Source organism: Kogia breviceps, chromosome 5 (assembly GCF_026419965.1).
Source record: "Kogia breviceps isolate mKogBre1 chromosome 5, mKogBre1 haplotype 1, whole genome shotgun sequence".
Lineage (NCBI taxonomy): Eukaryota > Metazoa > Chordata > Mammalia > Artiodactyla > Physeteridae > Kogia > Kogia breviceps.
This window is the reverse complement of record NC_081314.1, coordinates 8,417,787-8,487,713: the sequence shown is the minus strand read 5'-3', so window position 1 is coordinate 8,487,713 and position 69,927 is coordinate 8,417,787. Positions and strand designations below refer to the sequence as shown.

General features: G+C 37.5%; 1 protein-coding gene across 2 annotated transcripts; it reads right to left on the bottom strand.

Moving 5' to 3' along the window:
- Window positions 1–9,526: 9,526 nt before the first annotated feature.
- On the bottom strand, window positions 9,527–41,300 carry PLSCR1 (phospholipid scramblase 1). Of its 2 annotated transcripts, none has more exons than XM_059064291.2 (9): window positions 40,624–41,300; window positions 34,437–34,462; window positions 31,282–31,323; window positions 26,169–26,371; window positions 24,030–24,072; window positions 21,077–21,297; window positions 19,380–19,541; window positions 12,869–13,030; window positions 9,527–10,527 (listed from the first exon to the last, which is right to left on the bottom strand). In XM_059064291.2, the coding sequence occupies exons 2-9, from the start codon at window positions 34,447–34,449 to the stop codon at window positions 10,492–10,494; spliced, it is 882 nt and encodes a 293-aa protein (XP_058920274.1). In that variant the 5' UTR covers window positions 34,450–34,462; window positions 40,624–41,300; the 3' UTR covers window positions 9,527–10,491. The 2 variants fall into 2 exon arrangements, with proteins under 2 accessions (XP_058920274.1, XP_058920273.1); XM_059064290.2 differs by having other exon boundaries at window positions 31,243–31,323; window positions 40,624–41,294.
- Window positions 41,301–69,927: the final 28,627 nt, after the last annotated feature.

Below are 69,927 nucleotides of genomic sequence, written 5' to 3'. Positions count from 1 at the left end.
CTCCTTTAAGCAGCGCTCTTAATCACCTCTCCTCGCGCACCAGGAAACAAAGAGGTAAGAAAAAGTCTCTTGCCTCTTCGGCAGCTCCAGACTTCTCCTGGACTCCCTCCCGGCTAGCCGTGGCACACTAGCGCCTTCAGGCTGCGTTCACGCTGCCAACCCCAGTCCTCTCCCTGGGATCCGAACTCTGAAGCCCAAGCCTCAGCTCCCAGCCCCCGTCCTTCCCGATAGGGGAGTAGACAATCCTCTCTGGCTGGTGAGTGCTGGTCAGCAGCGATCCTCTGTGTGGGAATCTCTCCGCTTTGCCCTCCACACCCCTGTTGCTGTGCTCTCCTCCGTGCTCTGAAGCTTCCCCCGTCCGCCACCCGCAGTCTCCACCCACAAAGGGTCTTCCTAGTGTGTGGAAACTTTTCCTCCTTCACAGCTCCCTCCCACTGGTGCAGGTCCCGTCCCTATTCTTTGCCTCTGTTTATTCTTTTGTCTTTTGCCCTACCCAGGTATGTGGGGGGTTTCTTGCCTTTTGGGAGGTCTGAGGTCTTCTACCAGCATTCAGTAGGTGTTCTATAGGAGCAGTTCCATATGTAGATGTATTTCTGATGTATCTGTGGGGAGGAAGGTGATCTCCGCGTCTTACTCTTCTGCCATCTTGAAGCTCCTCCTGGGTTTTGTTTTTTGAATTCTCCTATTCTTTTTCGATTATACTGAATATTGTGGACATATGTTCATATTTGTATGAACATTATGATATGTGCATCATGTGATGTATTTAATCAGGATTAATTACAATTACAGATAGGTTAAATATTTTAAATTTGTAAGCAGTTGTACTTTGATAATCATGTTTTGGTATGCAGACTAGATACAAAGACAGAATAGATACAGGGAAACTAGTGGACTGTTGAAAAACTATTTAAAATTGGTTTCCCAATAAACCTCATATTTCACTGGCAGTATTTCTAAAGAGTTCCTTGATGTCAATGTTAATTTAAATCCATATAAAATGCAAAATGAAACAAATGCAATGCAGTTATATTATTTTATTTAAAAAGTGAGTTGTAAATATATGATATTGAATCTTAGGTATCAGCTAGATATCAATGTAAATGAATTCACAGATTCTCTTTCAGAGTTTAGACTTTAATTATTTCAGGATAACTGTGGAATGCTAATAGCAGACACAAATAGAAATAATATGAACTTCATAGTTTTCTACCTATGTCTCACTCTTATAAGTCCCCAGACATAGAAGGTTCTTGGATCCAGCTTAGTCAACAGTCAGAGCCCTTACAAAGGTTAAGAGATTAGAAATGCTGTAAAGGAAAGAGTTTGCATATTTTTATAAATAAAATAGCAGTTAAGTACTTACTGCATGCCAGAACTTGATTTGAGTGCTATATTGATTATAAAAATTGAATTCTCTGTGTTTTAGTTAAATGGTTTTTCTTAATTTTTTTAAATTTAATTTTATTTATTTTTGGCTGCGTTGGGTCTTCGTTGCTGCATGAGGGCTTTCTCTAGTTGCAGTGAACGGAGGCTACTCTTCATCACGGTGTGCAGGTTTCTCACTGCGGTGGCTTCTCTTGTTGTGGAGCACGGGCTCTAGGTGCGTGGGCTTCAGTAGTTGTGGCTCATGGGCTCTAGAGCACAGGATCAGTAGTTGTGGCACACGGGCTTAGTTGCTCTGTGGCATGTGGGATATTCCCAGACCAGGGATCAGACCTGTGTCCCCTGCATTGGCAGGCAGATTCTTAACCACTGCACCACCAGGGAAGCCCTGTTTTAGTTGAATTTTATCACTATTTGACAGGTAATGGATGTTTATAGAGAGTTAGGAATGTGCCCACAGCTGATAGAATTGAAGCCAGGCACTACACCTTCCAGGGCCAACATTCTTAAACACTGTATGTTCCTTCTTGGCTCAAATGACATCAATTATATCCATTTATGAGACTTACCAGTTCAACTTTTCCCTTTTTTTACTGAGGAAAGTAGCCATGATTCCAACATATAAAATTCTTGATTTAATTGGGTTTTGGGGTGTGTTTATTTGATAAGCTCACATGCAACAAAATATAAAAGAAACCCCCTTTCATAAAATCAGTCAGGGAAAATAATTTCAATATGTGATAAATGTCCACCATCTCAGCACAGCTGCTTTGCCTTTTCTTTAGTCACATGGGGCACATCACACAGGAAAGGAGAAGAAAGGATAAGAGCAGATTATTCAGTGGATGCCTTAATCTCTGTAACTGCCCCAGCAACTAGATGGCATCATCAGTGCTTCTCCACCCTCATTCTCAAAAAAACAAAAAAAAACTTTCTAAGTTGAAGATCCCATACATACATGAGTACACACTCATGCACATATATGTATAGATGTATGTACTGCAAGCTACATTTACTGAACCACTTGGTCAGTGGGCCATGACAACATTTCAAACTTCGTAACATTCACTGGTTGTTCATGTACAAGTAGTATGAGGTGTGAGCTTAACTGACTCAGTGCTGTCTCAATTGTAAAGTCTACAAAGATGCTGTGTGCTAGCTCCACCACTCTGCACACTTTCCTCATCTGCTGTCTCATCTCTAAAGTGGAGATAATATTATAAAAATATTAGAGTCAAATAAGTTAATATGTAGTCTTAGTCCATGTCTAATACATTCTAAATGCTCAGTATCTGTTAAGTATTATCATCATTATTATCTACCAGGGGTAGAAAATGTGCTTGGATTTATTGCTGATAGGTTCTTTCTTTCTCACCCTTTTTCATTTCTCAATGCCATGTTTGCAGAATAAGGTTTGCCAAATTAAATGAACATTTTATATTAGTGAGAAGAAGTACAGCTGACTAGACAAAGTAGGAGGTGAATTTTCACCTTGGAAAGATGAACATAATGCACTAAGCAGCCACATTCCTTATCTATAATTTGAATGATACTATCTGCAATCTTTGTTTATGGTTGAAAATATCATATTTACAATTGGGAGATGCTTTTCATTTCCACGAGTTAGAAACCTAAAAGATTTGGGAAATTTATATGTGAAATCGGCTTGCTTTTTAATTGTAATCTGTTTCTGTTTAGTTACTGCCTGTACCCTCTGGGTTTTCTTAATTTGTTTATTGAGTTCATTAAAACGCCAATGTAGAAAACAAAGATGAACACATTTCTTACATTTATTTACTTATTAATTTATATTTTGTTGTTACTGTGCTTTAGAAATCGGTTGATAGCAAACATACTAACTATAGTTAAGCTGGGATAACAGTCTAGAAACTTTCCAGATTGCTTTTCTGTATTAAATTGAGTTCTGAAGATTTAACTTGAGATAATACGTATGTAACTACTAATAGGTGTAGCTCTATCATAATACCAGAATTTATTCATAAGTATTCACAATCAGATGAGGATTACAAAATATATATATCCACTATTACATAATCCAAATAAATCTATCTGTGCTATTTATTCCATTTATATTTATAGGGAGTAAGTATAATGGAAATTTGGCACATATATTCTGAATCAGAGGCTTTCATTCTGAGTCGGATTGACTTTCATTTGGCAAATACTGATATTTATCAGGCTTCTTCTGTCATATCAGGTACCGTGCTTTGCACTAGAGAATAAAAATTGAAAGGGACTCTGTTCTTGACTGAAAGTAGTGCAGTCTAGTGGCAGGGACACATAAGTTGTATGTCTATATGTAACGTATATTACCATTTTAAACTCGGTAATTTAAAAAATGTGTGCAAGTTAGTATTTTTGTTTCTTGTTTGTTTTTCAATATGAGAAGTTTAGCCTTCTAAAATAGCTACATCTTTAGAGGTTTGAAATTGTAAATGTATTGTAATTTAATAAGGCTTTTAAGGTTGTTTGAAAACTTCAAGTTTTCAAGTCATTATAATTTTGGAAAAGCAGACAGTTAAGATACTGTAAAAGTATATAAAATAACCATTGCTGACACATGTAAAAGAAGACAACTTCTTTTACAACTTCTGCTTGAAATAATATGTACAGGATTTTCTTTCAAGAACCAAAATTCAGTCTTTATGATTCTGATTGCTAGTGAGATTGAATGTTTATTTGTAAATACACTGGATACTTAATGATTATTATCATATATTTCCTGTTTATTTATTTTGACTTGTATTTAAGTTTTATAGATTTCTGGGAAATTTAAATAGCTCATTGATACCAATATTTTCTTTAAACTTTTTGCTTTTAATTTAGGGCATTTCGTGTCAACAATATAAGATTCTAAATATAAAATTAAATATTTTCAGTATTTTCCTGAGTTTTTTGTTGGGACACCTTCATCAAAACAGTGATTATAAAAAAGTAATCTTTTGGTTTTTCTACTCTTTTTATAAAGTTTTGTTTTTCATATGATATTTACTTTTCTACATGACACATACAAGGATTTTAACTTTTTCTTTCTTTTTTCAAATATTTTCTGATTATTCTAATGTCATCTTAAAATTAGTTGACTTCTCAACACTGCTTTAAGATCGTATTTTTATCATGTGTAATGCCCGTTATTAAATATTACTTGATTATTATTTTCATTATGGTGTTTGCCAAGTGTAGGATGGGAGAGAACTTATTTGACATTTTTCTATGTGCAGATAACTGAATGGTTTGACACAGCAGACTTTAGGGTAACGTAAGTGGAATTAATGACTTCAGTGTAATTACTGAGCTTATGACATGAACTATTTCCTTTATGAAGAATTAGGGCTCACTTTCTTAGTGCTGAATTGAATTCTGCTGTCTCTCATGTCATCCTTTTTAACTACAGAATAAGTAATATGGAAAAAGAACATATTCTGTTCATAGTTCTTCCTAGTAACCCCAATACACACGCACGCGCGCGCGCGCGCACACACACACACACACACACACACACACACACACAAATGATGTACAACAGCACACAGCCTGTCCTCTACATGACTGGATTTTCTAGGTAGAAATAAAACACTGTTAGGTACTCTAGTTGGCTATCTCCTGGATGATCAGAGCACTCCCGGCAGATTAGGGACATTATGCTTATAATGGCATATTCTCCAACTAATGCCTTTGCTTAGCCTCTATAAAAAAGGTGTACTTTAGAGTGTATTTTAGTCATGAAGTAGACACCTTGTCAATGCCTGACTTTTTCCTTCTGGCTTTCTCTTAAACCCATACTCTCATTGTTCGTTATGTCTAAAGAATGCTAATTTTGGTGTTCTGTTCATATGGTCATAAATCTCACCATGAAAACATACTGACCAATATGAAGACATTGCTGACTGAAAGCATAAGTAATTGCAGCTCAGCGCTGGGAGGGGAACATGGAATGCTCCAGACCATCTTGCAAACACATGCAGAATGCTCACTAGTGACTTTCCAAGGCACTTGTCACTTATGGTTACAGCTGCATTCAGCTCAGCAGTAGTCCCTACATAGAGTCTGGGAGGTTGTGTAGTCTGACTGCTTCAAGACTAAAATACTCTAAGTTTCTGACCTAGAAGCATTTAAGTTGAAAGTTGAACTGTTTCAGTATTTTGAGAGGTTGGAAAATTCTAATTATGATGAAGCATTTTCTTATACAAAGAAAAATCTGTCTATGTATATCATTGGTCCTTGTTCAACACTTTGGAGGAATAATAATGGTAATAGTAGCTAACATTTTTATAATGTTTACAATGTGCCAGGAACTATTTTAAGAGCTTAACATGTAGTGACTTAACTCTCACAACAACTCTATGAGGATTATACAATTATTGTATCAGTTTTATAGCTGAGGAATCTGGGGTATTACAGAGCAGTTAAGAATAAACTTATCCCACATCCATAGTTCAGCACTCACATTTTCCCTTCTTGAGGCTGTATACCATTAGTCATTCTTCAAAGAACATGGTTTCCACACTCTTCATCCTTTTAATCATATTTTCTCAGGTGCCAGTGTTCTAAGAGTTTGCATACTCTTATTATAGTATTATTATAGTATTTGTAACACCCAGGATGAGGATTATAGACACATCCAGTGCCATAGTTACCAATCTTGTTGTGTACATTATATTTATGTCAGCTCATCCTTAAAAACTGTAGTTTTTTGGAGGTTTCTTGGGTTTGTCATTAAATAAACTCCTATTCTCCTTTTACATGAAATGTTGATATCTCTCAATTTCAAAATTTTGATGATTTTCAGTCAAGTCTGAGATGTTACATGTATCGGTTTAAAATTTTCATTTGTTCCACAACAAGAAGAGAAATATTTATTGAAATTATCTATATGCAAGTCACAGTGTTTTGGCATCATTGGGGATAGGTACAAAAAATGATTTTGAGGCAGAGTCTGCCCAGAAGGAGTATACCCTGTAGTAAAGAAAATAAATCATAAACAGAAGATACATAGCTATAATATAGGGTAAAATGTGCTCAGATTCATAATAAAATTACCATTTTATTTATGGCATGAAAAGAAGAAGTACAGACTGAACGAAAATTAGAGAAGAATTTTGATGTAGCAACAATTTTGACATTAAAAAAATGAAGAGCCACTTCTTACTCTAGTTCCACAGGTAAGGAGCTTGGAAGTCGCCTCTCCATCCTAACAAGTAAAAAGCTGAACTGACTGAAAAGTTAACAGGTCTTCTAGGATCTGTAACAGAAGTGAGGACACAAGGCCAACTGCTGCCCCCAAGATTGGAGAGACAGGTGAACACAGGGAGTCATGGCTTACTGGAGCTAAGGCTCAGGAGTAGAAACCACCACAAAACCAGTGCCAGAAAAGGAAAATATATTGATGTACTGACACTCAGTGTGCACAAATCAGTGAGTTAGAAACTCTACAAGGACCCTGTCACTGGTGGGTGTGGGAAGATGGGGGACACAATTTTGTGAGATTCTCCCTCAGGAGCTCAATCAGGTTCTTACAGTAAATTAAAAAGATAAAATCCCCTTGTGCTTCCTGCAGTGGGAGGGGAAAAGGTATTATTTTGAAACACACCAGAGCACTCTGTTCTTAACAAGGTCCGACAGGAAAAAGTACTTAACCACAGCCTAAATGACCTGGTGGAAAGGAAATACCCAACTCCAGTCAGCTCTAGCCTTACACGTGATAGAAGGGAAATACCCAACTCCAGCCCACTATAGCCATCCTGTTCCATCAAAGAGGGGAGAAAAAAAATACTGAAAAAACACTTGTGTGGTTCCCAGTCCAGAGGGGAAAGCTCAGTAGAAGACTGAGATGTAGTCATCAGAGTATAGAACACTTCGCACTCCCCTACATGTCACCACTACATTATGAAGAGCCCTATTTACAGCATTCCTTTTATCCCATATATCAGGCCCAGCTATCAGGAAAAAATTACAGGGAATACCAAAAGTCAAAAAACACAATTTGAAGAGACAGGCATCAGAAATAGACGTGGAAGGGGTGTCGGAATTACCAGACTGGGAATTTAAAACCGTGATTAATATGCTAAGGTCTCTAAGGGATAAAATAGACAGCATGCAAAAATAGATGGGCAATGTCACAAAGTGATGGAAATCCTAAGAACCAAAAGGAAATGCTGTAGATAAAAAAACATTGTGACAGAAATGGAGAATGCCCGTGATGAGCTTATTAGTAGGCTAGACACAACTGAAGAAAGAATCTCTGAGGAGGATGTCTCAATAGAAACCTCCCAAACTGAAAAGCAAATAGAACAAAAACTGAAAAAAAAAACAGAACAGAATATTCAGGGACTATGGGACAAATACAAACGTGTGACATAAAGGTAATGTGAATGCCAGAAGGAAGAGAAAGAGAGGAACAAACAGAAGACATGTTTGAAACAGTAATGACCGAGAATTTCCTCATATCGTCAGGCACCTACCCACAGGTTCAGAAAGCTTAGCACACATGAGGCGGGAAAAAAATGAACAACAAACCCTACACTAGCATATTATTTTTAAGCTACATAAAATCAAAGATTTTTTTAAAAATTGTGAAAGAAGACAGAGGAGAAAGCACCATACCTATAGAAGAACAAAGATAATACCTGACTTCTGTTTGGAAACCATGCAAGCAAGAGGAGAGTGGAGTGAAATATTTAGAGGGAGAGAAAAAAAAAACAACCACCCAGAATTCTGTATATGGTGAAATTATTCTTCAAAAGTAACAAAGAAATGGGTCGTTTTCATTAATTTTGTCTGGTATGTGATAAATCCACTCACCTAGCGATGGCAGCCCGTTTGGAAATAAAGTATTCTCTTGACCCTATCTAATTTCTGCTTGTGGAATTTCTGTTGTGCGTAACATGAAGTGAATGTATCTGTTCCTCAGGAATCACCTTTTCCTCTCTATACTTTGTGTTTATCTGACTTCTGGGAGAATTTTTAAAAATCTCTTTTATCTTACTGTGTTATCTTTCTACCTATATCAATCTACTATACCAGTGCCACCATCATACTTTAAAGTGTGGTTATCACACTTTTAGACTTTATTAAAATTTTGCCTCATCAGAATGTGCCTTTTTCTCTACTGCCTGTTCCAGAAATAAATATGCAACATTTCCTCAAATCTCATTGAGATTACAAATGAAGACATTTGTTGCAAGTCCTGGTATTTTGCTCACTTAAATTTCTAATTTTCCATGTATGATGAGTCTTTTCTTTGTAAATATTTAATGAGAGCATATTTTTCTAGTATTTGAACTTAAATGGATTCTGCTGATAGTGTGTGGGTTTCTGCTCAAATCTTCTTTGCATAGTTGAAGAATAAAGGAGCTGTTCAGATAAGTTGCACTTTTACTTTGCTTAACCAGAGATCTCGAGTCCTACGCGAAGAAGGAGTAGGAGCAGGGGAGATTGGGAGGAGGAGGGGGTAAGTGAAAGCAAGATGTAGCTGTCACAGGGATAATGTCAGTCTTTTAGCCTCATTTGGGGTTGGTTGTGGTACCTGACAGCAGGCTTGGAAAACCCTCCCTTCTCTAACTGGCATAACTAATACCACTAGGGTCCAGCTGTGCAAGTACCTCGCTTTAACTGGCATGCTGTCTGTACTAACTATGAACTGAATGTGAGTGCCTCGGTTACACCTCCTCATAGGAATCTGGCATCTGGTGAATTATTTAGGCTAATGGAAGGCGGTCTGGACATCACCTTTTCTGCAGCTTCCTGCCATCCCAGTGTTCTCAACATTAGAAGCTGATGGTGTTGGAGTTCTGCTGAGGATGAAAGGGAATCTCTCCCCTAAGTTCTTGCTTCCTAAACACACATTTCCTTTCCATGAGGTAAATTGTGGGTTGGACATCTCCTCTCACTTGATTAAGTTTTCCCTACAAAACAGGGTATAAAAACTCCTTTAACTTTCTGACAGGAAGAAAACTTAGTTTCCAGAACAGGTATATATTTTGCTAAAGATTATCATATGCTTTTGCTCTTTTAAAGGAGATTCGCAAAGGAAGGGGCGGTAAATGTGTAAAGTTCAGAATATCATGTGAGTTGACCGTTCACAGTTTGTTTAAAAACAAAAATCAAATATGCAAAGAAATATATCAGCAATTTTTTATTTTAGTTATTTGATTGTTGGTAAAAATAATCTAATAGACCATTGTAGACATTTATACTCAGAATATATATGTTCTATTTAATTAACACCTGAGTGATCTGAAAACTATTATGTTCCATGAATGACAGAATACAGAACAGGAGCTAACCATTCCATATATAAATAATTACTTCAAAAATTATAACAATATCCCAGTTTTAGAGTGAGTGAGTCTTTAAATGTGTCTTTCTTGGGGACAGAATCATTCTTTTTTCATGAAAAATCATTATCAAAAATTGGTAATTTATAGTTTTTGTCAAAATGAAAATGTTATTTATAGTTGCAGATTAGCTTATAGGAGAAGTTAAATGTGTGATTTTCTGATCAAAAAAATATATTTTACTTTCCCTTGACATGTGACTATTGAGTATTATTTGAACGTAATTGTAAAAAAACACTGAAATTATGTTCATTTTGAATTCTTTTGAATATACGGTATTTGCAAAATAACAGTTGTTACATATGAAATAAATTGTAACTATATTTAATAAAATAATGTATAAGTTTATATTAAAATTACTTTAAAAAGTCTTTAATTAATTTTGCTATACAAATTAAAAATAAAGCAGAGACTGTAGTTCAAAGTAATTAATCATAGGAAGTTATGTTTAAATGTAAAAATTTCTATATCCTTTCTCCAAAATATACAATGAAAAAGAAAATGTATAAAAGAAAATGTATAAAAACATTTATAAGTAAGTGATATTAAAAATAAACTCTTTAATTTGAAAAGTAAAATCATATATCTGGAGCTTCAGGCATCACAGTGTAATTCACATATGCTATAATAAGTCATTTACATAGAGAGAAAAATCCACCCAGTTTTTCTTTTACGTAGTCCCAGTCAATATAGGGACTTTAGATTTTCTGAGGAGATGTCAATGAATGCATTACCACACTCCTGCTCTCTATTCACTTCTAGTCATTTCAAAAAACATGAAGTCCTAGATAAAAACAAAATACAGAAATGGGTTTTCAGCAACAAAACAGAGATCAGCTCTCAGACACATAAATGCTAAGGGATCTGATGGAACACAGTAACGTGTCTGCTAAACAAGAAAAATCAACTAATACGTAGATCTGGGAAAGGTTGCTAGCTTCAGCTTTCCATTTTAATGGCAATTAAATCCTGTAATTCTATTCACTTATTGATACCTGTATGAACTTAATTAATCCTCTGGTAATTTCTCCAAATTTCACTTTTTTCATGCCTCTTAGAATATTCCTCTTTCCATCTTTGTTCCTCAACTTTTTGTACTCCTGCTCTAGTAATCTTGTGTTGTGACTGGAGTTCCATGTACAATTTTTAGATTGTTTCTGGAGAATGACAGCCATCTTAGAGTTAGAATAACATCTTAGAATTTGGGGGCCCAGTTTTATGATTTCTCGTCCAAACTTGTTGTCCACTGTGTTCCTCAGCTTGTCATACCCCATCAATTTCTAACCAGACCCTCTCTCCTATAACTTCTGTCAGACCCTGTGGATTGTACCTCTCTCACATCTATCATTTTCCTTTTTCTCTTTACAAAGCAATAATTGAATCTTTATCACCATCCCCTTGCAATTGCACTATTACAATTTTACCCCTCTTCGCTCCATTTGGTACACAGTCACCAGGATTTATCTTTCTAAAATTTGGGTTTATAACTCTTTTATTTATACATAGCTTAAAATTAACCAGTTAACTAAACAATTTTCAGTATCTTCCCAAGGTCTGTAAGATTGGGAGGACTGCCCAATCCACCCCATATTCACTTCCTAATAACCGCACCACCACCACCCCAATCCCATTTCTCACCTATCCAAACACCCCAGACTACTCTCTCCACCCTATATACGCCGTATCTTTGGTTACGGCCTGTAAACCTTTGGTTAAACAGTTCCCCAAGTTAAAGGTAAAATTTTCTTCTCATGTGAAATAAACACTTATTGAAAACATAGTTTTTCAGTAGAACTGTGGTTATATTTAAAAGCTTATATAGAAAATACTGAGCCTGTCCCAAAGTAGACAGAATAGTATAATAAAGTCCCAATGAGCACTCACCCAGCATGGTTCACCAGTTACTCCATCTGCTGTGTCCCTCTACCCTCACCCCCATTATTTAAAAGCAAATCTGTGATACCATATCATTTTACACCAAAATACTTCAGTATGTGCCCTTGAAGAAAACGGACTGTTCTGTTTTTGTATAACCACAATAACATCATATTTTTTTAAAACCTTAATAATTCATTAATATCATCAAATTGCCAATGTTCACATTTCCCTGAGTGTCTTGTAAATGTCTTTTTACATTGGTTTGTTTAAATCAGTATCCAAACATGGTCTACAAACTACATTAAGCTGATGTTTCTCTCTTTTTATTCTATTTTTATCTTTTATTTTCCTGATATTTATTTGTTGAAGTAACTGGATCCTTTTTCTGTATGTTCTTTTACTTTTTAATTTTTTTTCTGATTGCATCCATATGCCAATATTTAAGGTATTAATCTAGTGACTCCAAACCTTGCTTGCTTTGGAATCATATGATAGCTCGAACAGCTTGAAGGCTTGGATCCACCTCAGGATTTGGTTTACTAGATCTGGGTACATAGTCTTGACATAGGGAGTGTGAAAGCTACCCAGGTGTTTCTACTGTGCAGCTAAGGTTGAAAACCACTGCTCTGTCCCAGGAGTCCTTGACATCAGCTGTATATGGGATCATCTGAGGAGCTACACAAACTTTTAATTCTGAGCTTCTGATTTAGTTAAACTGGATTATGGCCTACTACTAAAAGCTCCCTAGGTAATTTAATGTGAAGACAAGTTCAAAATCATTGCTGTATCTCATATATTTCCTCTTAATTGGTAGTTCTGTCTAAGGCTTGATTGAATGTAGATTCTTATTAGTTTGTATTTCTGTACTAGATGATTTAATTTAATAATGAATCAGGCAGAAATCTCTTTGTTTCACTGAGACTTATTCCATTTAAACACACTGGAAGATTCAGACTCTTTTCCAAAGCACCAATTTTTTTTTTTTTTTACTAAAACCAGAGCCTCTCCTTAATATGTAAGATTCTCTTGTTACAATGTGAAACTGCATAGACCCTCCAGAGAGAAGCTAGTCATCTGTGAACCCAGAGTAGCAGAAGAAAATGGAATTTCAGAGCTAAAATTAAATAGGACCACTTTCAATAAAACCTACAAATTTAAGATCATTTAAAAATGTAAAATTTACCAAATTATTTCAGAATGATCCTAGAGAAACCATCTATACCCCAGATTAGCAAGAATAAACTTACAATGAGGAAACATGCGCCGAGCATCACAGCTTTCATTTTCACATCAAGGTCTAAAGGGAACTGGATGCCAAAGTTATCGACATCTGTGAATAACTCTCTCACAAGGCCGGTCCACTGCTTGGAAATCTTGCCAACCACATATTTATCATCAAGAGATTTAATCTAATTTTTAAAAAAGACAAAGAATTCTAGAAAACTAATAATAAAGCTGCTTTCCAAGTAGGAGTAAAATAAAACAGTTATATTAAAATAATATGCCATTCATAACTATGAACATTATATCACTCATTACATGCATGTAGATTCCTATATCCATTTATAGATTCATTTAAAAAAACTGTTTTTTTGGTACAGAGGACTAATATGAAAGTAGTTTAGGTGAAATATTTAACATTTTCTATTCTCCATTAAGACGTACAGTAATAAGTTAGTTGAATCGAGCCAAAATAAAATTTAAGCAGGAAATATTTCTTTGATGAAATTTCTAGAAGCCATCAGGAAGGTAGTAAGTGAAACTCCTATCTGACTTCTGCTTTAACACAAGCACAGAGAGTTGATATAGGCAGAGTTTTAAAGGTGATGGGAGGCCCCATTATCACCCACTGTCAGTAGGAAAACATGAAATGCCAAGAGCCTGGAGAAGAGGACTGGCAGTTTTGAGTGAAGGTAAGTAACCAATAGTAACTTGATGAGATGCCTCAGGTCAAAGGTTGGGGTACGATTCGACAACAGGAGGAGGATGAACAACAAAAGAGGAAATGCGTATGAAAAAAAAGCTCCAAAGTAAAGTTTTTCTAATTTTACAGTTCTGCCTGAGGAAAGCTCAGGGCCATGATAAAGAGTTGAACAGCCAGAGAAATGCACCTCACCAAGTGGGCATGTGGAGGCTGAATGTAGTCCACACTTGCCAGGGTACGTATAGGCAGAGTTGTGTCAAACCAGGAAGAGAAGTGTCCTTTTCAAATGTGCACAAGGTACCACACGTTCTGGCAACAACCTTTGAAGACCTAGCTTAGGTTGGGACCAGCTACATAGATGTGGGCAAATTAGAAACAGTTGACTCATTTTATTTGGATGTGGGTGGTTAAGTTCTTTAAAAATGTGAAATAAACTTCTAATATGAAAAAACTGTGATAGCATGGATTACTGTTCATCAAATAGTCATTTCAGTCCCCTCCCTCTGTAAGCCCAGTATACTTTCCTGCACACTGAAATTAGGCTTGGCCTTGTGCCTTGTTTGACCAGTGGAGTGTTAGTGGATGTGACACCAGCAGAGACCTTAAACATAGCTGAGTGGTTTTGCCTTGATCTTACTCTCCAGTGATCAGCCACTAGAAAGCATGATCCAGGCAGCTGCTGTTGCTGAAGCTCCAGGATGAACATACCTGGATCAGACCTGAGACCAACTGGCAGACTAAATCAGAGCCATCTGTCTGAGCCTAGGTATATCAGTTGACCTTCAGACCCATAAGCATGTTTTCTTAAGCCACTGAGCTTTAGGGATTATTTGTTACGCTCTGTGGCAAAACAAACTAATGCAAATTCCCTATCGCACACCTTCATGTTTTACCTGCTCATAGCTGTCATGTAAGGATTTGAAGCTTGTAATAAAACCTTACATTTTATTTTTTAATTCAATTATTTTTAATTTTTGAAAAAAATTTTTTAACAAAATATATGAAAGATAATCAGCCATCATAATCCTAGTACTACACTTACCAGATATTAACACTTCCCCATTTTGATTACTATAGCAAGAAATTTAAAAAATCACCAAAAATTTATGTAAGAGGTAGACATATAATTTTTTAAAGGAAAGGAACGGAAAAGTGAATAAGGATCTACAACTGAAAAGTCAACAGGACTAGATAATTTTTAGCTAAATTCTAGAAAATATTTTAAAAACAAAATCTACATAATAAAATGATTTCAACTTCTGGAAGTAATAAACTGGTATATTACTATTAAATTTATAAACCTATAAATTTAATACAAATAATTGATAAAGGTATTCTAAAAAGAAATCTATAGGTTCATCTCACAACATACATATAAATACAAAAATCCAAATAGTACATTAGCACATAGAGCCCAGTATAAAAAATACTATAATAAAGTATAAAATACTAAAAAAAAAAATCATATAATTCAAAAATATGAGTGTATCCATAGGTCCTGAAAAGGTATTTTATTTACTTACTAATTAAGCATTTATATAACATTTAGTGTATGCTAGGCATATAAATGCTTTACAAGTCTTAGGTAATTGTTTCCTCATAATTTCTCTATAGGATATATAGTATTATTACACACAATTTTCATATGTAAAAACCAAAGCAAAGAGAGGTGAGTCACTTGTCCAAGTTCACACAGATAAGAAGTCATGGAAATGGATTTCAAACCCAGGTGTTCTTCTCCAGAGTCTGTATTCATGACTGTTATGATGCTCTGCTGTTTAGAAAGTTAAGTATCAATTCTTAATAAGAATCTAGGTCAGGGTCAGCAAGCAAGGGTCAATGAGCCAAATTTAGTCTGTACCCTGTTTTTGTAAGTTTTATTCAGACACAGTTACACCCAATATTTGTGTATTGTATGACTACTTTCATGCTAAAATGGCAGACCTGAGAAGCTGCAACAATGACCGTATGGCCCAAAACTCTAAAATGTTTTCTATCTCTTCCTTTACCAAAAAAAAAAAAAAAAAAAAAAAGTATGTTGATTCTTGCTCTAGGTAAAATGGGAATAGAAAAATACTATGAAAAATAGCCAGTATCTTTCTAAATTATGAAACATTTGCTGCTGTTTCAATTGAAATCATCAATTCAGTAGGTATACACAAAATTGGCAAATATTATTCAGTTTTGCTGTAAGAAGTAGGCTGGAAAAGAAAATAAGTTAATTGGAAAATTAGAAGAGCTTCCCTGATTTCATTTGCTATGTGATTTTATACCTAGATAAACCAAGTAAATATAGCAAAAATGCCTTTCAAATTAAATACTAGAATATAGTCACAAGGCTGAATAAGAGGTAAACAAAAATAAATAGCTTTTCTCAATATTGACAATAAGTACCTACAAATAGAAATATTCCTGATTAGTAGTGATAATGCCTATGAATTACTTAGGAAAAATTCAACAAAAGAGATAGAAGTTCTATATGGTCTTATGAAGAGTACAAAATTAGATATAAATGAATTAAAATATATTACACTTTTGGGATGAGACAGGTTTAGCATCATAAATATATTAATTTTAAAAAAACATAGTATAATACTAATTGGATTCTAACTTCTGAAAAATTTAATGAAATGATCTTAAGGTTCACATGAAAGGAAACATCTGACAATAGCAAGAAAATATGATAAATTAGAATGATTAGTGACTGTGTGGCTATGACTAAATATAGGATACATCACTGTTACCGTAATTGAATTATAAGGCACTACTGTAAGAAAAGTGGTAACAATGCAATAGAAGAATGAATCTAGAAATTGCTTGTGGAAATTTAATGTATGTCATTTCAGCTTAGCAAGAAATGAATAGTTTACTTAATAAATTGTGATGACACAGTTGTCCAGCCAACTGAGATATATTTATAAAACAAAGTACAAAAGGGGTAGATTTGTGGAAAATATTTGCAGGTCAGAGGACAGAAATACAGATGCAGGGTCAATGTCTACAACACACAAACTACATTTATGAATTGACAAGAAAAGAATAAACAACCCAATAGAAAATACAGGCAACAGATATTAAAAGATAATTCAAAAAGCAAATACAAGTAGCTAGTAAACTTAGAGAAATGTTCATAATCCCTAATGGTCAGAGAATTATGTATTAGAAATAATCTTCCCCACTCCCACTTGATGATTTTAGATTGCCTATTTTAGTTTGTTTATTTAAGCTGTATCTGGGTGTCATTTCTTTTTCTTACCAGAACTCCTTGCAATTTCTGAATATGAGAATCAATGGCATCAAGTCTGCAAGATTCTTAGCTATGTATTTCTTTGAATATTATATCAAAACATTCTGTCTCCTCTTTTTTTTGTAACTCCTCTTTGGCATATGTAATAGTTTATTCTAGCTTCCATGTCCCTTCAAATTTATATCTTTTGCCCACCTCCTCTTTATATTCCTAATATGGGTGATCCAGTTCACTAACTCTCTCTTCACCTGTGTCTAATCTGTAGCTCATCCTTTCAAATGAGGTTTTATCAATGACTATTCCTCATTTCTGGAGGTTCTATTTGGCTTGTTTTTATATCCTCCTGGCCTTTATTATTTGTTTCATCCTCCCCTTATGACCCTTTTTGTTTCTTTGTTAGGCTCTTTAATGTCTATTTAGGTATTTCTTATATGACTGATTACAGACTGTTCTGTTATATGCAGTTTGGTTTTGGTAGATTAGTTCCTAGAACAGTATGTCAATTTTTGAATCTGCTCATGTGGAGATAGGTTTGTTCTGTAGGGATAGAAGGTGGCCTTGGTGATCAATCTCCATCTAGTATGTTTTTGCATTCAATTCTCCGATCTGTATCACCACTCAAGATCAGTTTCTATGTCTTAAGATTCATGAATCATACTGGTGTTATGAATTCAGACCTCAAAATCATAGAGGGGGCTAGATTGGGATATCAGTTTCATGTAGGCATATTTTTTTCCTACTCCTAATAGCCCTGGAATAAGACAGATTCCCTCATTATCTCTAAGGGTTATGAAGTCTACTTGTCCTTCTTCTCACCCGTGGGATAATCTCATGGCTTCAACTACCATCCGTATGCCGAAAACTCTAACATTTTCCCTTACCCACCTAAAAACCAACATGACTCAAAAACGAACCACTAGCTTCCCACAAATCAACTGTTTCTGCTTCAGGATTCTTACCCTGGTCAATGGCACCATCATTCAGCTTCTTAAACATCAGACATCAGACCAATAAGACTTTAGAATCATGTCTAAATTTTCTTTCTTCCTACACTGACATCAAATCTATGAATCAGTACCACTGGGTACACTTATAAATGTCTCTGAATTATTTTTTCCTTTAGAATGACTCTTCTCCATGTTCCATAGTGGTCCCTCATACTGATAATTCCTGCTTTCAAAATTTCTATTATCTAGTATATAGAAAGTGATTCAAGGTACTATTTTCTCAATTCCCTTAAAGATGTTATCTAGTTAGCATCATTCTAGATGCACAGGAGAGAGGTTAATTCATTGCCTATAACAGATGCTTTAAGGTATCCAATGAGAAGGGTTGCTGAATGATTTCCAACTTTCTTATCATTAAATATAAGAGTTTCACACTCCAGTATGACTTACTTAACCAGTATTTTTACTTATTTTACATAGATAAAATATATGTCAGCAAAACTTCCATTAATATTCCCTGAAACAACAATTACTTTTCAATCCTCTGGATCTTTTATGGGAATGATAATCCCTACATAGAGAACTATTATTATACATAAACCTATAAAATCTTTAAACATATAGTTGATATCCCCCCCACTATGCATTCTTTGTAAGAGTCTTTATAAAGTCTCTAATAACATCATATGTACTTTTCTTAGACTTGCCTGTCTGCCTCATTAGACACTGAAGTCAATGAGAGGAGTGATCCATCTTTATATAACAGAGGAATTAAAAATCATATGACTAGCAAAGCCAGGCAGATAATATAAAAGAATGAAGCTGGATAGTGGGAAACCTTGGCAAGTCAGGGGCAGTGGCAGAGTTCCCACTTATTTATCGTAAGGGGGCAGTCCTGCTCAGTTTTAGATTTTTGTCCCTTCTGTGGAAATTGTCCAGTTTACCAGATTTTATGCTTATACAAGAGAATCATGGTATCAAGATTAAGTTTTATAATCTCTCAACTTTTAAGCATTTGCAACTAGATAATTTGGGCCATAAGTCTGGGCCCCATTTGTTGAAAAACTGCTGTGATGCAATTCCTCCAGGTAGTAAATACACAGATATATTGTGATTTCTAATGAATGAATTTAATACAAAGATAAAGGAGAGATCATAGAGAAGCATGATTGGGTAGTACATCATATATTTGTTAAAATTCTCTTTGCATAATTGGGCTTTTTGTAGGAACTCAAAGATGTCAGAGATTTTGAAGAGGGCCTAGAGCACTGGCAGCCTGTGTTTCATGCTAAGGAAGAACCATATGCTTTGGCAATCAGACTTTGATGACAAGGTTAATGTTCCTCTTGAAATGGATAACACACAGTACCTCTATACAAAAACCAGCAATGTTAGATGCTTTGTTTATATTTATTTGACTACAAATCTCTGCTGCTCTTTTCTCCATTTAGCACAATCAACACTGATGCTTAATCAGAGCAATAACCATCTCTCTGACCGAAGATAAATATGAGGGACACTGAGTCCCTCTTGAGATATCAGGACATACCTATTCATTTACTATATTTGTAACATCCGCCCAGCTTATGTTACTCTTATACTAGGAAAGCAAACCCCATAAATGTTATCATACCTCTTACCTCAAAATCAACATCTGCACAACAGCTGCAGACAATACATGGACCAGTAATTCTTAGTACATCCTCTCTCCTCTCATTTTGAAGTGTAAACTTTGGCAGGCATGGGTGCCAGGTCTGAGTAACATAACCTACTGGTACACCAGGAGGAGCTTGGATTTCTATCTACGAAAGCAAAAGAATATATAAACTGTAATCATAGCAATGTCTAAATAAGAACTCTCATTTACTGAATACTTTCTAAGTGTCAGACACTGTTCTAAGCACCACTTAACTCACTCCCCATCCTTACCAAGTTGGTACTATTATCCCTGTTTATACAGGAAGTAACTAAGGAACAGAGAGGTTAATTAATTTGTATCAGATTCCCCAGCTGCAAAGTGGAAGAGATGAGACAAAAACTCGGGGAGGCCGCATGCACTGTCTCCATTCTGAAGCACTGCTCTACTGGTCTTGTATATTTTAAAATTTCCATACTTACAAAAACTGTCTACATTATTAATAGCTATTTCCTCAAATTCCTTTAAAAACAGTGGTTTAAGTGTATGGACAGAGCCCTGATCACGGGGGCAGTTTTCAAATATGAGTGGCAATAGTGCTAGCATGGAAAGAAAATGGGGCCTGGAATCTTGGCTCTGAACATTAGCTGGGTGACCTTGAGAGCGTCTCAACATGTTCATCTGTAACCGAGGACTTCCTAGATCTCTTTATTAAGACCAGTTGTATAATGTATGCTAACGTGCTCTATAAATTGTAGAGCATATTCCATCAAACTCTCAGTTTTCCCTCAGCTATTCCAATGAATATTATTACCTCTAAACTAATTGACATGGAAAACAAAATAATTCCGTATGAACAACTTCAGTTATCCTTTCAAAATAAGAGCAGTATTAGACATCAAATCTCTACATGCTTGTATCTTTGTGTGCACTGCTCTCACAGCTACCTGTGTGGATGATTGAGGGACCCAGGCAGCTCTGGTCTCGGGCCAATGGAGATACAGGCAAAGGCCAACTTCCTATAAACACTCTGTGCCCTGGCGTCTCCCCTGAGATCCATGTTCTCTATCAGAGGGCTGTCAAGTACTATGAAAGAGACACCTGGTCTTTATGGAGCTGAACGTGTTCACAATTCGCATACCCCTATTACAGGGACTTGAATATACTACTTTTTTTTTTTTTTTTCAGATGGAGAACTGAAAAACACAGGAGTTGAGATCTCTCAGAGGGGGCCTCTCCTCGGTTTGCTCCTTGTAGGTTGGCTAAAATAATGAGATGAACTGAACATACGTGTTCTTTTCCTCACTCTTCTGTCCACTTGCCTTTGGGATGGCATTCGAGGATCTTCTCTATGGGGCCCTCCTCTGGCTTTGGCCAGGCCCTCATGGTCATTTCAGGTGAGGGACTTGACCGAGGTGACCTACGTTCTCAGCTCTCCCTGAAGATCAAGAAGTCTGGTCTCTTAAGATCTCTGATCTCACCCCCGGGGGCCACACTGTCTCAGGGACATGGGGCTAACTGCTCACTCTTTTCCACCTGCCTTCCTTCCTACCATTTACCCTCAAGCATAAACCAATAGCTGGCGGACCACTTTTCCTTTAAATCTCATTTGATTCTATAAATTCACCAATAAGGTGAAAATTCCTGCAGAACTACTTTGCAAAGTATTTGTAAAAATTATCCTGGTAATTGCTCACTGACCTCCTGCAGGCAGCAGGGGTAACAACAGCTGGTACACCTTAGCGGTCTCTCCAGAGTTATGACTTCTCGGCCCATATTATCAAGAATCCTCATTGTAAAAGGCCTAGAAGGCCCACAGCAATTTCGGGTACAGCAATCAGTATCCTCTGCTGCAAAGTAAATCCTCTGTCCAAGGCTGTTCTTAATTTCATACTTGTTATTAGTTTCAAAACCTGTTAAGACTAAAAACATAAAACAAGGAATCACTATGACTATTGTGTTAAAAGAATAATCAATCTATCCTAAGATACTACAATATCTAGTTATATCATTTTAAGATGATACTTCGTATAACACAGGAGGAGGAAAAGGAAAGATGTTTAGAGATGATCTAAACAGAGAAAAAAAGGCAAAGGGAATGGATGAGAGGGTATTAAAGTACAAAGAAATTAGGAATTCCTGTATGAGACATGGAAGAGAAAACAACTCGTATCTTCCTAATTCCATAGACCCGTATCAGAAAGGGAGACTTTGCTGTGAGGGATGGTGCAATGCTGCTGATGGCCACAGTCCTTTTAAGTGAATGTAGAAAATGTCTACTTGTTCATGTATTCAGCTATGGAGGGGAATATAGGATGATTGCTATGTTTATGCACCATATAGTATTATATTAAGTAAATTTGCTTGAGATTTAGTTTTATAAATCACAGTCATGGCTTCTCTTTCTGCACTGTGTGAGGAGGTGTGAGAGGGCTTTCTCTCAATGCACACATGTGAAGAGGGAGAGAGTGAAAATGCAAGGTGAGGTAGAACGTCACCCTGTGCCCAGCGCACCCTTGTTTAGCTCAGCAGTGGTTGTTCAGAAGTGGGAAATGGGTATTAGACAAGGGGAAAAGCCCTTGGCAACCAAGGCTGCAAGTCAGGGGATTCCAGACCACTGGCATCCTAAGTGAACTCTGTACCTTAGCGGGGGCTAATCTCTTCACGGGGGAAACAGAGATGCCCTGACATCTGACACCCACGTGGTTTCTTACCAAAGCGCTTCCCACATTGAACCACGCTTTGGAAACCTCTCCTTGCTTAAAGCCAGGAGGGAGCAATTCATGGCGCCGCTTGTCCATAGCCCTCATTAACGTGGGTCATAGGGTATTAGAAGCCACCAACATAATGAGCAATTAAAAGAAACATAGAGACAAAAATCACTCTCTACTGTTGGTGTGGATGGACTTTTAGTCAGATAGAGATGTTCTTCACAAATTTTATCACCATGACCTCCCTTAAGTATCTTTGCTCTGACTCAGACAGGCCCTGACCCTTTAAAAGAACCACCCTTTACCTCAATATCGGCCAATCAAATATTTCATGTGAAAAAATTAAACTGATTCATGAAATGGGATCTATTACCTGTTTCATTAAGTAGCTTAATCTGAAAATTCTTCAGCTTGTTTATCTGTGTAATGAGATCAGGGGGCTTACCCAATCTAAGCTTCCTTCTAGTTACTTAAAAAATGAAAACAAATAAAACAAGAATTCTATGGTTATGTCTTTATTGTCTATTAAGTTTTGAATTGGGAAATGTATAAGTGCCTGTCATAGTCTCAGGTGCTACAAATGAACTGAGTAATCTTTATTTCTTTATACTGCTCATAATGTTAAAATATAAACTTTCAGCTGGAGACAAAAAGAAAAGAAAATTAGACATCCTTCTTTAAAAAACTGAAGAATTTATAACTACTAAATTTGAAATTTATATTTCATGATTAATACATATATATTTCCAAATATATACATAAAACTTGTAAATCTTAAAACTGTAAATGGAGTGCTATATAATGTGTAGTGTCTGGTTTTTTGTTTTTTTATGATATCAAAAATAATTTCCCTAAAATGAATCATTAAAAAAGTTGAGAATATAAATTATCATACTATGAAGAGTTCCTTTCCAGAGAAAATGTAATATAAACAAACTAATAAAAATGAGAACATTCTAAATATCTAAGTGTACATTACAAGTAATTTAAGTGTAATAAGCAACAATTATATATTCTAACCAAATATCAACCATATTTCTACAGTAGTACAGTTCACATTGTAATATCTATCAGTGGAAAATAACTTTGCAAAGATGTGAAGAAAGAGTTAATAGATATATTCTAAAATCTATTAGAGTTTTCACTGAACTCTTTATACCTATAAGGAGGATACTGTAGTGCATGAATCTACCCAGATTCCCTTCCCCCTGGTAGCAGTCCTGAAACATCTAGTGGCTTCTTAAGTTTACTTTGCACCTGACGAGCACTGGACCTAAGGACACAGCTGTAGGAGTCAGGCCCCATTCATAGGAACACCAGTGGCGTTCTAGGAAGTCAGGCCTCTTGGCCGGCTGGTCAACACCCTCCAGTGCAGTGTCCCTGGGCCCAAGGTGATAATCCACAGCCCGTGGAACAAAGGGTTTTATAGGGTTCCTCTGAACTCCCAAGAGAAACTGTGGGCAGTAATGCGATTTTCCAAAACATCCCCATCCATCCAAATTCAGAGTTCACTTGCTTTGGAAATGTACTTCCTAAGGTAACTGAACTATTGTATGTGGCTCTGTGACAACTGCAAAGACATCACAAACTGGGGAAAAAACAGTTGAAGGGATTGAGGTTAGGCAAAGTGATAGAATCACTGAAATGATTTCTAGAGAGAAGGGGGAACAACAGTAAGTTTTGACTGGTTTCCTTCTAAGTTAGGGTCTGTATCATGAGGAGACATGTCCAGCATAATAGTATTTTACCACTTGACTCCTAATTTCAAGAAATGAGCTGCTGATAATCTTTATCAATTCATTATCATGAAGAGAGACATTTGTAAATAATCAGTTTTAATATCCAGCATCACTGAAGGTGTTATATCTGTGGTTGGTGATATGCCTTTATCCGCATAAATGTCCTCTCTTCCTAGAAATATGATAAATACAATGAATACATACCTTCCAGAAGTTCAATTTGCTGATGAATTAATAGTTGATCTATCTATTATAATAAAAAAAATTAAGCTGTAACCATGTATCATATGTTATTAAGCCAAACAAATTAACATTAGTGTTCTTATATTTTAAAAAAATGTATATAATCAATTATCAACATTTATCAATATTTAATAATTGTTTATATTACTTCTAGATATAAAATTAAAGTTAATATATTTTTAACTGAAAAAAATATTGAACGTGTTCACTATTAATGTGGGCAAATTCAGGTCAAACAAAATGGACTTACACTGGAATCTCTATAAAAATTAGAAAAAAAATGTTCCTTCCAGAAGGGCCTAAGAAATATTAAGACCTTTTCATCCATTTAAAGAGCTTTTTTTCTACAAATCTAAACATTTTCTTTTTCTTTCTTTTGATATCATCATTTGTAGTAGGTGATAACTTCCCCAAATATTTTGTAAGGGCCTAATTAAAAAAAAATCTGCTTAGGGTATTTCTTAGAGAATTTAGGAACTACCAAATTTTATTTTTTAATATCTTTATTGGAGTATAATTGCTTTACAGTGTTGTGTTAGTTTCTGCTATATAACAAAGTGAAGCAGCCATATGTATATATATATCCCCACATCTCTTCCCTCTTGCGTCTCCCTCCCACCCTCCCTATCCCACCCCTCTAGGTGGTCACAAAGCACTGAGCTGATCTCCTTGTGCTATGCGGCTGCTTCCCACTAGCTAGCTATTTTACATTTGGTAGTGTATGTATATCCATACCACTCTCTCACTTCGTCCCAGCTTACCTTTCCCCCTCCCTGTGTCCTCAAGTCCATTCTCTACGTTTGCGTCTTTATCCTGTCCTGCCCCTAGGTTCGTTAGAACCATTTTTTTTCTTTTTAGATTCCATATATATGTGTTAGCATACGGTATTTGGTATTTGTTTTTCTCTTTCTGACTTACTTCACTCTGTATGACAGACTCTAGGTCCATCCACCTCACTACAAATATCTCAATTTCTTTCTTTTCATGGCTGAGTAATATTCCATTGTATATATGTTCCACATCTTTATCCATTCATCTGTCGATGGACACTTAGGTTGCTTCCAAGTCCTGGATATTGTAAATAGTGCTGCAGTGAACATTGTGGTACATGACTCTTTTAGAATTATGGTTTTCTCAGGGTATATGCCCAGTAGTGGGATTGCTGGGTCATATGGTAGTTCTATTTTTAGTTTTTTAAGGACCCTCCATACTGTTCTCCATAGTGGCTGTACCAATTTACATTCCCACCAACAGTGCAAAATTCTTATATTATAGGCTGCCCAAGTGCATTGTGGTAAATTAAATTAGTGCAGAGAGTGCAAGAGAGACAATTCATTTACTGAAAACTAACCTACCAGATTTGTAATGGCAGACAAATACTAAATCTCACATTGCTGAGATAAGCTATCATGTAGTACATTAAAATCCAGGAATTTTTTTTCTTATTGGTAGCATTAATAAAATTGGGTCTTCCAAAGAACAAAAGGAACATAAAAATGTAATTTTCTTAATTATAATGAAAGGTAGGTCATATTATACACAAATCAATAACTCCTTTCTTGGTACCACTTATGGAAAATCAACACTAAATCAAGTTTGATGGTTCTTTCCAACTCCTAGGAAATTATTCAGTATTGGGATTAAAGGGCACAGGATCCAGAACTAAGGTTCCAGAAGTAAAAAGCCATTCCCAACTCCTTTGCATTTTGATGTTAAGCAAATTATGTAATTCTCTGGACCTCAGTTTCTTCTTCTGTAAAATGGTGATAATTATAGCACTTGTATATCACAGAATTTTTTAAAAAGAATTTAAATGAGTAAATACATGCATTATACTTAGGAACAAAGCCTGGAAGCTTAATAAAGGTTTGCTATTAGCTATTATTGCAGATTATATTCAAGATCATAGAAAATACAATTTCCAAAGACATTTTCATTTTCCTTTAAAAGTAAACCTGACCTAGAAGAATTAGAGTAATCTGTAAGCAAAACATGTTGTTTTACCATTTCAGACTTTTGTGAATTAGTCAATTGTTAATCTCATTAAGTAAACTGGAAGCACAGTTTTGTTTTTAAGGAGTCTTTTCTGCATTGAATTACCTGAGTCAAATATTCCAATCCGGGTGGACAGTTTAATGGAGGTGGTGGTGCTGGCATCCATGGTACTCCTGCAGGCGCGCCTGGCTGACTAGTCATTGGTTGGTATGGGACAGGAAAACCAAGTGGGCCAGCACCTGAATAGCCAGCTGGTGGGACTGGATAGCCAGCCTGGGTGCCAGGATAGCCAGTATATCCTGGAGGTCCTGAAATATGAACATGTGAAATTATTTGTAACTGCAGAGAAAAATGCAAACTTCAACTCTTTTAGGATCACCCCAGCTATCTACAAACTACAATTTCTACTTAGAAATCCTGTTTCTAAGAAGCTTAAGGTTTGTGTTTTTCTCTCTCAGTGATTTTTCAATGAAGTACCTGTGGTTTCAGGTCCACTCCTGTTTTGAGGGTTTTAGGCTGTGTTTATTAGAGTTGCCCCACAGCCTCACCCTTATCATTCAAAACTCAGGGGAAAATATGCTTGAAATCTAATAAAGTGAAAGAAAGTCAACAACAATCTAGAGTCAGGTACATAAAAATTCTGGAATGGCTTCCTGGAAAAGAGGGATGGCATTGAGTAGAAAGCCCAAAATAAAGGCTTTGAGTCAGCATTTCTAGGACCAAACCACCCTGTAAAAAATGATAATTCTAGAATTCCAACATGTGACATTTCTTATCTGTATAGAACTGATAGTGGTTTTGTCCCCTCATGGCATATTTGGCAAGGTCTGGAGACCCTTCTGGCTGTCATAATTGAAGGGAAGGGGATACTGGCATCTGGTGGGTAGAAGCCAGGGATGCTGCTAAATATCCTACAAGGACCAGAACAGTGCCCTGAAAAAAAAAAAGAATTATCCATCCTGAAATATTGTAGTGCCTTTGTTGAGAAACCCTAGTATGGTGGTAAGGGTATGTCATTCCTTCCAGTACCGCCGATACGCCTCTGGGTTAACAATTTGCCTGAAGTTTTAACCCATGGTGTATTCCATTCCTAAAACCGTCCACATGAAAAAGAAAAAAGTTAAGTTATGATATTAGGTTACAAATGTAAATTTCACAGTTTGGCACCCTAAGCTCTCTGGAAAATACAGTTTGAGAACCAAGAAAGGTAAGACCTTACAGTAGGCAAAATTGTCTCAAGTACTTAGGAAGCACAGTAGAGGAAGAAATGAGTATATACTCTATTCCACATGAATTTGTGATTACAAACATGAAGCTTCATAACTTTATAACTTAAGTGAATAGTCTGCAGAGTAGCTATTCCATAGGAATGGAGGATGTAGTTGCAAAGAACCGTGTCCCACCGTATTTTAACAGTTAAGGCTATGCAAAATTTAACACTTAAAGCAGGAAAATTGTAAATACTTTTAAGTGGAATACTGACAACAAAATACATACACCAATAAAAAGTAAGACTCAGAAGACAGACTAAACCTCATAGCAATGTCTTTTAAATTTAGTTTTATAATTTATTCCCTCTTAAATGAATAAATATTTACAGATGATCTATAATGTGATTGGGTCTAGAATCAGGATAGATAGAATCAGAGGATACAGCTATCAACAAGGCAGCCTGCTCTCAGGGAGCTTAGAGGCAACTTCTAGGAGACAGAAAATAAATTTTAAAAAAAGATTTCAGACTGACCTGATGGAGAAAATACATGGGGAAAAGGGCAAGGTATCAACCAGTTACTTTAGATAGATAAAATTTATGGTTGACACCTAAAAGTTGAGAAGGGAAAAAGTGTGTGTGAAGATATGGTAAGAAATATTCCAGGAGGCAGGAATAACAAATACAAAATCTCTGACTTTAAGAATAAACCTGACATGTTTGAGGAAGAGAGGGACATTACAAGGGAGAGGAAGAACAGAAACAGCTGTCAGTAAAGAAATAGGATCAATTCATCTTGAGAGCTCCTTAATAAGGAGTTTGGATTTTATTCCAAGTGTGATTGACAGGCTATAGGGATTTTAAACAGAAGACTGAGTTCCATGATCTGTGTGATATCTTGCAAAGTTTTTAGGAGTACCAAGCACTGGGATTTAAAATGGGAAATGCAAATGCAACCCCTGCCCTCAGTGCCTAATGGGAGAGAGAATTTTACACTCACCTTTACTCCAGGGATCTACAACACCATTGTCAGTAAGCCATTAACTAAAATCAGAGACTAGCGCTTTGAAGGGAGGGACCAGGGCTTTATGTGCCAAAGGAAGGTGTTTAGATGGGGAGAGACAGGGAGGGAGTTGGGACAGCCTCCCTGAGGACCACCCTCAGCTGAGATCTGAGGGATACAAAGGAGTTGAGTAGGTGGGCAGCAGGGAATGAATATTTCAGAAAGAAGCCCTGGGATAGTAACAAACACAGGGCATTTAAAAACCTGCAAAAAAGGCCAGTCTACCTGAACAGCAGAGACAGTCTTAAAAGACAGATAAGGAGAAGGCAGGGGAGCCCCTTGGGTTTGGTGGACCAAACTAAGCATTTTGGTCTTTATTCTGAAAGCAAAAGGAAGCCAATGATGTACCCATTGAGTACTGTCTGTAATATTAATAGATTTTTTTTTTTTTTTTTTGCGGTATGCGGGCCTCTCACTGTTGTGGCCTCTCCCGTTGCGGAGCACAGGCTCCGGACGCACAGGCTCAGCGGCCATGGCTCACGGGCTTAGTTGCTCCGCGGCATGTGGGATCTTCCCGGACCAGGGCACGAACCCGTGTCTCCTGCATCCGCAGGCGGATTCTCAACCACTGCGCCACCAGGGAAGCCCTCATTAGATTTTTAAACATCACTAACTACAGTGCAAAGATGAAACCACAGGCAAGCCAGTGAGGGGGAGGAGATGTGAATTAATTGGTTACATTATTAGCATTATTAAACCTTCACGAGATTCTTAGAGAGGATAATTATTTCCCAAATCAATGGATTAAGCATGTAGAATTACCTGAAATGTAGGTAATATTTCATTTACCTAAAGCCCAATTAATATATTATTAATATAATAGCAAATATTTGTCATTTATTAATTGTAAAGCATTGTGCTAGTTGCTTTACACATACTCTCATTTAATCTCCAAAACACCTGAATAGGAAAATATTATGCCCATTTTATAGATAAGAACTGAGGCTTGGAGGTACAGCAACTTGCTTAAAACCAGAACACGACTATTAAGTACAGAAGCCTGATCCAGCCTCTCTATGCCGGTTTTCCCACTTGCATAATGGGGATAATTAATAGTGTTTACCCCATAATATTGTCTGAGAATTAAATGAGTTAATTCACATTAGGCACAATAAACTCTCAGTTTTAATCTATCACTATTCTTAGCATCATTGTCATAAAAGACCTGCGCTATATTGGCCTTCGACTTGAGAAATAAATTTGAGCTATTTTTCTCACAAACTCTCAAGTCTGATTATAACTTAATTTTGTATCGCCTACTACTATTTAGCCATGGGTGGATTAAAATAATCTCCAAGTGCCTTGGGTGCATACTATAGACTTGCTAATAATTCTTCAAACACCAACAATTTAAAAATTGAGAGCAGCAGTTCTCAGCCCTGGCTGCATATTAGAATCACCTGCAAAATTAAAAACTTACCAATCCTGGGGTCCCACAACCAGAGATTCTGTTTCAGTTTTCCTGGGATGGTGCCCTGGTACTAGTGTTTCCAGCAGTTTACAAGTAATACTTAAGCACAGGCACCTCTGAGAACTATCATCTTAGAGCCTTGGGAGTCTTTCTACCTCGCATTCGTTTAAATGCAAACATCTGGATGAGATCCAGGCTCCACTGAGAGGTTTCTGGCTAGACAACTAAGCAAGCCATTCAGCTCCTAAACAGATTTGTTTGCTCAGAGTAGAAAAAAAAATGCATACACCCTTCTGGCCAGACAAGACTCCTTTTGATCCTAAGTCCACAAGATGGTCTCTCAAGATGTGGGTAGCCGGCCTACTTGCAAATGTAGGTGCACCATGAACTCTGCCATTTGGTAAAATTCTGGTAACGTTTTTAATTTTATTTTATTTTATTTCTGGCTGCGTTGGGTCTTTGTTGCTGCGCGTGGGCTTTTCTCTAGTTGCGGAGAGCGGGGGCCACTCTCCATTGCAGTGTGCGGGCTTCTCACTGCGGTGGCTTCTCTTGTGGCAGAGCATGGGCTCTAGGCGCGCGGGCTTCAGTAGTTGTGGCACACGGGCTCAGTAGTTGTGGCTCGCGGGCTCTAGAGTGCAGGCTCAGTAAATGTGACGGGCTTAGTTGCTCCGCGGCATGTGGGATCTTCCTGGACCAGGGCCTGAACCCGTGTCACCTGCATTGGCAGGAGGATTCTTAACCACTGAACCACCAGGGAATCCCAAGTTCTGGTAATGTTGATAACTGCATTTGTCTAAATGAAAAATTTCTGAAGTCTTCTATGCAGTGGTTCAAAAGAAATAATATATTACTTGGTATGTAGTGATATGACTCAGTTACTTTTCTTAGAAAGGCAAGGCATGATTGAGCATGTATATAAAAGCAAAGCTTTCACATTTCTGTATGTTACAAAATAAAAATGAGAATTATCCCAGGTAGCTATGTTTCTATTGCTTGAAGCTTCCAGGCTTAAGCAGTCATCTCTTTTGCATGGCAATCACTGAACATAATTAACCCCAGATAATAAATGACTCAAAAACACCCAGAGATAAATCTCCTAAATGTGACTGCATGACCATAATTTTCAGAATGAATGGAGAATCGATAAAATCTGTTACTTAATATGTGTATTTTGGGGTTTAATTTATGTGCAACCTTATATCTTATTTGCTAAATGTCAAATTCATTACTGTTTTTATTAACACAACACTTTTACTATTCTGTATAAATAAAAAATATTTTAATGATATTTATGATAACATATAGTCAAAGAAAAAAATCCAGAACTAGGCTGCAAATTTCATTATTGAACTTTTAGTAAAAGACACTACTAAAATACACACAGAGACAGACAGACACACACACACACACACACACACACACACACACACACACACTTTGGGGAATATCAATAACTGATAAATTTTGGTTTTTTATTTTGAAGCCAGTGTTTTACCTGGGAAAGCTGCCGGAGGATATTCAGGGGGATACCCACCTGGCAACTGTGTTCCTGGGTGAGGATCATTCATTTGCACATCTGCAATTCAAGGAGAGGTAAACATATATCTTCTTAAAGAAATACATATCAGAAAAAAAATGCCTTGTTCTTAGGTAATTTCATTTATATGCTCCTGTGTTATATTGAAACAAAGTGAATTCTTCACTTAACAAAAGCTATGCCTGTTATCAGAGTTAATCTGCAGTAGAATCCTGTTTCAAACAAATTCCCTTCTGATAAAATAGGCAGCTAATTACTGGGGCTGAATTTCTAGTTTTCAAATATGCCTGATGAGTGTTCTCTCCCATACACTGATTTTGTTGTTACTAGGAAAAATAGATTGTTTCAAAACTATGTAGACTCTTTTTGAATTATGGTTTTCTCAGGGATAGGGAGGGTGGGAGGGAGGGAGATGCAAGAGGGAAGAGATATGGGGACATATGTATATGTATAACTGATTCAATTTGTTATAAAGCAGAAACTAACACACCATTGTAAAGCAATTATACTCCAATAAAGATGTTAAAAAAAATATATACATAGACTGTGAAGAAGGAGATAAATGAACCTAGCTGGATGTGGGTTTGCCAATAGAAGGATAATAGGTGGTTTTAAAGATATCTATAATTGTTGCTATAACAATTATGTTTTAAATATTTAAAATAATACATGCAATTCAGTATTTAAATATACTTTTTATGCTTACTCTGGAACTACCCCATTAAGTTTGAACTATAGGAAATTCCCAGTATCTGACTAATTTTAAACTACAAAAATCACAACTGACAGTTACAATAAATAAACATATTAACTTTTGTTATCTGCTAATCAATGTAGTTTGAATAATCTTTAATATGTATGTACAAATGGTTCAGTTTCCTAGTTGTTCATATTTGTGTTTCTCTAAACATTTCTTTAGCAACCACCCTGGCCAGAAAATAAATATTTAGTACTAGCATCTCCTGTGTCACCCTCAGTTAGGATCTCTGGCTACACTGGCTCTGCCTTCATGGAATTTATGGTCTAGTGGACACTACACTTACATCATATTCTCGTCTCTTCCCTATGGATGATTAACTGTAAATTCAAAATAGTTTACTTTTGAATAATGGGGACATGGCAATGGTGTAGAAGAAAAAGTTGACCAAACTTTCAATCTGACACATTTCCTGTATGTATCATGGGTCTTGAAAGACAACTCAAGTCATATGATCTCAGCAGGAAGGCTGGCTTGTGCCCACCTCCACCCCCTTTCTTCTCCATTATTGGCTTCATAATAACTTCAGCAGAATGGAGTCCATGGACACTGCAAATTCAGGCAACAGAGAACCCTCTACTTGAGTCAGGGCTTTTCCCCGTACAGACACCACAGCATACCCCGAATTGTCACACATCTCTGCAATATCACAAGTCATTCCATCCCAACCATCCCTTCAGGTGAGTGGCCAAGCTCCTAGTTCTCTAGCTCTCGAGGCTCTATATCCACAGCCCCACTCCCAACCTGAGTTGGAAGCAACAGGATCAGACTCAACAGATCCCAAGGAAACACACTGCAAGTGTCACTTAAAGACCCATCCTTGAATGATATGTCACATTTTGGCACCTCTTAACAGGTACCACTGTTTAAACAACAGTAAATACACACACATATCAAGGAGTTGACATAGTCAAGAAATTAGGAGCTCATAACCCCTGGGGTTTTGGTACCAGAGCAATGATCCTGGTTTCAGGAATTCCAGGGGAATTTATACAAAGAGAAAATTTATACAAAGAGAAAATAAATGCATGGGCAAGTGCTCAAGTAGATCAGAGAGCATATGCATTATGGATGGATTTCTGCATTTGTGAAATGCAACTTAGTATAACTTACGAAAATCACAGGACTTTCATATTGTCAACAAGTTATTGTTAATTCTCTCTATATATATATTTATATGCATACATACATTCTATTTCTATTTATGTACACATATACATACAAACACATGCATTTGTATATAGGAAGCTGAAGAGTTAAAAGGTAACTGTCACCATGACCCAATGATTTTTTCAAATGATTTGAAGCATCCTATTTTTGTAGCAAAGGAAATAGCTTAATACTATATAAATTTACATTTAAAAAGTATAAGTATTGTTAATAAAATTAAATTAGTGTAGCAAGCATTAGGAAAAATCATGAAACTTCGTGAAGGAAAGTCAAGGTTTCTGGTCCTAAAGAGTATCTAGTATATGCAGCAAGGCTGGCATTGTGGTAGAGATAAACATTTCTTTGGCTATCTAAACAAACATAGAGAATAGAGATCCTTCAGAAAACAGGATTTTGTTTTCCCTATTTTTCCCATAGGATTGTTTTTCTCTTCAGAAACTTGGATTTTTTAAAAGACGAAGTCTTTTATTACATGTTTGGTTAATACTCACCTTATTTAGAATTTTCTTGAAAAAAAGCCATAAAATAAAGATTTGTATTTATTTAAACCTATTCCCATGTGTATTTTATGAGATATATATTGGGGATGTATCTGAGCATTTTATTACAATGTACTGGCATATTAAAGTCATTGTTAAAAAATATGATTGGAACAGTCTTTTTGTATATAAAATGCACATAGAAAAGGGAAACTTGATTCAGATGAAATGTAATATAAATTATACAACATATTTCCCAGTAAGCCTAAAATTTCTTAGGTTTATCTAAGGCTTTTTTAGTTTTAAATTTTTTTTTTTTTTTTTTTTTTTTTTTGCGGTACGCGGGCCTCTCTCACTGTCGTGGCCTCTCCCATTGTGGAGCACAGGCTCCGGACACGCAGGCTCAGCGGCCATGGCTCACGGGCCCAGCCGCTCCGCGGCACGTGGGATCTTCCCGGACCGGGGCACGAACCCGCGTCCCCTGCATCGGCAGGCAGACTCTCAACCACTGCGCCACCAGGGAAGCCCCTAAGGCTTTTTTATTTTTAAAGGAAAAATTAGTGGTCATGGATATTTGTGTACATCTTCTCTATAGCCAAAACACTGGCCCAAACTTAGGATTCTGGAACATAAACAACACAAAGCAATTTATATCCTTTCAGAAACTGAATAGAACATTATGACAAATAACACATTAACAAGAGATTTAACATTATAGGTGGAAAGTAAACACTTAAATTACTTACTTTGTTTGTCCATGAGTTAAACAGTTCTGAAAAAGAAGACCTGATATAAATATATAATTCAAATATGACAGTTGAAACAAGATACTCTGAAACTATGTACACATGAGATATTCCTCTGTTCATCTAGTCTTCCAGAATCTGGTCATTTAAACCCTTCAGTCTTGACTGTATTCCCTGCTGCTATGTTTCTGAGTAGGATTTTACAAGTTGTGGGTCAGTCCAGGATGGTAAACAATTTCTAAAAATCTTGGGAGGAGAGGGTTCAATGAGGCAGAAAGACAGAAACACTGTGAACCCAAGGCCCTCCAGTTAAAAACTGGAGCCTTCCAACCTACACAATCTACAGGGAGCATGCAATCCAGCATCCAGCTGTAGGGCTGGGCCGCAGACGTGGTCCAGCAGGAGAAGGAAAAAGGTTAGCTATCAGGTCACAATGCTGTAAATATCTCTGGAAATTCCAGGTCCTGAGGACATGTTCTGCCCAGCTTCAGCAACCAATTTGAGAAGGCCTGACCCCCTGTCTGTGTATCAATACATGATTTTAGCCTAAAAACATATACTCAGGGGTTATAGTAGCTGTAACACCATGATAATCCAACTGAAATTTGGTCTTGCTTATTTCTACAGAAAAATGATAAAAAAACATTATACGCAATACTTCTGCCTTCTACTGCCTTGATCCCATTCTAGTCTTTCCCACAATTATCCAGTCACTATTTTTCCTATCTGTCCCCTTTAAATCCCAACCCCTATCTGCCTGTTAATTACAGTTAACACATTAGGCAAAAACTTGCTACTCAGTTGTTTTATCTGGGACCCACACACGAATATGAATTGGCTCTGCACTTCCCAGGCCCTCTCCAGTTTTCGCTGCCCCTTTACTCGCTCCTTCTACTGTGTTATCCTAAATGGTAAATAAAAGTCAACTGATCCTTCCATATCCTTAACTAAAATCTGGTATTCCCAAGAAGAAAACATATCCCTCTTCTCCTTTTCTAGGTTATCTATTTATCATTGCCTGTTATAAGCATAAAATTTAATAATATAGTAAAACTTTTAAGAATATTCCAATTACAGTCACCTCTTAATTATATATACTCAAGGAGTTCAGTAATGGGTTTTCTTGGCCCTGGAATAAATTTAAAAATATGTTTTTTGTTACAGATTTGACTTCCTGGATTTTCTTAGAACAATACTACCCCCTGTTAGCATTAACTGGTCAGAAACCAAGTGCTATGGACCTCCTCAGGACAAAAGAACAAAAAGATTAAAATTTATGTTTCTCTGCAATTATTCAAGAAGGTGAACAATAAGCTAATAAACACATATAACAAAAGCATACCAAAAGTTTTCAAAGGCCATTATTGTGTTTTATGTTCTACCATATGAAGGACAACTAAGAAAGGAGACTAAATTCTTATACACAATAGACCATGATTACTTTTGTCAACATTCAGTTCTGTGATCAAAGACTGTATATTAAAATTCATACCCATTACCTTCAGTACCCTAACATACCTAAAACATTTAAAAACTACTCCATTTCTGGAGTAGAAATGGGTAGTATCCCTTAGTTAACAAACTGGACTAAACAGCTCAAGTTTTTACTTAACTACTGTTTCTCATAGGATCACTTCCTAATATGATTAGTTTTTTAAAAAAATGTTATATGGCCCTTCAATCAACTTAGCAATTTTAAGGGACTACTGTTTCAGTCATTCCTGCCTTGCCTAAAATGTCAGAAGGGCACTCAGTTCAAGGAAAAATCCTAAATAATACCTGGAGGTCTAATTTTTAGAATCAAACAATTTATTTTTGTGAACAAATCACTGAATTGGCAAAAAAATTTCATAGTTTCTGGAGGGCAAGTCTATATGTCTGAGATGGAAAAAAATTTAGTTTTAATTTAAAATATATTTCCTCTTAGCACTTAGTTGTTTGAGCCTGGGAAATTCAGTGCCAGTCAGAAATAAAGAATGTGCTGGAAAGAGAGGGAATTCATACACGAATGCTATGCATCACATTAGGAACAGGGGGAGGCTCTTAAGCAATGGAGCAGTAAGTTCCCAAGTCTTTGCAGAATGAGTACCAACTTGAATGTAAGAGTATTTACTTTTCATGAAGCCGGAGATAATTCTCTCCTTGCACAGAAATCGAAGGAAAGGAAATGAAACAGACTCAAACAGAGCTCATTTGTTCATATTTACTCTTTCCTTCCTACTTGGTCACATTATTTTGAGTCTTAAACTATAGCCTTGTGAGGATGAGTACCTGTTGGCAAAACTACAGCAGAATATAACCTGGGTCCTCATTTTCCTGTAGGTTTTAGAAATGTCACAAGTTCCTAATATCTCAAGCATGAAAAATATTACATCATAAGCTCTGGTGCAAAATGTGAGGTGACGGTTGAACCTGTATGTGTGCCAGGTACAATAACGTACTTGTGGACTAAAGACATCCCCCATGTTCATCCCTGTCCGCTCTCCTTTGCTGTTTTAAGGATGTTTTGGTTTTCTCAAACTTAATGGTTCTATCACAAGATATAACATCACTCAGTTTTGGGAATGATCGGGCTGTGTGTCCTGGATGAATTAATTTATTAGTTAATTAATTTAATATGATAACTTTTAAATAATGTCTTCCACTACTCCTAGTAAGAAACAAATCACAGCAAGACTTGCAAGAAATCATATTTAGCCTGTACTAAAAGAAAAAGATCTCTAATGAAGTCATATTATACATTGTACCACTGGAATCATAATTACTTCAGGACAAATACAGAATTCCAAATTATAATCTGATTACTAGACACTTATCCTAACTTGTTAAATGAGAGCTTCTGAAGAAATTAAGGCATCATATACTATATACATACAAGCATGTATCTGTTAAATTTATTCTACCAGACACCATTAAGACCTATTCTATTGGTGCTATGGGATACTAGATAATCATAAACCTCTACCACCCGGGAGAAGGGGAAATAGTGCATGTGATATCCAGTTATGGCTCCACAATTCATATTACAGGAAACCCTTTGACCCACCCATCTCTTGGGGTCCTGAAATTTCTATCTTATCTTGTCAAAAATATTAAAGTATAACCTGCAACCCAAAGGGGAGACATCCCTAATTCTGAAAGATCCTGAAACTACTAAGCCTATGAACTAGGCATAAACTAGATTTGGATTACTTATCCAATTTTACTTCTTAACTGCCAAAAACCAAGCCAGTTAACATTTTTCTCAGCGTCCCAAGATGGAGATATGTGTCCTTAATTATTTTAACAAAACATTACTGCTCTGAACACAATCCCAGAATTCTGTATCTCTAACGTCCTATGAATAAATGAAAATGAGATACTAGACTAGGGGGAGGGGAGGAATTAGACTGAGCTATCGGAGAACCCAACCCTCGCTGAGGTAAGTCACAAATCAAGCAATTTCCATGTTGTTCAGCTTATGTTTGTAGGTAAATTTTATGCATTTAGAAAGGTTAACACCTAAGGTCAAAAGCACTTCATCTGTTGAACTGTGGGTTTGGTAAAAGACAAGCAGAGCAAAAACAGACGGGTTCACACAAATAGGTGGCCAAGATGTTGGTGAAGATTTGAGTATACCAGTACACGTATGTCCAAGACAGGGCACCGAAGTGGGGTGGCTGAAGCCATCATCGGTGCAAGGAACCTGATAAGAGAGACTCCGCCTATAAAATACCACTTCTGTATTTTAGATTCAAGAAATCAAAACACATATGCTCAGAACCACATTGGGATAGCATCTCATGGTAAACCTTGAAGAACAACACAGACATTTCATCAGCTGGGAACAACTGAGAGAGAGGTGGTCACGTGTTGTACAAAACTAGCAACTAAACCAAAGAGACCAAAGACACATAAACTAATCTTTATGTCAGCTATCTTGTTTGGTTGCTTTATTACTCCTGAAAAGCCTTTCCTGACAACTCAGACCTCCCTCACAAATTTGTGTTGTTTCCTTTCCTCCTTAAAAATGAGGAAACTAAGGCCAGAGAGGTTAATGGTTACTTAATGTTATACAGTTCACTAACTAGGTCATATGAATGATTCACGATTCATTTCCTTTGCAGTCATGTCCTTGAATCACTGGGGAAAAAAAAAAAAAAAAAAAAAAAGACATTATCCCAAATCGCCAATTTTCAGTGACATCTGTTAAGAGACTATCGTTATGGTGTCTTTCTTATGTAAGGCAGAGAGCAGGAATTTCAAATTTACTCCTGGTTATTTGTTTTTTACTAGGCCAGGCAAGAGTTTTTTTTGTAAGTACTTAGTATTTTCAAAATTTGAAAACTGTAAAGCACAATAGTTAGCAGTGCTTAACTACAATGCTTTGGTTTTTTAAAATTTAGCACTATTAAAGAAAATGCAAGAGTATACACACTCATGTACGCATATATAAATGCACATATACACATATAAATATGTCTGTAAATAGTCACTCACTCTAAAGTTTGTGCCTCTTTCCAAGGAATATTGCTTGAAGGCATAGAGCATGTAAGGCACTGTAACAATCACTAGAACAAAACGGCAAACAATTAACAATATATTATTACAAATACTCGTGCTATGAGTAAAAATAATGGTTCTATAAAAAGAGTTATGGAGGCACTAACTGAGATAGTGTAGTGGGATTGTCAGAAAGTCAGATCAGAGAGCCAAAGGCAGTTTAAAATCAACTAGGCTACGCAGTGCAGGTGTGTATTTGGATGGGGTGAGGCATTAGAGGCAGGGGGAACTGCATAGGTAGCAGTCCTGACGCTGGAGGGAGGGAGCTTGGCTCATTCAAGGGAATAAAGATCTGTGAGTCACAGAGCACAGAAGGAGAGAGAGATCACTGGACCAGAGGATGGAAAGGTGAACAGGGAACAGCTCTTACAGGTTTCCTGTCTAAGCTCTCAAAGGCCAGAGCATGGCCTGTCAGGAGCAGACACTTAATTGGTGCTTGCTGATTCAATAGTTGTGTACAGTATGATTTCACTCCCTTCAGTCAGAAAGGACAAGTTACCTTACAGATGTGAAGACTGGCTAATCTGTGACCCAGCTGTTTCATGTGACACTTCTATCCAACTGCAGAAATCCACTCACTTCCCTTTTCATTTATTTTTCATTTCCTTGTGTTTGTTCAGTGTTCAAAGCCCTACAATTGTCATACTCGCCAGGGTGGTCCAAGAGACAGTTCCGTTGTTAAGAAAGCTCCAGGAAGAACAAGGGGACCCTGAATCTCCCGATACTTCACACTAAGCAAGTGACACTTGTGCACTAACCATGGATCTCAAATTGCTCAACTAGGAGAAACACTGACTGCCTGTTCCTGGAACTGGGAAGTGACCATTCCAGTACTTGCTAGAATAGCTGTATAAATAAAACCACATGGGAACCAGACAGTGAGCTTGGAGGAACAGGGACTTGCTCAAATATTTAAAGTAATAAATCTAGCGTTTACTGAGTACACTCTGCAGTGCCAGACAAAGTTATACATCACACTCTAACTCCTGTAACTTTTGACCGTTATCCAGTTTCAGAGATGAGCCAAGGAAGGAACATGTAGGAAGAACGTGCCTGGGAGTCCACAGGTATTAAGTAGTAGAGGCAGGTTCAAGTCAGGCAGGTGGACTCCTGAGCTAATGGCTTTTAGCCTCTATGTGATAAACCACCTGTCTTCCCAATTCTTCTCGTGTCCCAGGGTGTCTAGCATAGTTTTGGCTCCAGCCACACTCATTAATACTGACTGTTTAACGACAGCTAGCAGGGTCTATTAATCGTCCCTCCGAATACCCCTAAATGCTCGCAGATACCGCTGAGCCCAGGTTCTGGCCATGATCCAGCGCAGCTCCGCGCTATTAAGAGATGGACTAAGCGCATTCGAACCTACAAGGCGGTTTCAGGCAGAAAACACCTTGGCCTTGGCAAGGTCCTGGGACGGGCCGGGATAGGACTAGGTCAGCCGGGCCCCCTGCTGTGTTCCCGGTCGGCTTCTGCGGTCGCTTCCCGAGGCCGCTGGGGCCCGAGCCCCCCCACCCCCCCACCTCTGCCCCCAACCTCATCGCAAACGCAACCCGCCGGCCCTCGCGCCCCTCGCTCCCACGTAGCCCCCAGTGCCCCCCGCCCAGCCTGGGAACCCGCGCCAGCCCCGAGCACGCCGCCCACCAACCTGTGGCCGCCGCAGCTCCGGCGCTGCCTACGGTGAGACGAGCTCGGGGAACCCGGGCGCGGGGCCGATGCTCGGCTTCCGACCCTTGGTCAAGAGCGCTCCTTACACAACCTTTCCTGAAGTTACCAGGAAAGAGGCCTCCGAGAGACCTCGGTGGCGAAACCTGTGGCCTCTGGTTTCGTTTCCTAGATCCTGAGTCACAAAGAGGCTTCCCGCCCTCGTCTCCGGGCTGGCGCTTCTGCGTCGCTGCCGGAGGCTTGAGACCTGAAGGCGGGACCGCCGCCCCGGAGCAGCGCGGAGAGACTGTCAGCTCCCTTTCTGACCCCTGGAGAGGCTCCAGAAACGTTGGTTCTGAGGCTCAGGGCCGCGAGGAACCGGGAGGTCGAAACCAGCTGGAACTTGGTCATTAACAGGGGAGTAGCCGCCTCCGGGGTGGATTCTGGCTGCCCGGCTCAGGGGAACTTCCTTTACCTGGGGCTTGACCGATTTCGGTCCCTTAGATTCCCGTTGCTTTCAAGCCAGGAAGCAGGGAGCGCTACAGAGTACAAATGAGGGCGAGTCAAACTTGTTTTTCTTTATGGTGTCTTTTCTGTTTCTCTCTCGCTCTCTGTCTCTCTCTTTCCACTTAGCGATGTTAACTCCTTTGAAGAGTCCAATCATCCAGATGTGTTTAGAATGTTTACTATTTCCAGCGCCCCTACTGGCAAACTGACGCAGTAAGAAAATATTTGATGAACTGAAGGAGTCATTGTTGTTGTTTTTCTAGTAAAATTTTTATTTACCAAAGTAACACATGATCTCCCAAACAAAGCTGGATATGGAAAAGAAGTGATATGTACCTTGCTGTTTAGCTTTCTGACTGCTGATATCTGCTGCAGAAGGAATAGGAAAGCTGTAGAGATCCAGTACCTTCCATTTGCAATGTTTTTTTTTTCAACCTCTCCTCCTCCATGAATATTGTTTTTGAATCCCTAGAAGTTTCTGTTATCTTTTAAACAGAAGAAAGCTCCTACACCTTGCTTAGGGTGGTATATACCATTGCCACATTCTCTCCATGGCAATAGTGAGTGAGGGTTGGTGAATAGACCTGTGAATATAGACTTTCAAGCATTTCTCATTTTGATCTTTAATTTTCAGTTTTATTCTCCCTTTTATTTGAAGTCACTAAGTCCTCAGTCTCTCTGGGATTCTGTGGTAGTAAGTTGGATCTCTTTATTCTTACATCTGTCTATACACACGTTATAACTTCCTGTTATAAAATAGTTACCACATCTGCCTCTTTCCATTTTCTCAAACATGTTAAGATTTTATTCCCCTCTGTACGTTAACATTTTCTTGTTCTTCTTGTGCTTTTTATATCTTTGGTTTTTCGTTTGTTTTGTTTTAACTGTAATTGCTTTCATTTTATTATGATCTCTAAAGAAAAGTACTTTTAATTAGAAAATATCTTTAATTAGAAAATATCTAGGCATAGCATAAACAATTAGTTGCCTACCCAAAACTCAGTATCTGCTTTTATATGGTAAAGTAGTGGGTCTCAGATTTTAATGTGGGGCTTCCCTGGTGGCGCAGTGGTTGAGAGTCCGCCTGCCGATGCAGGGGACGCGGGTTCGTGCCCCGGTCCGGGAGGATCCCACGTGACGCGGAGCGGCTGGGCCCGTGAGCCATGGCCGCTGAGCCTGTGCGTCCGGAGCCTGTGCTCCGCAACGGGAGAGGCTACAACAGTGAGAGGCCCGCGTACGGCAAAAAAAAAAAAAAAAAAAAAGGGCTTCCCTGGTGGCGCAGTGGTTGAGAATCCGCCTGCCAATGCAGGAGACACGGGTTCGTGCCCTGGTCCGGGAAGATCCCACATGCCGCGGAGCAACTAAGCCCGTGAGCCATGGCCGCTGAGCCTGCGCGTCCGGAGCCTGTGCTCCGCAACGGGAGAGGCCACAACAGTGAGAGGCCCGCATACCACAAAAAAAAAAAAAAAAAAAAAAAAAATTTAATGTGCATCAGAAGCACCAGAAATTCTTGTTAAAACTCAATTTGTGAAGCCCTATCTTCAATTTTTCTGAATCAGTAGGTTTGGGATGGAGCCTGAGAATGTGCTTTTCTGATAAGTTCACATGTGGCGCTGATAATATTGGTTCGTGGACTTCACTCTGAGAACCACTTGGTAAGGGAACCCTATTTTGGTTACGTATTGGGGAGCAATGTGTTCATGGAACAAGGGTCCTAACCCGATGTATGAATCTTCATTGATAGACAATTGTATTGACACCGGCCCGTCTCCCCTGACTGTGATTGGTGCACACATGGGCATATTTCTCAGATTTGGCTGAGGAAAAATCTTCTTGAGGACTTCGAGAAAAGCATTCCTGCCTAATTTTATATATGTGTGTGTGTGTATATATATATATATATATTTCTGTATATACACAATACAAATGTACGTACCTACACACATACATGTATACACACTTACATACACACACATGCACACACACATACATATAGGAATTGTGGAACGATCTCAAGAACATAATGACCCCTTTGAGCCACAGCACTGACCCTGACTTGCACAGTTCCAGATGACTTGTTATGTGTAAGCTGGCTTGTGGTTATGGACTCACCAAGAGTATTTATTTTTGTTTTTCATCTGAGTTCATACTAAAAATAAACAGGATTCTGTATTGCTGTCCTTTTCTGCATGGTGGGGTTTATGTCTTTATAATTTTACACCATGGTTAGAGCTCTTCATGATTCTTTCTTTTTGTTTAAGCCATTTAAAGTTATTTTAAAAATAATCTTAGCATTGTACCACTGAGAATCTTAATATATTCTTCCCCAAATCCTCTTTTTTGCTCTTTGTTTTCTTGTTTAGGCCAACTGCTGTAGCCAATAGCTCCAAGAGAGTCCCACAGCCCCAAGGTGAAATTGGTACAATAGGGTTTCATGGGAAGCAGCAGGAGAAGGTCCTGACATCTGAGTGCCTCAGGCTCACCATTGGTCAGGTAAATTTATCTATTTTGAAATACTAATGTTAGCAAAGATTTTTAATTTTCCAGGAAATCACCAAACATGAATTCTTTAATCATCAACACTGGGCTGTATAATTTGGGATAATGCTGGTGACATTATCAACCTCAAAACTTCAATGACATGACATAATAAAAGGTTTTTTGTGGTTTTTTTTGTTTTTTTTTTTTTACGACATAATAGCCAAATGGAAGTGTTTCCTTTTGGTAGGCCGGGGGCTCTGCTTTACAGCATCACTCAAGGACCCAGGCCCATGGAAACTCTGACACCTTTAACATATGGCTTTCGAGATTTTTCTGGGCTTTGACACTAAGTCTGCAAGGGAAAGAAGTTGTTGCATATGAGAGGTTTTTATGGGCCAGATCTGAAATTGAGACACATCATTTCTGTCCACATTTCCTTGGTCAGAACTCAACTGTATGGCCACACCTAACTGCAAAGGAAGCTGAGAGATTCTGTCTGGTGTCTCTTCAGAAAAATAAGGAAGTGAGTGTTATTAAGCAAAAGATTTTTATACCATCTTCTACAGGTTTTCACTTAAGATTAAAAACACACAGAAAGCTGCTGTTTAACAAATTGTATATTACCAGTTGTATGATAACAGCTATTTATAAAATCATAAATCCTTTTACTTTACCAAAAATATTTTCATAAATTTGTAATAAGAATCGTTCCAAATGAGTCAGGTTTCATTTTCAACACTCATGTTTTTTAGGTCCCACTGAGAAGAGAGATGGACATTTTTGAACTTATAATGTACATAACTGAGTCTATCAAGATCTTCCAAGCACCTACTGCAACAAAAAAATATAGAACACGTAGGGAGGATATTAATCCAGAAAAAAGAGTTCTGTAATGGCTTTCTACACAAAAAGATTTCTCAGCCGCATTTTTAAAGGTGAATAGAAAATAGCCATAAGCAGAAGGCAGCAACATATGCCAAGGGATGCCATAGTGTATTTTAGGAGTATGAGGCTTAAGTATGGCTGCCATGCAAGAGGGAGCAAGATAGGGAACGGAAGGAGTCTTTTGATGTTGACGCAGAGAAAATGAACTGTTCGCCAAAATTTGTGTTCCTTCTTCCTTGGTATAGAACGATTGCTGACAAGTGGCCAGCTCCCATTTGGCCATATGACTGAATTTCAGCCAACAGAGTGTGAGAAGAAACAAAGGTACTACTTCCAAACTAAGAACCTTAAGGACTAGGTGAGCCTTCTCCATACTGTTTCCTTCCCATTGGCTTGATGCAGAAGATGCTGAGACCCTCAGGGATGACAGAACTACAAAACAGAGGCTTTTGTGGCTCTGAAACACTGTGTGAACGAAAGCTGCCCAGAGACTAGAAACTCTCACCTTAGTAGTTATGAGAAAGAAAAAGAAAGTTGTATTAATAAAAGCCATTAAAATTTGTTATAGGAGCTATCCTCATCCAAACTAATCAGTTCTGGAAAGGTTGGGCAGGAACCATAAGTCAAGGGTCATACACTGTACTGAAGAGATTGGGTTTGATCTTGGAGACTGGATTGAAGTATATAATTTTAAGTGTGAAAAAGACACTATTAGACTCTTGCTTTAGAAAGACTGAATTGTGACAGGGAGAAGAATGAGCTGTAGAGTAGGAGAAGAAAGGAGATCATTTTAGTGACAAAGATACTATCCTGAAAAAAATAGTGAGATGTGTTTAGTGAAGTTAGAAAGGGAGGAGATGAATTCCAAGGATGGGAAAAATAAAATAAAAGGACAGGTGCTGCTTGGTGACCACAGATTTGGGGGAGAGAAAGGGAAGGGGATTATTTCCCCTTCCCTTTGGGGGAATGTTTCCATTTTGAACAATTGCATAGATGCTTGTGCATATGTATAGACATCAGAGAATGAGAATAGGAGTAGAGTTTAGCTAGATTTGTTGAGTGTGAGATGGCCATGGGACATCAAAGTAGAGACAGTGGGTAGGTAGTTAAGGTAGATAAGATAGTCCTACCTACCTGTTGAGAGAACTTGAAATATGCACAGTAATTGATGTTATAGAAACAGACCCACACCATTGAATTTGCAGCATGAGGAATGGGTCAAGCATGGAAATGAGAGACACCCGGTATTTAATGGGTGTGGGTACTGTATCCTTCCCTTAAAGAAACTGAAAGGGAGGAAGGACAAAGAGCGCCATGTAAACCAGAAGTGTAATGTTCCTGAAACTAAGGAGGAAGAGACTTTTAATGAGGAAAATTTAATGGTGTCATTATTAAATTTTAAAATGTAAATTTTAATGGTGTCACAACCGCAAGAAATAAGAGAAATCGTCATTGCGGTGGCTGAGTCTTGCACTTAGGTCATAAGATCATGTCCTGTTTTTGCACCTGATGGCAAGGAAAAGAGACCTTCTGGTTAAACGCAAGGCCTAACTTATTGTGCCCTCCACTTCCCCAGATCTAGAAGGGAAGGGAAGTCACTAAACAGAAGATATATCCCACGATCTTATCCACAATCGGAACGCTAATAGGTAGATACGAGCAGAGTGGAAAGAAAGTAAGATTTCTCTCTACAGTTTCAGGTCCCTGTAATGTACTAGTTGCCATTTTTTTGAGACAGAGACAGAGATAGAGAGAGAGCTGTGTTTCAGTGAACAGGGTGGGAGTGGCCAGGCTGCTGCACGAGGTTGTCCTGTGAGGAGGTGCAGGGCTGGATCTTCTCCTGAGGTTTAAAGTTGTAGCTATAGCTTTATCAGTCACCATCTGATGAGCTTCTCTGTTTTGATTCTTCACTTTGCACAAGTCAAGCAATTTTCACTTACCCCAAATCCAAACCAGCAAAACAAAATAGTTAAATCTGGGGCCTAAATTTTCTACTTATTTAGCCAATATCAGATAACCATCTAACGAGATAATTATTAGGTTAAAAAAAAAATCCAAGAAATCTGAGCACAAGAGATATTTTAATATACATTTGTCCTGGCTGTCAGTTAAAGATTTAATAGTTTCCAGATGGTCTAACAAGTAAAAAGGCCATTACCAGTCTTAGCAAGGACAATTTTATTGGAATGGTGGGAATGGAAACCATATTTCAGTGGTTTGCGGAATAAAAAGGAAGGCAATGAAATATAGACGACTTTAGGATTTTTTTAAGTAAATAAAATGACTGCTAATTAAGCTTACTTAAAAGTAATTATAGGGGCTTCCCTGGTGGCGCAGTGGTTGAGAATCCGCCTGCCGATGCAGGGCACACGGGTTCGTGCCCCGGTCCGGGAAGATCCCACGTGCCGCGGAGCAACTAAGCCCGTGAGCCGTGGCCGCTGGGCCTGAGCGTCCGGAGCCTGTGCTCCGCAACGGGAGAGGCCACAACAGTGAGAGGCCCGCGTACAGAAAAAAAAAAAAAAAAAAAAAAAAAAAGTAATTATAAGCAATTGTAAGATTACTAACCATGAAGATGTAATGAAAAACCCTAAAGGGGATCAAGTTCATTGGACAAACCCTTTGTTAACTGAAAACATTAACTTTTTTGGATGTATCACAAGCGAAAACAAGAGAAGAGACACTTTAATAAAACTCTAAGAACAATTTGAAACCCTGTTAACTGAGGAATTCATATTCCGATTATAAGTGTTCATGCTTATGAAGTACAAATATCTGGTTACTGAGTCAGAGGGTGAGTTTGAGTGTCATACTCCTTTAGGAATGCCAAATTTAAACAAAACGAAGTAACTCATTACAAACAAAACCCCATAGCAGGTCAATAATGCTTTCATCTCCTCAGTAAGTCGTTATATTAAGAATGTCATATGTCAATCTGAGTTCAGTATAGATGGTATATTATATAAGGTCAATAGATAAAAATTTCAGTTACTTAATTACACTTTATCATGTTCGCCCTTTGCTTGCTTTCTCCTCTGATCACTTTTTGCTTGTTTGTATCACCTACAATCAAGTTACCAGTGGAATCAACATTGAAAACAAACCACAACATAGGGCAGCAACTAATCATGGTTCTGTTAAATGTTAGCTCTTCTTTCACCAGTTTAGTAATTCAACATCTACATTTTTTAAAAAAGAAAACTTTAGTCTTGATCTTTCCAATAACGATGTTGTTATGTTTGTTTTGTTTTATTTTGTTTGCCTTGTTTTGTGGTGCAAGAAAGAACCTGCTTGGTATTGACAGCACATATTTGCAAACTCTGATGGTGAACTGAATTCGTTTGCAAAGTAATATCATTTAGATTCATACCAGAACAGGAATTGCATTTATTTATTTGGCCTTATATTCATCTGTGAAGAGATAACAGTGAAGAAAAAAGTTTCATAGCCATTTGTAATAACTTAAATATAGTGATATTTCAAGGAATGTTATTTGCACTTATTAGTCTGGTAAATAGATCCCAAACCATTCCTTCACTGAGTACTGAGTTTCTAATGCATTCTTTAGGCTTAGAGGGTTAATGCAAATTAGTACATTAAGAAATTCGGTTTAATCTGGGTTGTGTAGATGAGAAATTCAAACAATTCAGGATGAATGCTAATAGATTTTTTTAAAGCTCATAACTGAATGAAAGTTTTTAAAATGGAAGTAAATGTCCATCATTGATCTTTTCTTTTGAATCATTTCATAAGGATAAATTTCCAGGTGGATTTTGAGGTCAGATTGCTTAATCATTTTAATTCTCTTTGTGTATCTTGCTCAAATGCTTTCCAAAAGAATTGTGCCAAATTTCCTTCCACCTGAAATTGTATTTATACTCCTACATATAGAATGAAATATATGAAAGACAGGATTTTTTAAAAATGAAAACAGATATGCATAGTGTTTATTAAGTTTTCAACTAGATGGCTAAAATATAATTTTAATGATACAAAATAGTTTTGATAATTTTTAAAATAATGAATTCAATTAAAAACTCTTACAAGCAAACATATATGCAAACCTTATTTTGGTATGTGTAATGTTAATATAAGGCAATGATAAGAGCATAAATATTTTGAAAAGGAAAATCACAAATAATTCTACGTAGTTGTCATTTATGTAAGAATATTACTTAAAAAAAATTAAGATAACAATTTCCCAATAGTTTGTGCTCTTGTTTGTACTTTCTTAACTGTCTTCAAAACTCATGTAGTGATAGGATGATAAGAAGATCATTTATTGTGGTTTAAGGGATGATTGATTCATATTCAGAGTTCAAAAAATGCTCATAGGGCTTCCTTGGTAGCACAGTGGTTGAGAATCCTCCTGCCGATGCAGGGGACGCGGGTTCGTGACCCGGTCCGGGAAGATCCCACATGCCGCGGAGCGGCTGGGCCCATGAGCCATGGCCGCTGCGCCTGCGTGTCCAGAGCCTGTGCTCCGCAACGGGAGAGGCCACAACGGTGAGAGGCCCGCGTACCGCAAACAAAACAAAACAAAACAACAAAAATGCTCATAAAGGACCTATGCAACGATGACATGAAGGAGAAAAATAGCAAAGTGCCAAAGACCAAGTGATGATTCTAGGGCTATACATTATAAATCTAGGGTTTTCGTGACACTTCTATACTTAGATATTCTTAGAATTTTTGTGTTCAAAGAGATGTTAGGTCCTTTGGGTCAATTTATTTTTGAAGATGAGGGAACCAATGTGCTAAAAGGTCAATTTGGCAAAGTAGTATATAGAATTATTGCCATATGTATAAGAAGCAAACTAATTCTACAGATTAATATTCAGTGTTTTTAAAAAATATATCAAATTGCAAAGTAATAATATATAAAATGTGATTAAATATACAAATAAAATATGTAAAAATTACTAATAACCTACCACACATTAATGACCACTATAACATAATGTATTTCTTTCCAGTCTTCATTGTGTGTGCATGTGTATTTGTAATTTTAACAAAATTAGACTCAGACAGTTGATACAGTTTAGTATTCTGCCTTCATTTAGCATCTGGAGATTATTTCCTTGAAAAATCTATTCAAGGGTTACATAATATTTCATGTAATAATTGTGCCATGATGTATTTTATTTATTCTTTATTGTTATATAATATGCTGTGAACAGTCTCCTACATGAAACCTGTGAGCCTCTAGAATGTTTTAAATGGATTAGAATCCTAGGTATGAAATCATTACTATTACAGGTATCAGTACTATTGGCCCTTGCCACTAAATACCTGTACAAATGGGACTAGTGTACGTGGATAATGAATATTCAGGTATTTAATTTATGCATTATTTGACTGTAAATAGAATGTAGGAGGAAATACGCAGCAACAAACATTTTGTATTTCAGTAGTTAGATAGGCAGCAACACTAGTTTCAGGTAAAACATTACATGGCATAGCCAGGGCTGGTAGTTAGCAGTTACTGTGTGTAGCCTGTGTGCAGGTTCTACTGATAGGTTGGGCATTTATATTAGATTTTTATTGCTGCTGTAGCAAATTACCACTAATTTAATAGCTTAAAATAACACAATTTTGTCATTTCACAGTTCTGTAGGTCAGAAGTCTGGGTTGGCTTCACTGGGTCCTCTGATCTGGGTCTCAGAGGCTGAATCAAGGGCTCTTAACTGGAAGCTCTGGAAAGAACCCACTTCCAAACTCATTCGGGTGGTTGGCAGAATCCCTTTCATTGTGGTTGTAGAGTGTGGTCCTCATTTCCTCATTGGCTGTCAGCTTAGGGCCTACCCTGAGCTCCACATGCGTCCCTACATCACAGAACCAGCAACTGTGTGTTGAATCTTCCTCATGCTTTAAATCTGTCTGACCTCCATCTCTGCTGCATCTTTCGTACCGCGTCTTCTATCTTCCTCTTTTGCTTTTTTATGCTCGTGTGATTGCATTGGGCCCACCTGGATAATCCAAGAGACTATCCCTGTCTTAAGGTCCACTGATTAGCAAACTTAATAACTTTCACAGCAGTACCTAGATAAGTGTTTGATCAACTAACCAGGGAATGGAAAACTGGGGGAGAAATCCTTACAATCTATCCGAGCTACTATTCTGATTACGTTGGTCTCATGCCATCCCAGTTACATGTTTGATTGTCATTCCTGAATATAATCGAATGCTGGTGGCAGTGAGACGTGTCATAGCCTTGGCAGTCAGCCCTTTGGCTAGGGAAGCACCACTTATTCCTTGGCCATGGTTGGGTATCATAATGTAGTCCAAATCAAGTAGCTGCAGCTGATTTATCATGTGGACCAGTCTTGATCCCCACCTCAGAACTCTCTCAGAAGTTCTGCAAGACTAACTCCCTCACTGAGAAGCCAGATTCTCAGAGGTCAATCAAATTAAACTTTTTCATCTGTTGTGCCTGTAAAAAAATACTTTAAGCTTTGAGATTTGGAAGAAAGATGCTTGTTTATTTGGTATTATCCTGGGGATCATAGAAAATTAAAAAATACAGGTCTGCTCTAGCTACAAATGATATGAATAGGTCTCAGCATGGTGTGTTATGAAGAGACCCGTTTTGGATTAGAGTTTGTGAAAATTCAGAATCCATTCTTTAGAGAAGTTTTGAGGCCTGGAATAACCATAGTGTTGGTTCAGTTACTTTGGGATACAGAGAGATCTCTCAAAATAAGAGCGTTATCTCCATTTATAATTAGAGCTGAGCCATACTTTGCAAATAATACTTACAGGACTGTCTCACAAATTGTCTGTAATTCTTCATAGCAGAGATGGACCATTTTTTTCTACAGAAGAGTACTCAGGAGCTGTGAAACTGAACATAGAGATTCAGTAGACGTGCTTCAGTTATCCCCTTCCCTCTATCCTTCCTCCATTCTTGGAAACTAAAAAACGACCTCCTAGGTTAGTTTCCTCTGGACCAGAGAAGCCTGGTGTTTCAGTGAGTCCAACACTGGTTGTGCATATAACTTCTCATTTTAATGGTGTTAAAATCAAACACAAATTGACAAGCAGCCTTGAAAATTCCCTAAACAGACAAAAATCAGTTCAGTCGTACAAACAAAGCTTAATTTAGCTTGTTTGTGATACTGACTTGGGTCGTTTCTTGCTTATGCATCTGGGAATCATAAGCACAACTTAAACTGGTTCCCAAAATGGATATGAGGTAGCCACTAACCAATTCTCTATTATTTAAGAAAATTCTAAGGTTATAACCAATCACTGTGAAGAAAAAATAGTCATTACTTTTAATAATTTACCCAGAGGCTCATTCAATATTTAATTTGAGTGTCCCCAGTTCTCTGTCTTTTTGGTGTGTGCACAGCACAGAAAACTTTTACTACTTTGGTGATTAACTGGTTTTACTTCTGTTATTTCTGAACTTTTGACAACATCCAAAGTAAACCAGAATTGCCTTCCTAGTAGGGTGTTCAAATCACCTTTCTCTTTCAATTCTCTCCCTTTTCCTTCCCCTCTACCCTCTCATACCTTTTCTTCCCTATTTTCCTTCTTGGTATTTTTTGTTTGTTAAAATTTCTGGGGGATTTTTCTCAATTTATCTTTCATACCCAAACTTAATTTAAAACTTTTGCTATTATCTTTTCGACTCCTGCCCACCACCCCAAATACTCTTTATTGTAGTTTTGTATTCTTGTTTTATAAATTGATTTTTATGTCTCAGAGGATATTAATTATGGGTTTGGATTTTTTTTTCCCTATTTTTTTCAGCAATGTGTCTTTTTTTCCCAAGTTTTGCTTTTCTTTTGTTTGTTTTTGTCTCTCTTGTCTGATACCTGCCTTAGGTGTCTGGTGATTCTTAGATAGCCTATTTGTTATGTATGCCAGAGGCGGTAAAATAGCAGATTTCAGCAGCAGACCTTGTTGACTGGTGTGCCTCCCTGTAGGGTTAATGGGTTGAAACTGCATTTTTTTCGTTCAGAGATCCCCAAAATCTAGAGGTTTTAAATTTTCCTTTGACTCTTCAATTTCTCCAGGAAACAATTGTCTGACCATGACAGCCTCAAGCTAGATTGGTCCCTGTTTAATTTCAAAGTGTTTGCCTCAAGCTAGATTATCTTGGGGGGGTCTGCGTTTGGCTTGTGAAAATTGTTCACAACAGATTGGAGAAAAGATGCCAGAAATGACATGATTCACTTTACTGAGGATAGATAGCAAAGATAAGAAATGTAATTTGTAGTTGGGCTTTAATCCCTTTCTTCCCTCTTTCTCCTACTCACCTGTCAGAACAGGACCATGGTCATATCACCAGTTTTGTTTTCTCCTGTCCTCTGAAATTATTATCAGATTAGTGAGTTCATATCATTTAGTCCTCCCATATGACAGTGAACCAATATTATCTGTTCAAGTAGAAACAAAATTGGGCATTTAAAATATGTTTTTTAAACCACTTTATTGAGGTATGATTGACATACATAAAGCTGTCCATATTTAATGTATACAACTGGATAAGTTTGGACATGAGTATACATTTGTGAAAAGACCACCACAATCAGAAACATATCCATTACCTCCAATATCTCACTCTTGCCCTCTTTATTTATCATCACTATTATTTTTTGATAAGAATACCTAATATAAGTACTACTCTCAGTGAATTGTTAATATACACTACAGTACTGTTTACTATAAGCACTATATTTTACACTAGATCTCTAGGTCTTAGTCATCTTTTGTAACTGAAACTTGTGCTCCTTGACTAATACCTCCCCATTTCCCCTCTCCCCATCACCTGGCAACCATCATTCTACTCTGCGCTTTTTTTTTTTTTTTTTTTGCGGTATGCGGGCCTCTCACTGTTGTGGCCTCTCCCATTGCGGAGCGCAGGCTCCGGACGCACAGGCTCAGCGGCCGTGGCTCACGGGCCCAGCCGCTCCGCGGCACGTGGGATCCTCCCGGACCGGGGCACGAACCCGTGTCCCCTGCATCGTCAGGCGGATTCTCAACCGCTGCACCACCAGGGAAGCCCTACTCTGTGCTTTTATCAGTTTGACTATTTAGATTTCTCATATAAGTGGTATCGCATAGTATTTATCCACCTGTATCTGACTTATTTCACTCACCATAATGTTCTCTAGGTTCATCCATAGTGTTGCAAATGGCAGGAATTCCTTCTTTTTAAAGGTGAATAATATTCCACTGTATGTATATACCACATTTTCTTTATCAGTTTGTTCATCAAGGGACATTTAGGCTGCTTCCATTTCTTGGCTATTGGGAATAGTGCTGCAATGAACATGGGAGTGCAGATACCTTTTTAGATCCTGATTTCATTCCTTTGGGTATATACCCAGAAGTGGAATTGCTGGATCATATGGCACTTCTATTTTTAATTTTCTTAGGAGTTTTCATACTGTTTTCCCTAGTGGTCGCATTAATTTACATTCCAACTGACAGTGTACAAGGGTTCCCTTTTCTTTACAACCTGCCAACCTTGTTCTCTTCTGGTGTTTTCATATTAGCCATTCTAACAGCTGTGAGGTGATAGCTCATTGTGGTTTTGATTTGCATTTCCCTGATGATTAGTGATGTTGAGCATCTTTTCATATGCTTGTTGGTTGTATGTTTTCCTTGTAGAAATATTAATTCATTTCCTCTGTCCAATTTTTAAAATTGGATTGTTTTTTAACTGAGTTGTATAATTTAAAAATATATTTTGGATATTAACTCTTTCTTTATCAGATATATGTTTTGCAAATATTTTCTCCCATTCTGTAGGTTGCCATTTCATCTTGTTGTTTCTTTGCTTTGCCAAAGTTTTTCAGTGTGATACAGTCCCACTTTTTAATTTTCCCTGCTGCTTCCTGTGCTTTTGGTGACATATCCAAGAAATTATTGCCAAGAAGCTTTACCTTCAAGAAGCTTTCCCTTATGTTTTCTTCTAGTAGTTTTATGGTTACAGGTCTTTTGTTCAACTCTTTGATCCATTTTGTATTGATTTTTGTGTACAGTATAAGGGTCCCATTTCATCCTTTTGCATGTGGGTATCCAGTTTTCCTAGCATCATTTATTGAAGAGACTATCCTTTCCCTTGGTGCCAGAGTCCATGACCAGGTCTAAAATATCTTAAGAACTTTTAAAGTCACAGATTAAACATTTATATTTTAACATTGCTCAAACCCATTTTATGTTCTATTATATGTGTTATATTTGTTTATATTTCTAAAATTCTAAAACATAATTTATATATATTTTTCTACTGAAGTTAAAATTCTTTTGAAAGAATCAGATGTGTTATTTGGGTTCTGAAAATTCCCAGCCCCTGAGATTTTTAAAGCCAAGTAAGGAAAATTATTTTTACTGGAAATTCTTTTAAATATTAGAAATTAATGCTACCTTGTAAAATGAAAGGTAATCTCCATAATATTTTTTCCTATAGGTTCAAGAATATTACTCTAGATAGGTCATCTTAAGTCCATAATTTTTAATAGGTATAGTATCTGATAATTTCTTACGGATGTTCGTTAATGAATGCTGAACCATTTATCTTTTTCAGAGTAATTCTTGGATAACCAGAAATTTAACAGACAGGTTTCCTCTCTGGAAGTCTGGAAAAGTTTTGACTGTTCCCAGATATTTGAATATTGATTTTGGTCATCTCCACTATCCCAGATATGGCCTTGCTAGTATTGAATTTGGTCCCCAAATTAGGAGAGCTTGATATAATGAGTCTTTCTATATAAACATCTAACTTATTCAAGTGAGTTCTTTCTCAATGGCAATGTAATCCCAATTGTAAAAGGGTAGTGGTGTAGCATGAACCTGGTGCGCAGGCTCAGCGGCCATGGCTCACGGGCCCAGCCGCTTCGCGGCACGTGGGGTCTTCCCGGACCAGGGCACGAACCCGTGTCCCCTGCATTGGCAGACGGATTCTCAACCATTGTGCCACCAGGGAAGCTCCCTGGTGTCTTTCTTAACTCTACCATGATTTTCTGTGAATAGAGAGCCTCAGAAAGTACTGCTGCAACAGTGAGAGGTCCGCGTACCGCGCAAAAAAAAAAAAAAAAAAAAAGAAAAAAAGAAAGTACTGCTGGGAACCAGAGCTGGGGAAAAGACATCAAATGACATGTGTCTGTATTATTTAGAAATGTCTTTTTTCTAAACACTTTTTTAGCTTTTTGATAGAGTATTCTTTAAAAAAAATTTTTTTGTCTGAAATTAGTGTTTAAAATATTTGTGAATCTTTGTTTGACAATTTGGTGAACACTTCATGTATGCATCAAAACAATATTTATTTGTTATTCATTGCACATAAGACAGAGTTCTCAAAGTGTGGTCAAAAGTATTTCCTATATCACTAAGATGTTATTTGTACTTCTCACTCTTTCTCATATGAATGCACAGTGAAAATTTACAGAGGCTTGTGTTATGTGGTGATGACATCACCACTCTGTTAGCTAACGGAATATGAGCTTGTGTTTTAACAATTTCTTAGTTTAAATTTCTAATATAGTAAGTATCAGTAGATAACACCCACATAAAGAAAAGCTCTTTGGTGTCTTCACTTAATCTGCATTTTTTTTTTTTTTTTTTTTTTTTGCGGTACGCGGGCCTCTCACTGTCGCGGCCTCTCCCGTTGCGGAGCACAGGCTCCGGACGCGCAGGCGCAGCGGCCATGGCTCACGGGCCCAGCCGCTCCGCGGCACGTGGGATCCTCCCGGACCGGGGCACGAACCCGTGTCTCCTGCATCGGCTGGCAGATTCTCAACCACTGCGCCACCAGGGAAGCCCAATCTGCATTTTACTATTAAATTTTTGGAGTCCTTAAATAGCTGGTCTATGTGCAATCCAGGTTTATAGCTATGTTAAGTGGGAGAGTCGGGGAGTAGCGTGCTTATTCCATCTTACCCGGATCTAGAATTGTTGGATATTTTTTAAATTCTCCTATTTTTTTGGTGTTATACTGTATATCATGTATATATTTATGTTCATATATGTATGAACATTATGAACTGTACATCATGTGAGGTATTTAATCAGGATTAATTACAATTACAGCTATGTTAAATATTTGACATTTGTAGGAAATTGCATAATCATTTTTGGTATGCAAATTACATATGAAGAGAGAAGGGATACAGGGAACCTATTGGATTAATTTTAAAATATTTCAAATTTGTTTCCCAGTAAACTTCAGGTTTCCTAGGCAGTATTTCTGAGGAGCTCCTTGATGGAAATATTATTTAAAATTCATATATGAAGATGTCCTTTCTGTAAGCCCCAAAATGGAAAAAAATGCAATGCAATGATATTATTTTAGTAAAAATTAAATTGTAAATTATGATATTCAATCTTGGGTATCAATTAGATATGAAAGTATATGAATTCATAGATTCTCTTTTAAGACTAAACTTTAATTACCTCAGGATATACTTGGAATGTTAATAACAGACACAACAGAAATAATATGCCACTTCATAATTTTCTACTAATGCTTTACTCTTAAGTCTCCAGATGTAGTAGGTGATTGGATCCAGAACAGTCAGAGCCCTTACAAGGCTTAAGAGATTAAAAATGCCATAAATGAACAAATCTGCATATTTTTATAAGTAAAATAGCAGTTGAGCACTTATTATATACCAGGTCTTGATTTGAACACTATATTGGGGATAAATTAAAATATATATATATATATATATATATATATATACACACACACATGCATACATATACACACACTTATTTAATTCTCTGTATTTAAGGTTAAATTTTCCCCAGTTTTACAGATGGTGGATGTTTGTAGAGAGTTAAGGAATGTGACCACAGCTGGTAGAATTGAAGCCAGGCACTCTACCTCCAGGGTCAATAATCTTAAACATTATATGTTACTTCTTGGTTCAAATGACATCAAATATATTCATTGATGAGACTTATCAGTTGAACTTTCCCCTTGCTTTACTAAGGTATGTAACCATGATTCCAATCTATAAATTTCTTGATTTAATTGAGTTTCAGGACGTGTTCCTTTGAAAGACTCATTCTGAAACAAAATATAAGAAGTCCTCTTGCACGGTGCCACTCAGGGAGAATAATTTCTACATGAGATAAATGTCTGCCGTCTCAGCACAGCTGCTTTACCTTTTCCTTAGCCACATGGGGCACGTCACACAGGAAAGGAAAGGAAAGGATGAGGGCAGATCAGTCAGCCTTAATCACTGCTATGGTCCCAGCAACCAGTGCTTCGCATTCTTAAGAAGAAAAACCTTTCTAAGCTGACGACCTCATGTGTATACGGTTATAGGTACACACACACACAGAGTCAAATATATGTATGGATGTATGTATATGTATGTTAAATAGATGTATGGATGTATGTATATTTACAGCTACATTCACTGAGCTAATTGGCCAATGGGCCATGACAAAATTTCAAACCCCTTAACATTCACTACTAGTTGTTCATGTACATCTAAATATGAGACACGAGCATTACAGACTCAGTGCGGACTCAAGTGTAAACTCTTCAAAAAAGATACTGTATACCAGCACACCTCTCTGCCTCAGTTTCCTCTTCTTTAGTCTCTTCTCTTAAGTGGAGATAATATATTTTAAAGATATTAGAGTCAAATCAGTTAATATATAGTACTTGGTATATTGCCTAATATACAGTGACAACTAGATATCGAACCAACCCAGTACATGTTAGCTATTATCATCATTATTACCCACTAGTGGTAGGAAATGTCCTTTATATTATTGCTAACGTATTGTTTGTTTCTAACTCTTTCTCATTTTCTTTTAGCCCTATTTTGGAATAAGGATTTCCACATTAAATGAGCAGTGTGTATTACTGGGAGAAGGTACAGCTAACTAGACAAATTGGAGGTGGATTTACTACCTTGGAACAATGAACACAATGCAATAACCAGCCACATTCCTTACATATAACTTGAATCTTTATTTCTGGTTGAAAGTTCATATTTATAATTGCAAAATGCTTATTCATTTCTACCGGCTAGAAACGTAAAAGATTGAGAAACATGTATGAGGTTGGCTTGCTCTTGGTGGTTATCTGTCTCTGTTTAGTTTCTGCCTATTCCTCTGGGTTTTCTTTGTTGATTTACTGGATGTATTAAATCTGGCCAATGTAGAAGACAAACATGAACACACTCCATTCATTCATTCATTCATTCATTCATGTTGTTACTGTGCTGTAGAAATCAACTGCTAGGAAAGGTACTAACTTTAATGAAGCTAGTCTAACAGCCTAGAATCTTCCAAATTGCGTCTTTCTATTCAATGAAGTCCTGAAGAATTAACTTGAGATAATATATCCACAATGCCTAATAGGTGTAGCTCTGTTAAATCATGATATCATAATTTATTTACAAGTATTCAGAAGCAGATGAAGATTAGAGGATATATACATATATTTATTCACTATTAGATAATTCAAGTAAATCTATGTGTGGGACATATTTCATTTATATTCATGGGGGTAAACAAAGAAAAACTTGGCATACATATATTCTGGGAAGGAGGATAAAGATTGACTTTCATTCAGAAAATATTTATTAGGCTGTTTCTATGATATAAAGAACTGTGCTGTGCACTAGAAAATAAAAATTGAAGAAGACTGCTTGAAAGTATGCAGACTCTAGCAACAGGGACACTCAGGTTGCATAGCTATGAGGACAATATGTGTATTACCATTTTAAACTCTTAGTAACTTTTAAATCAGTGTATACATTATTCTTTTTGTTTCTTTTGTGTTTTTAAATATGAGAAATTTAGCATTCTAAAATGCCTATATCTTTAGAGATTTAAAATTGTGTAAATGTCTTGTGATTTAATTGTTTTTAATGTTGTTTAAAACACAAGTTTTCAAAGATGATTACATTTTTGCAAAAGTAGACAGTTAAGGCACTTGAAATAGTATATAAAACTTACATCGCTGAAACATCTAAAAGAAACAACCTCTTTTAACACTATTGTTTGAAATAACGAATATGCATGAGTGTTGACTTCAAAGAGGCAAAATTCATAATCTTTATGATTTTGATTGCTACTGAGATCGAATGTCTATTTGTAGATACACTGGATACTTGTGAGTATTTATATTACATTTCCTGTTCATTTACTTTGACTTATTGAATTTACTGTTTATAGATTTATAGAAACTTTAAATTGCTCACTGATGTTAATATTTTTTGAGACTTCTTATTTTTATTTTAAGATTTTTACCCCCAAAATATAAAGATTCTAAATTTTTAAATGGGTGAGGTTTGAAAATATTTTCCTGAGTTTTTCACTGGGACACCTTCCTCAAACAACGATTATGAACATAATCTCTCCTGGTTTTTCTAATCTTTTTATAGTTTTGTTTTTTGCATTTTGTTTTTCATTTCATCTGATAATTACTTTTGTATATGACATATAAAAGGGCCCTAACTTTTTCTTCCTTTTTCTAAATATTGTCAAATTACCCTAATGTCATTTTAAAAATAGCTAATTCTTCTCCACTGCTTTAAAGGTGCCACTTTTATCATATGTGTAATTCTATGTGTACATGGCTTCTCTAGTTTAGTCCATTGATTTTTATTTACCTTTTTCCTCAAGTACTGTGTACAGTACTACTCTGATTTAATGATTTAGCTTTATAGTATATTTTGATATCTAGAATAGTTCTCCCTCACTGTTCTTTCTTAATGTTATATAGTGAATATTTTTCTTATACATTCCTACAGATAAGCTTTAGAATCAGCTTATCAAGTAGACAATACACTAAAACATCACTCCAGTTACCCACATCTCCTTTTATAACCCTCAGCAAAGTTTTATAATTGTTTTGAAGTTTAGCTCTTGCACATTTATTTTTGTATATATTCTCAGACAGTTTACAGTATTTGTGATTAATTTTAAATGGGACATTTTGCCATTAACCTTCCACATTTGTTATTGTTGGTTTACAGGAAAATAATACTTTATTAATACTTATTGTTTTTCAGTTGATTATTTAGTATTTTCTAAAAATAAAATAATATACTCTTAAAGTTCTGGCAACTTTTTTCTCTCTAATATTCATAAGTTTACTTTTTTCATGCCTTATTCATTGGTTAGAACTTCAAAGACATTGTTGGATAGCATCAGTAATTGAAGGTGCATCCATATTTTATTCTTAACTTTAAAAGACATGCATGTTTCTGGTGTTTTACAGTCATGTATGATACTTTTCTATAGATTTTTGTAATTTTCTAAAATTTCTTCCTGGGAAACTTTACCAGGTGAGAGGATCTAAGTTATAATTCTCTTAAATGGTAACATGTTACTTGATTATTTATGTTTTTTTTTTTTTTTTTTTTTTTTTTTGTGATATGCGGGCCTCTCACTGTTGTGGCCTCTCCCGTTGCGAAGCACAGGCTCCGGACGCGCAGGCTCAGCGGCCATGGCTCACGGGCCCAGCCGCTCCGCGGCATGTGGGATCTTCCCGGACCGGGGCACGAACCCGTGTCTCCTGCATCGGCAGGCGGATTCTCAACCACTGCGCCACCAGGGAAGCCCTATTTATGTTATTAATGGAAAATTCAAATTATTTCCAAATATAGGACTCCCTATTTTTTTCTCATGTAATAAAGTTTGGCTTCAGCAGACACTATTGTGTACTAAGGAAACTGGGCCGTGAACAATAGGACTTTCCTTTTTCCCATAGACTTCTTGGCACTTAGCCTATAACATAAACTGTTTTCCTTTTCTAATAAATACTTTCTCTGTCCATATAACTACTTTTATTAAAAAATACTTTAACAAAAACATACAAAGTCATCAGTTACCACCAATGCTATTTTTTAAAAATAGATACGCAACAAGGATATATTGTACAGCATAGGGAAATATAGCCACTGTTTTGTAATAATGTTAAATGGAGTATAATCTATAAGAATATTGAATCACTATGTTGTACACCTGAAACTAATATGATATTGAAAATCAACTATACTTCAGTAAGAAAAAAAAAGAAAAGAAACACAGATACTATGGAGGTCAGTGGCTCATTAACGCAGGCTCCGGCCCTCCTGCATAGAACCAGCAAATGGATCTTCTCTCCCAGCCCAAGCTAGCCATGTGACCAGAATCTAGGACAGGAAGAGCCTCTGCCCTTCCCTAGTAGCGCTGCCTTCCTAACACTCCAACTGTCTATTACTGACTCCTCCTGAACTAATGGGGTTTGAAATTTCCATTAATTAAGAATATAAATAAATGGGTAGGAAAGGGGGGGAGGGTGGCCTGCTAACCAGAAGACTCTGCAGAAAGCAGCCAGTTTATGCTTCATTAGCACCTTTGTTCCCTCTCCAAACCTCCTAAGGCAACCTTTCTTCTGAGATGCCCTCAGGGAGCTCCAGTTTGGAGGGGATGCTTTGATTTCCACCTCTGGCGATTCTGAGCCTTTCTGATTGGCCTTTCATGGCTTTTAAAGGGCCAGCTTGTCCCAAACTCAGGGTACCTCCTCAGCTCACTTACCCTCCTTCCCACAGTGCCTTCAAATATAAAGATTATTTCTTCAGGTCCCCCAATAGGATCCCTCATGCTGTCACAGTGCAATGCTGTGTGATGTGACTCAGCTGGTCAGTAACATTTTCTTGATCACGTTTTCCCCTCAGGTAGGTCTTTATGTTCCTCAGATCAAACCTCTCCAACTTGGGTTGAAACAGCCTTGCTAGAAGTGAGCATTTTTTTTTTTTTTTTTTTTTGTGGTACGCGGGCCTCTCACTGTTGTGGCCTCTCCCGTTGCGGAGCACAGGCTCCGGATGCGCAGGCTCAGCGGCCATGGCTCACGGGCCCAGCCGCTCCGCGGCACGTGGGATCTTCCCGGACCGGGGCATGAACCCGCGTCCCCTGCATTGGCAGGTAGACTCCCAACCACTGCGCCACCAGGGAAGCCCTAGAAGTGAGCATTTTGCCAGCAAGCTGCTGTTGTAGACCAGAAGCAAGTGGTGGAAGGCAGAAATGGAGAAGATGGGCACTGGTAGGAAGTCCATTCCACCAGCAAGCATGGTGACTTACCTACTGCACTGGGCTCTGGGTCCGATATAAAATTGTTGATGGTGGCGCGGTGGTTGAGAGCCCGCCTGCCGATGCAGGGGACACGGGTTCGTGCCCCTGTCCGGGAATATCCCACATGCCGCGGAGCGGCTGGGCCTGTGAGCCATGGCCGCTGGGCCTGCGCGTCCGGAGCGGGAGACACACACACACACACACACACACACACACACACACACACACACACACACACACACACACACACACACACACACACACACACACACACACACACACACACACACACACACACACACACACACACACACACACACACACACACACACACACACACACACACATTGTTGAGAGCAAGTCCTCTGCCCTCCACGTGCAGCCATTTAGGGGAGAAGACATCAAACAACAGCAGGCAGCATTTAATAAGGACAAAACTGCATACTGTAGACTTTGTACAGTAGAGTTCATGGGCGAGAAGTTGGGGTGGGGGTGGTAGGCAGACATTGCAGAATGTCTCCATGGTAGGAGCGTGGAGGGAGGAACTAGGCTGTGACTTGTTTCAAAGCTGCATTGCCAGACACACACACTGCTTTCCTTCGCTGCAGTTCAGACAGAGTTAATGGAGATGAGGGTGCTGCCTCTACACCTCCCAACAAGCTGTCTTTCGGTGCTGCTACTCTCTTTGAGGGATATACAATCCTGGAAGTTGAGGCTTGTGCTTGGCCAAGAAAGGGTGATAGACATGCCTTTCTGCTTCCTCATGAAGAAATGGGCTCGGCAGCTAAAAATGGATGAGTGGCGCTGTGCCTTTGTTTTCCTGCAGGACAACAGCAGTAGCTTCAGATCCCATTCCTCATCAACAAAAATTCTCTCAGGGCTTCTATTTCGATGGAGACATTGTGGCTTCACAGGGCTTGGGCCACTCACCTCTTCCTCGAGTTGGCCAAGGAGAAGTTTGAGGGCGCCAAGCATCTCTTGTAGCTGCAAAACCAGCGTGGAGGCCACGCTCACTTCTGGGACATGCAGAAGCCATTCACAGTAAGTGAGGTAAAGCCCTGGACACCGTGGAAGCCACAGTGGCCTTGGAAAAGAACCTGAACCAGGCTGTTTGGATTCTGCATGCCCTGCATTCTGCCTGCATAGACCCCTATATCTCTGTGACTTCCTGCAGAACCACTTTCTGGATGAGCAGGTGAAACTCATCAAGAAGATTGCAATCACTTAACCGCCGTCGGCAGGCTGGCGGCCCCAGGCAGGGGTGGGCGAGTATCTCTTCTTCCAGAGGCTCACCCTCAAGCACGACTAGAGCCTCCAGAGCCCAGCGGTCTTTGAGGGGCTCCTCTGCATCCCCTTTGTGTCAGGGCTTCTGCCTGAGCCTCTCACTGCAGGCACTAGGCAGCTTTTCTAACAGCCAGGAGCCCTCCCACAAGCTGTGGACCAAATGGAAACAGCAAAGCTTTTTTGCAGGAAAAAAAAAGGTAAGAATACGATTCTCTGCAGTCTGCCTGCTTCGAAAGAGATCCAGAGTGTGGTGGTTATAAATATTGTCCTATTTTGGATTCTTTGAGGTTAGGGTTAAACTTCAGAGTCATTAATTTAGTAGTTTGGAGGGTGTTGGATAGGAATAAGGACAGGGACCTATTTTATGACATTAGAAAGAGCTTTTCAGCATTTCCAGCTTTCTTCCAAATTAAGGTACAAATCATGTTCTGTTTCATTCCTTCTCCCTCAGTCTTTGCCTAGGCTCCTCAAAGTTGAGAGCCAATGCTATTTTTTGAAAGAATGTTGTTTTCTCTATGCAAAAATGAATTTATCCCTATTTTCTGCAAATATCACATGACAAATAAGACTCACAGTTTCTGGTGGAACAAAACAGAAACCTAGTATTTTAATTTTATCCTGAATGATTTATCTTTTGTGTTAAATAGCTTCTGTAGAAAACTGGGAAACTAATAATGGAAGGTAATCTGACAAGACTTCCCTCATCCTTGTTGTTATATGACAACATCCATATTACTTATCATCTGTATTACTAGGGCATTTACTCAGCCTCGTCCTAAACATCTCAAGCCCCACGCTCTGAGTACTTGTTCTACTTGTTTGCAGTAGGCTTTGCCAGTTTCTCAGTCGAATGACAGCAATTCTCCAATCTATATAGCTGGGATCATTTGAACTCCAGTAAAAACCATAATTTGTTTTATGGACCTTGTGTTCACAGCCATTTCTCATTAACTTGATTGAATTAAAACTTGAAGTCTTCAGGTACTCTCATAGTGTAGCTGTATCTGCATTCTTGGAGCTGTGGCTTCTCTTTACATCTTGCTTTCACTGTTGTATGTCCACATTCTTTTCCCAATTTAATTATTCCCAAAGGCACCAATCGTATCAGTTGAGTTTATGAATGAAAACTGTGGAAGAAGAATATATTGTAAGAGCTTGCATTTTCCATATGTTGATACTTCAGTGTCCTCTCTAACAAATCTGCTACACCTTTTCATCTTTTCCATGAATTCTTAGTTTCTTCATTCCTACTTTTCTCCTTCTGCAATTCCACACAAGTCCCGTGTTCTGGAGAATTCCTTGAAGGGTTTGGGCATTGTTTCTTACTGCATGCCAGACTCTCTGCCAAGAGAGAACTTTCCAGAACTCCCCCAAGAACTTGCAAACTAATATCCTTTAATACATTTATTTTATGTTTCAACTATCCAGAGTAGGTTTTGTTTTTTTGAAATCAAGAATTCTGCCCCATCATTCAACATACAGTAGATGTTTAATTAGGTGAAAATTTACAGGTGTTACAGGTTGAGACCAACAATTGGGTTAAGAAGTTGTGGTGTTTGCCAAATGTAGGATGAGAGAGAACTTGTCTGATATCTTTCCATGTGCAAGTGATTTATTAGTTTGAGACAGTAGAATTTATGAAAACTTAAGTTCACATTAATAGCTTTAGTGTAACTGCTGAGCCTATGACATGGACTTTTCCTTTATGAAGAATTATTTGGGCTCACTTTCTTACTGCTGTGTAGAATCCTGGTGTCTCTGATGTCATTTCTTATAAGATAATTATTTTTATATTAAAATTGACATATTCTCTGCATAGTTCTTCATACTTACCCAAATATATACACACACAAAATGAAGTACAACAGCACATACCCAGTCCTATATATGCCTTTATGGATTTTCTAGGTGGAAATAAAACATCGTTGTTTGCTCTTGGCTTTCTCCTATAGATGATAACACTATTAGTCAGGTTAGGGACATTAGGCTTTCAATGACATATTCACCAACTAGCATCCTTGCTTAGCCTCTATAAAAAAAAAAGAGTGTATTTTGGACACAGTTGTGAAGTGGGCACTTTGTCAATGCCTGACTTCTTTCCTGTGGCTTTCTCCTAAACCCATACCCTCAGTGTTCTTTATGTCTAAAGAATCCTGATTTTAGAGTTCTGTATGTATGGTCATAAATCTCACCATGCACATATACTGGCTGACGTAGAGACTTTACTGACTGTGAATGAATAAATAATTCCATCCAAATGCCATGGAAAGAGAATGCAGAATGTTCCTTAACGTCTTGCAAACATGTGCAGAGTGCCTTTCCCAAACACTTGTCATTTATGGCTAAAGCCTTGTTCAGCTCAGCAGTAGTCCCTACGTAGAGCCTGGGAGGTTATGCAGTCTGACTTCTTCCCAAGACTGAAATACTGTAAGTTTCTGACTTAAAGGCATTTAAGTTGAATGTTGAACTATTTTACTATTTTGAGACGTTGGAAAATTCTAATGATCATGATGCTCTTTCTTATACAGAGAAAAATTTGTCTATTTGTATCATTGGTCCTTGTTCAACTCTTGGGGGAATAATAACAATAGTAGTAACTAACATTTTTATAGTGCTTACTATTTTCCAGGAACTATTCTAAGTGTTTAACATTGTATTAGTTTAGGTGTACAACATGGTCATTTGATATATGTATATAGTGCAAAATGGTTACCACAGTAAGTTTAGTAACATCCATCACTACACATAGTTACAAACTTTTTTTTTCTGGTGATGAGAACTTTGAACATTTACTCTCTTGGTAACTTTCAAATACACAGTACAGTATTGTTAGCTATAGTCACCATGCTGTACATTACATCCCAAGGGCTTATTTATCTTATAACTGGAAGTTTGTACCTTTTCACCACTTTGACCTATTTTGACACCTTCATCCCCTACTGGCAACCACCACTCTTTTCTCTGTATCTATGAGTTTAGAGGTTTTGTTTTTGTTTTAGATTCCGCATATAAGTGAGATCATAGTGTTTGTCTTTCTAGCCTGACTTATTTCGTTTAGTATAATGCCCTCAAGGTCCATCCATGTTGTTGCAAATGACAGGAATCCCTTCCTTTTTATGGCTGACTAATATTCCATTGCATATAAATACCACATTTTCTTTATCCATCCATCTATGGACACTTAGGTTGCTTCCATGTCTTGGCTGTTGTAAATAATACTGCAGTGAACATGGGAGAGCAGTTATCTTTTTGAGGCAGTAATTTTCTTTAGGATAAATGCACAGAAGTGGAATTGCTGGATCATATGGTAGTTCTAGTTTTCATTTTTTTGAAAATCTCCATACTCTTTTCTGTAGTAGCTGCACCATTTTACACTTTCACCAAGCGTGCACAAGGGTTTCCTTTCCTCCATATCCTTGCCAACATTTGTTATCTCTTCTCTGTTTGATAATAACCATTCTAACAGATGTTAAGGGATAGTTCATTTTAGTTTTGATTTACATTTCCTGATGATTAATGATGTTCAACACCTTTTCATTTACTTGTTGACCATTTGAAATTCTTCTTTGGAGCAATGTCTGTTCCAGTCCTCTGCACATTTTTTAATTGGTTTATTTATTTAGCTATTGAATTGTAAGAGTTCTTTATATATATTGGATATTAACCCCTTACCAGATATATAATTTGCAAATATTTTCTCCCATTCTGTAGGTTTCCTTTTCATTTTATCAAGTTTAATTTCCTATACAGAAACTTTTTTAGTTTAATATAGTCCCACTTGCTGAATCTTGCTCTTGTTGCCTTTGCTTTTGGTGTCACATCTAAAAATATCACCACCAAGACTAATGTCAAGGAGCTTCCTGTCTGTTTTCTTACAGAAGTTTTGTGGATTCAGGTCTTATATTCAAGCATTTTATTTATCGTGAGTTGATTTTTGTGAATGGTGTCACATAGGGGTCCAATTTCACTCTTTTGCAGGTGGCTGTCCAGTTTTTTCAACATCATTTATTGAAAAGACTATCCTTTTCCCATTGTGTATTGTTGGCTCCTTTGTTGTGAATGAATAGATCATCCATGAGTTTATTTCTGGGCTCTTTATTCTGCTCCACTGATCAATTGTGTCTATATTTATGCCAGTACCACCTTAGCTTGATTATTATATATTTGTAATACAGTATGAAGCATAATGCCTCTCATAAAGCCTTGAGAAAGCATTATTTATCTTTCTCAAAATTACTTTGGCTATTCGGGGTCCTTTTGGTTCCATACAAATTATAGGATTGTTTGTTTTATTTCTGTGAAAAATGCCATTGGAATTTTGAATCTGTAGATTACTTTGGGTAGTATAAACTTTCTAATAATATTAATTTGTCCAATCCATGAGCATGGATTATTTTTCCATTTATTTGTGTCTTCTTCAATTTCTTTTATCACTGTCTTATAGTTTCAATGTACAGAACTTTCACCTCCTTGGTTAAATTTATTCTTTTCTAAATGTATTATTTTTGACACAATTGTGAATGGGACTTCGTTTTTAATTTCTCCTCCTGATAGTTTATTGTTAGTGTACAGAAACAACTGATTTTTGTATATTGATTTTGTAATCTGCAACTCTAATGCATTGGTTTAAAAAAATTATTTTTGTGAAGTCTCTAGGGTTTTTTCTATGTATATCATATCACCTGCAAGTAGACAGTTTTATTCTTCCTTTCCAATTTGGATGCCTTTTATTTCTTTTGCTTGCCTACTTATTCTGGCTAACTTCCAATGCTGTGTTGAATAAAAGTGGTGAGAGTGGGCATCCTTCTATTTTTCTAGATCTTAGAGGAAAAGCTTTCAGTTTTTCACTTTTACGTATGATGTTACCTGTAAGCTTGTCATAAATAGCTTTTATTGAGTTGAAGTAAGTTCTTGCTTTACATAATTTGTCAAAAGCTTTTACCATCGAAGGATGTTGATTTTTATCAAATGATTTTTCTGCATCAACTGAGATGATCCTGATTTTCATCCTTTATCCTGTTAAGGTGTTCTGTCACCTTGATTGATTTGCATATGTTGAAACATCCTTCCATCTCAGGGATGGATTCCACTTGGTCAGGGTGTATGATCCTTTCAATGTGCTGTTGAATTTGGTTTGGCTAATATTTTGTTGAATATTTTTGCATCCATGTACATCAGGTATATTGGCCTGTACTTTTTTCTTCTTGTGGTGTCATCGTCTGGGTTTGGTATGAGGATGATGCTGGCCTCATAAAATGAGTTTGGAAGTATTTCCTTCTATTCTTTTTGGGGGGTGAAGAGTGTGAGAAGTATTGTTATTAATTCTTTAAATGTTTGGTGGATTTCCTCAGTGAAGCCATCTGGTTCTGGGCTTTTGTTTGTTAGGAAGTTTTGATCACTGATTCAATCTACTTTCTTGTTATTGATCTGTTCAGATTTTCTGTTTCTTCATTATTCTCTCTTGGTAGGCTGTATGTTTCTAGGATTTTTCCATTTCTTCTAGGTTATACAATTTTGGGGTATATAAATGTTCATAGTATCCTCCTATGATTTCTGATTTTACTTATTTGAGTTCTCTCCTGTTTTTTGGTGAGTCTAGCTAAAAGTTTGTCTATTTTGTATCTTTTCAAAAACCAGCTGTTAATTCCGTTAATCATTTTGATTTTTTAGTCTCTATTTCATTTATTTCCACTCGGATCTTTCTTATTTCCTTCCTTATACTAATTTCGTACTTAGTTTCTGCTGCTTTTCCTAGTTCCTTGAGGTGTAAAGTTGTCTTATTTATTTCAGATCTTTCTCATTTCTTTTTTTTTTTTCCCTTTCAGGAAATTTTTTTTAACATCTTTATTGGAGTATAACTGTTTTACAAAGGTGTGTTATCTTCTGCTTTACAACAAAGTGAATCAGTTATACATATACATATGTTCCCATATCTCTTCCCTCTTGCGTCTCCCTCCCTCCCACCCTCCCTATCCCACCCCTCTAGGTGGTCACAAAGCACAGAGCTGATCTCCCTGTGCTATGCGGCTGCTTCCCACTAGCTATCTATTTTACATTTGGTAGTGTATATATGTCCATGCCACTCTCTCACTTCATCACAGCGTACCCTTCCCCC

What these genes read in the sequence shown, in the direction of transcription:
- PLSCR1 (XM_059064290.2), bottom strand. An exon ending in GATTGGAATATTTGACTCAG is followed by an intron (nt 24,073 to 26,168) that starts GTAATTCAATGC and finishes TTATTATAATAG; the next exon opens with ATAGATCAACTATTAATTCA. An exon ending in GTGCAGATGTTGATTTTGAG is followed by an intron (nt 13,031 to 19,379) that starts GTAAGAGGTATG and finishes TTTAAAAATTAG; the next exon opens with ATTAAATCTCTTGATGATAA.